Source organism: Cynocephalus volans, chromosome 9, assembly GCF_027409185.1.
Source record: "Cynocephalus volans isolate mCynVol1 chromosome 9, mCynVol1.pri, whole genome shotgun sequence".
Lineage (NCBI taxonomy): Eukaryota > Metazoa > Chordata > Mammalia > Dermoptera > Cynocephalidae > Cynocephalus > Cynocephalus volans.
Genome location: NC_084468.1, coordinates 117,072,697 through 117,144,785, shown reverse-complemented (window position 1 = coordinate 117,144,785; position 72,089 = coordinate 117,072,697).

Here is a 72,089-nt window from a genome sequence, read left to right as displayed (position 1 = left end):
CACAAAACATGTGGAAATTTGATCTCCAGTGTGGCAGTGTTGGAAACTGATTGAGTCATGGGGGAGGATCCCTCAAGAATGGATTAATGCTCTCCCTAGGTGGGGGGTTAATGAGTGAGTTCTCACTCTGCTTATTCCCATGAGAGATGGTTGTTTAAAAGACCATGTCACCTCCCCTCTCTCTCTCTCTCTCTCTCTCTTGCTTCCCTTCACCATGTGATCTGCTTGGACCTGTTGGCTGCCTGCTGATTTCCACCATGATTAGAAGTTTCCTGAAGCCCATGCCAGATGCAGCTCTCCCAGAACTTTAAGCCAAATAAACCTCTGTTCTTTATAAATTACCCAGTCTCAGGTATTTCTGTTATAGCAACACAAACAGACTAATACAGTAATACACCACATCAACAAGTTGAAAGACAAATACCATATGATCATCTATACAGATGCTGAAAAAGCATTTGACAAAATTCAACAGGAGCTCATGATAAAGACTCTCTATAAATCAGGTATAGAAGGAAAGTATCTCACCACAATTAAAGCCATATATGACAAACCCACTGCCAATATCATCTGGAATGGGAAAATGTTGAAAGCTTTTCCCTGAAGAACAGGAACAAGACAAGGATGCCCACTCTCACCACTCCTATTCAACATAGTATTGGAAATACTAGCCAGAGCAATCAGGGAAGAAAAGGAAATAAAGGGCATCCAGACTGGAAAAGAAGTCAAACTGTTTCTGTTTGTAGATCTTATGATCCTGTATATATAAAGCAGCCTAAAAGACTCTACAAAAACACTCAGAACTGATAGATGATTTCAGCAAAGTTGCAGTATCCAAAATCAACACACGAAAATCAATACCATTTCTATATTCTAACAACGAATAGCAGAAAAATAAATCAAAAAAGCTTGCCCATTTACAATAGTCACCATAAAAATAAAATACCTAGGAATAAAGTTAACCAAGATGTGAAAAATCTCTACAATGAGAACAACAAACCATTGTTGAGAGAAATTAAAAAGGACACAAAAATATGGAAAAATATCCCATGCTTTTGTTTTGGAAGAATTAACATTGTGAAAATGTCCATACTACCCAAAGTGATCTATAGATTCAATGCAATCCCCATCAAAATTCCAATGACATTCTTCTCAGAAATGGAAAAAACAATTCTAACTTACATATGAAATAACAAAGACTATGAATAGCCATAGCAATCCTAAGTAAAATAATAAGGCTGGAGGCATAACACTACTTGAATTTAAACTATACTACAGAGCTGTAGTAACCAAAATATCATGGTACTGGAATAAAAACAGGCACACAGGCCAATGGAACAGAATAGAGAATTAAAAATCAACATATACACCTATAGCCATCTGATTTTCAACAAAGGCATGAAGCCTACACACTGGGGAAGAGACTGCCTCTTCAGTAAATGGTGCTGGGAAAATTGGACATTCCTATGTAGAAGAATGAATCTAGATCTGTACTTCTCACTGTATACCAAAATCAACTCAATATGGATTAAGGAATTAAATATATGTACAGAAACAATAAAACTCCTCAAAGAAAACTGAGGGAAACACTTCAGGAAGTTAGATTGGGTACAGACTTTATGAATATGACTCCAAAAGCACAAGCAACCAAAGGAAAAATAAACAAATGGAATTATATCAAACTAAAACGTTTCTGCACAGCAAAAGAAAATTTAGAAAGTGAAAAGACAACCAACAGAGTGGGAAAAAATACTTACAAAATGTACATCTGACAAAGGATTAATTTCCAGAATATACAAGGAACTCAACAGCAAAAAAACTAATAATCCAATTAAAAAATGGGCAAAGGAGCTGAAGAGGCATTTCTCAAATGAAGATATAAGAATGGCCAACAGACACATGAGAAAATGTTCAACATCACTCAGTTCTCGGGTCATGCAAATCAAAACCATTTTGAAATACCATCTCACTCCAGTTAGGATGGCTAATATCCAAAAGACTGAGAATGAGAAATGCTGGTGAGGACGTGGAGAAAAAGGAAACCTAAATGCCCATCATCAGATGAGTGAAAGTGGTATATCTACATAATGGAATACTACTCTGCTATTAAAAAAAAAATGAAATACTACCATTTGCAGCAACATAAATGGACTTAGAGAAAATTATATTAATTTAAATAAACAAGGCACAGAAAGACATACCACATGTCCTCACTTATTTGTAGGAACTATAAAAATAAATAAATAAACTAATAAATAAATGGAGATGGGTGAAAAAAAGACACACAATCACAAGAATTCCTTGAACTTGTTAAGACAAGTGAACAAAGCGAACAGATATGATGTTGATGAGGGGGAGGGGGAAAAGGGAAGAGGAAAAGTGGAATTGGTAAGGGGACATGAAAATCAACTACATTGTATATTAATAAATTAAAATTTTAAAAATGAATAAAAAAATAAAATAAAGGGAAGAAAAAGAAAAAGGCATTGAAAGCTTATTTAATGAGATAATAGCCCCCCCCAAAAAAACCCCAAAAAACAAAAAATCCAAGTATTGGGCGTAAGACAGTCTCCCAGATTCAAGGAGCTCAAGAATCCCCAAACAGATTCAACTGAAAAAGATTCCCTCAAACACACATAATAGTCAAATTTTCAAAAGTCAAAGACAAAGAAAAGAATTCTAAAAACAAGAGTAAAGCATCAAATAACCTATAAGGGAACCTCCATCAGACAAACGGCAGACTTCTCAACAGAAACCTTACAAGGCCAGGAAAGAGTGGGATGAAATATTTAAAGTGCTTATAAAAGCATACAGATAAAAAAAAAAAAAAAAAAACCCAAACTGCCATCTAAGAACTATACTCAACAAAGTTATCCTTCAGAGACAAAGGACAAATATTATATTTCCCAGACAAACCAAAACTGTGGGAATTCATGACCACAAGACCAGTGCTACAAGAAATCGTTAAGGGAGTCCTACATCTGAAATGAAAAGAGCAATTACTATTGTTATGCACACATGAGAAGGAATAAAAACCATTAGCAGAGACAATATACCAGTGAGAAAGGAAAGAAAATATATCTTCTCATGATGAAAAAACACCAAACAGCAAAGATATACACTAAAAAGGAAAGAAAGGAACAAAAGAAACAACCATAAAAAAAATTAATGAAATTGCTAAAGTAAGGTCATACCTTTCAATAACAACCCTGAATGTAAATAGATTAAATTTCCCACTTAAAGATATAGACAGCTTGAATGGATTAAAAAACTAGACTGAACTATATGCTGTCTGCAAGAAATTCACTTCACCAATAAAAACACAGACAGACTAATAGTGAAGGGATGGTTAAAGATATTCCACTCAAATGAACACCATAACCAACCAGGAGTTGCCATACTTACATCTGATAAAATAGACATTAAACCAAAACCTATACAAAGAGATAAAGGACATTATATAATGATAAAAGGATCAATTCATCAAGAAGATTTAAAAATCATAAATGTGTACACACTCAATATTGGACCACCAAGATATATAAAGTAAATGTTATTGTATATAAAGGAAGAGATAAACCCCAATTCAATAATTGTTAGAAATTTTAAAATACCTCTCTCAGCATTGGACAGATTAGGTAGACAAAAAAATTAGCAAATAAATATTGGATTTAAACAGTATTTTAGACCAAATGGACTTAAGACATTTGCAGAACATTTCATTGATCATCTGAATATGACAGAATATACAGCAGAATATAGATGCTTCTCATCAGCACATGGACCATTCTCCAGGATAATCCACCTATTGAGTCTCAACAAATCTAAAAAGGTTAAAATCCTGTGAAGTATTTTTTTCAGATCGCAATGTGATAAAACTAGAAATCAACAACATACAAAACTTTGGAAACTATACAAATACATGGAAATTAAACAACATCTTACTGAATGACCAATGAGCCAAAGAAGAAATAAAGCAGGAAACCAAAAAGTTCCTTGAAACAAATGAAAATACAAGCATATCTCACTAAAAGCTATGGGATACTGCAAAAGCAGTACTAAGAGGGAAGATTACAGCAATAAGTGCTTAGATCAAAAAAGTTGAAAGAACCCAAATAAACAATTTAGTGTTATGTCTCAAATAACTAGAAAAAACAAGAACAATTCAAGCCCCCAATGAATAGTTGGAAAGAAATAATAAAGACCAGAGCAGAACTAAATAAACAGAGACAAAAAAGTATAAAAGAACTGAAATAAAAAGTTGTTTTTTGAGAAGATAAAATTGACAAAACTTGAAAAGACTAACAATGAGTAATAAAATTGAAGCAGTAATCAATAGTCTCCCAACAAAGAAAATCTCAGGACCAGATGGTTTCATTGCTGAGTTCTACCAAAATTTTAAAGATTTAATACTAATTCCTCTCAAACTATTCTAAAAATTCAAAGCACAGGGTATTCTCCCAAACTCATCTATGAGGGAAGAATCATAATATTGAAAACCAGACAAAAAAAAAGAAAGAAAACTACAGGCCAATACCCTTGATGACCTTAGTTACAAAAATCTTAACAAACTACAAACAGTATTCCCCAGCACATCAAAAAGATTATACACCATGATGAAGTGTGATTCATCCTAGGGATACAAGGATGGTTCAACATAAGCAAAACAATAAACATGATACAACATACCAACAGAATGAGACAAAAACCATATGATCATCTCAATAGATGCAGAAAAAGTATTTCAAAATTCAAAATACCTAAAAATTCTCAACAAATTAGGTATGGAAGGAAAATATCTCAACAGAAAATAGCCATATATGACAAACCCACAGGTAACATCATCCTGAATGGGAAAAGTTGAAAGCTTTTTCTCTAAAAACAGGAACACAAGGATGCTCACTATCACCACTCCTATTTAACATATTACAGGAAGTTCTAGACAGAGTGATTAATCAAGAGAAAGAAATAAAGGACATCAAAATTGGAAAAGACAAAGTCAAATTGTCCCTGTTTGCAGATGACATAATCTTATATGTAGAAAAACCTAAAGACTCCACCAAAAAATTCTTTGAGCTATTAAACAAATTTGGTGAAGGTGCGGGATACATAATTAATATACAAAAGTCACTAGTATTTCTATACATGAACAGCAAATTAACAGGAAAATAATCAAGAAAGTAATTCCATTTATAATAGTTACCAAATAATAAAATACTTAGGAATAAATATAACCAAGGAGGTGAAAGATGTATATGATGAAAACTACAAAAAACTGTTGAAAAAAATTAAATAGTACACATACAAAATGGAAAGACATTCCATGTTCCTTGATTGGTATAATGTGAAAATGTTCATATTACCCAAAGCTATCAACAATTCATCACAATCCCTGTCAAATTATCAATGGTATTCTTCACAGAAATAGAAAAACTAATCCTAACATTCATATAGAATAACAAAAGACCTTCAATAGCTGAAGCGATCCTGAGCAAAAAGAATAAAGGAGGAGGCATTACACTTAGTTTGTTCTACAAAGTTATAGTAACCAAAACAGCACAGTACTGGAACAAAAACAGACACTCAAACAAATGCAACACAATAGAAAGCCCTGAAATAAACCCACATAGTTACAACCAGTTGATCTTTGATAAAGGCATTAAAAACATACTTCGGGAAAAGGATAGTTTCTTCAATAAATGGTGTGGGTAAAATTGGATATACTTATGAAGAAGAATGAAACTAGACTCCTGTCTCTCACCATATGCAAAAATCAACTCAAAATGGATTAAAGACATAAATGTAAGATTTGAAACTATAAATCTTCTAGAATAAAACACATGAGAAATGCTCCAGGACATAAGACTAAGCAAAGATTTTATGAATAAGATCCCAAAGCACATGTAACTACAGTAAAAATAAACAAATGAGATTTTATCAAACTAAAATTTTCTGCACAATGACGCAATCAACAGAGTGATGAAACAACCTATAGAATGGGAGAAAACATTTGCAAATGATGCATCTGACAAAGGGATGATTTCCAGAATACACAAGGAACTCAAACAACTCAATAGTATAAACACCAAATGATCCAATTAAAAGTAGCAGAGAGACCTGAATAGACATTTCTCAAAGGAAGATATACTAATGGCTAAACAGTATATGAGAAAATACTCTACATCACAAATCATCAGGGAAATGCAAATAAAAAACACACTGAGATACCATCTCACCTCAGTTGGACCAGCTTTTATCCAAAAGACAGAAAATAACAAATGCTGGCAAGGATCTGGAGAAAAGTCAACCCTTACACATGGTTGGTGGGATTGTAAATTAGTACAGCCATTATGGAAAACATTATGGAGAGTTCCTAAACTACAGATAGAACTACAATATGAGCCAGCAATCCCACTGGGTACATACCCTGAGGAACAGAAAGTACCCTGTTGAAGTGATTCCAGGAACCCCATGTTTATTGATGTTCTGTGCACAATAGGCAAGATATGGAACCAACCCAAATGCCCATTGACAGATGACTGGATAGAGAAATGTGGTATGTATGCACTATTAAATACTACTTAGCCATAAAAAAGAATGAAATTCTGCCATTTGCAGCAACATATACGAGCTTGGAGAAAATCATGTTAAGTGAAACATTGCCAGGCACAGAAAGAGAAATACTTCATGTTCTCACTCATATGTGGGAGTTAAAAATAGAGAACAAAATAAAACAAAACAAAACAACAAAAGCCCAAATAAATAATAAGTTGATCTGTTAAAGGAGAGAGAAGAACTGTGGTTATTAAAGAAGGGAAAGGAGAGGGGAGAGGGATGAGAGTGCGAGGCTTGTTAATAAAAGCAAAGTACAGCAAGTTAAGAAAAATAAGCCCTATTGGAGTACAGTTGACCCAGAAAGCTATAATCAGTAATGATCTACTCATGTAAACAAACGATTAGGAGAGGAGATCAAATATGCACAACACAGAGAAATGATTAAGTTTTGCAATTATGAATAGGCTGATTACCCTGAATAGATCAGCACACAAAGTATACATATATTGAAACATAACTCTGTACCCCATAAATATGTATAATCAATATGTTTCAATAAAACTTTTAAAAACCTGCATACATTTGGCTCAGACCAATTTAGTCCATTTCCATGTATTGTAGGTACTGATATATTTAAATTACTTTTCTTATTTTCTTTTTGGTTTTCCAATTTTATTTTATTTTACTTTATTCTTTTTTAGTTTTATTTAGATCTGACTGAAGTTTTTCTCCCTTTGATTTTTCTTTCTACTGGTGTAAAATATATATTTTCTGCTTTACTTCTTCAAGGCTGTTAGTCCACATTAATATTAATATTTTTAACATGTGTATTTAACATGTATTTTAAATAATATTTTAACATATATTTGCATATAGCTTAAAATCTAAAGTTACTTAATTTTTCCACTTGCCATGCAAAAATAAAAAAAAGACAAGAATTTAGAATTGCTACCTTCCCAATATACACTGGGAAATACATTGTACTATTGTCTCTATATGAGGGAATTTAAGATAAAAAAGCATGCTGACTATGTTTAAGTATGCTCTACTTTTTAATATATAAAACATCTTTAATTGTTCCAATTTTTGATAGATAAGGTCAGTGCATTTGTGTTTCTATGATTTAGAAGTTTTTTTCCTCAACACATTTTTATTCCATTTTTTTGGGTCTTCCATCATCTCTCCTGAGAAATCAATTGTCTTTTAGTACTCTTTGCAACTTTAGAAAATATTTTTCTCTGTGGCTGCTGTATGGCTTTTTAAAAAAATGCTTTTATTTTTGCTGTTTAACTATGGTTTAACATTTATTATTATTTTTTAAAAATTTTTTTAAATTTTTAAATTTTTATTTTTTTTAAATTTTATTTTGTCGATATACATTGTGGCTGATTATTGTTGCCCCTCACCAAAACCTCCCTCCCTCCGGTGCTGGGATAACTGGATATCCATATGCAGGAGAATGAAACTAGACCCATACCTCTCACCATATACAAAAATCAACTCAAAATGGATTAAGGATTTAAATATATACCCTGAGACAATAAAACTTCTTAAAGAAAACATAGGAGAAACACTTCAGGAAATAGGACTGGACACAGACTTCATGAATATGACCCCCAAAGCACGGGCAACCAAAGGAAAAATAAACAAATGGGATTATATCAAACTAAAAAGCTTCTGCACAGCAAAAGAAACAATTAACAGAGTTAAAAGACAACCAACAGAGTGGGAGAAAATATTTGCAAAATATACATCTGACAAAGGATTAATATCCAGAATATATAAGGAACTCAAACAACTTTACAAGAAGAAAACAAGCAACCCAATTAAAAAATGGGCAAAAGAGCTAAGTAGGCATTTCTCTAAGGAAGATATACAAATGGCCAATAGACATATGAAAAAATGCTCAACATCACTCAGCATCCGGGAAATGCAAATCAAAACTACACTGAGATACTATCTCACCCCAGTTAGGATGGCTAAAATCCAAAAGACTCTGAATGGTTTAACATTTAAATAATTATCTATGAATTTCTTTTTATTTTTTCTACTTAAAGTTCTTCAGACTTTATTAATCTGAAGAATGGTGACTTTTATTAATCCACCCTGCGCAGTTTTAAAAAAATCTATTATTAGAAACCTTTTTACATAGAACTTGTATTTTCTCATTTTTTCAACATGAAAAAATTGTAATCTCTATTATGTAGTTCCCTTATACTTATTTCTCTGTGCTGTATTCTATGTAATGTCTGTTTTCATTTTCAATTTTAATTTATTTTCAGTTTTTCCCAACCTGATGTTTAACAACATTATTATTTAACAAGTGGTGAGTGTAGTTGTATGTGTGTGCATGTATGTACTGCTTCTAAAATTTCCATTTGGCTGAATATCAAGACTAACTAACCATTTATAGAAGTACAAGGCTCTTGATTTATACTTTTTCTCAATTTTATTTATTTAAACATAGAAACATGATTATTTTGCATTGTTTTAAAATTCAAGTATATTTTAGTTTGAAAGTGTTTGTCAGTTTGGTTCTGTCATTAATTGTTTCAGTTGACTTTTGTTCATAGAAGTTTTTTCTCTCTGTGTTCTATAACTTTGGATTGTGATTTTTCATTGCTGTATCTCTGTGTAGGGTAGTTCTTGAGGCTGAATTGCATGTTTTCCCAGGAAGAATTGTGCTTGATGTTGGCAGGCTCCTGGGAGCATTGCAAACCCAGTTCCTCTTAAATTGTATTAAAAATCTTTATGTAGCATTGTAAATTCAGACTTCAATCTGTTACCAAATCGCTATTATACTTGTCTTGTCTTTTTTTTTTTTTTTTTTTTTTTACCCTCATCAAGTAAGAAAGCAGGTTTAGAGTTTTCTTTGTGGTCTGCTTCCATTTGGTGCATGTTTACTTCTTTTCTGTATTTTTTCCTTACCTTTTCCCAGTTATTTACCTTATCCTAAAATTAGCTTTGTGTTTGATATTCTCCAATGCAACCCTCTACCATTACAAGCCCCTAATCTTAAATGAAAGAGATTTAGTACCTCATTTCTATTTATTCCCTGATGGTATCTGGAAACTTCATTGCTTAATAGCATTTATAGAACCACATTACATTATCTTCCTTGGCTTCTGTTAATTCTCTCCAGACCTACTTATCTAGAAGCATATTAAATTATTTTAGCCAGCATTTTATACTTCATATAATAAGTTTTTTATATCAGATATCATCCTGATAAAGAGTTCTGATGCTATAAAAGTTTTAATGCCTCCGGCATATATAATTTTAATGTTTTTCTAATTCCTTACAATTTATGATGCTTGCATTATTTTGTAACTAGTTATTAATATATAATTAATTGTATATGGTATAAAAGAAATACTTTAAGAATTCAAGTCTACATAAGTAGCAAAATAAAAACCACTTTCTTATAGTCAACCTAAATTATTAATGTGTGGATTCATTCACTGTAAATGTTTGCTTCCCTCATCTTCACCCAGCTTACCCATAAAAACAAGTATGGGTTTTACTTACTCTGGAAGACTGCCTTACAATTTTGGCTCTGAGATAAAAATATATCTCAAACAGAACAATAACTCTTTAATTTGATGTCTTAACTATAAACATAAAACTGATTCTAATTATTCTATTGAGCCTTGGTAATAATATTTATTATTTACTTTGATAATGTTCAAATTTGGATATTTTCTGAAAAAATCATGACATGATCTATGTAAAATTTTAAGACATTGTGTGAACTTTAATGAAAAGACCATCAAAAAGTCTATGTATTAACTTAAAAAATCTTAATTATTGATCTTTATATTAAATCCAATTAAATTGTGCATAGTATTAATTATGTCATAATGGCTTTGCAATATTACATTTTATAAATTACCCAAACAATATATCAGAATTTATTTATGAGGAAATTGTCCTGACAGTAAATAAGAATAACATATATGATGCTAAGATCTCCGCCAGTTTTTTTTTACGTCTCAATTTTTCTTTTTTTTCACTTTGTTCCTATTCCTTCCTTCCTTCTGTTTTCATCTCTCTCTCTATTTTTTTTTCTGTCTGTTTCTTCAATCTTAGTATTCTCACTTGTTAGCTAATAATTTTCCTACCTCAAACTCTTTTTTCTGAACTGCAAAAATTCATTCTCTACCATTATAAACCAATACAACATGTAGGCTAACAATACTTCATGGTGACATCAAATTTTTCATTATTCAATGTTATAAGTCTACCAAGACTTACCTTGAGACAAATTACATACTTCTAATCCTAACCTGGAAAACATTCGTGGCTTGAGTTCAAAATGTATTTTCCAAACAACTGAATTATTTTTTTTTATCTCAGCCCTATACCCATAGATGTGCTTTATAAATTATTATTAAATACAACTGCTGAATACTCTACTTATCCTCCCCATTGCCGGTACCAATATTTGTCTAATGCTAATACAAAAACAGGGAACCAATTATTTACTTTAAACTAATATTTAAATAGCACTTTATAATTTATACAACAATTTCAATTGTATTATTTCAACTTCGTAGGGGAAGAAGTAGAATTATCTACACTTTCTAAGTGGAGATATTGATGCTCAGAAAGATTAAATGACTTACTTAAGAAAATATGGTAACATGGAATTCCAAAGTTTATTGGAGACATATTTACCTAGAACACTTGTTGGCCCACATTAGATGATTAATAGATTCTTGCTGCTTGAATAAAATAATAAGACAGAGGTGAGTTTATAGCAAAACTCTTGATTGCTAGATATGTGATTTTGCACAATTTCCTCAAGTATTCTGACATTCAATTTCATTGTCTAAAAATTGAAAATAATAGTTTTTTTTTGAAACAATTGCTATGAACATTGACTAGAATAACATATGACAGTGAAGAGTAGGCACTAAACTCATTTAGCTTTCTTTCTGTTTTATCTAAAGAGTCATGGTTTGTTTTTGGTGTTACAGGACATAAAACAATATGCAAAATTCTGTATTTTTATCCTTCATCTAAACCAGATATTTTACTTCTCTGCTACCTTTTCTTTTATCTCAGCAAAACTGTGTTACTTATTACCTTCAAAGTGGAGAAATACAAAGTTTGGAGGCTTTGGTGGTAAAATAGGCTATATCTGCATTTTTGCAGGTTATACATATTTATTTAATTTCCATTTACATAAAATGGCTATGACAAATAAATTCTATTTTTAAATTCAATTAAAAATTAAAACTTATTTCAAAAATTAGCCTATTTACACGGCCGAGCCCGTGGCGCACTCGGGAGAGTGCGGCGCTGGGAGTGCAGGGACGCTCCCGCCGCAGGTTCGGATCCTATATAGGAATGGCGGGTGCGCTCACTGGCTGAGTGCCAGTCACGAAAAAGACAAAAAAAAAAAAAAAAAAAAAAAGACCCGGTTCAAAAATTAGCCTATTTAATAACCATATAAAACATCTGCACTACCCAGTATTTATATTCCCAAACAGAATTCAAGAGAGAATTGCAAGAAAAACTAAACTGTAGCGGTGATTCCTCCATAAGATACAACCAGTAGACTATTGAGATTTCTCCAGAGGATTTATACCTCCACCAAGACCGCTAGTATCTACTGAAACATACCTTGTTCTGGGAAGCTAAAATATTTGAATTTATATAGAAGTACCACTACAGTGCAAAAATCCTACTCTTTTGTTTGATCCTGCCCATCATTTTGAACTTTTAGATATTTCTACATATTTATTATTATTATTATTATTATTATTATTAATCACCTTAAACACAGATTGAATTTTAAAATCAGATCCATGCCAAACAGTTGAAATCTCTTCTTAATCATTTTCTTTCTAGTTTGGGTTTGTGAAAGCTGACCCTGGCTCATGTTGTGTAAGAAGTATCCTTTCTCATCTCTTTAGGCTGACTTGATTTTCTGCACATCATTGGTTAGATTGTACAGCTTAAACATACCCTTGCCTATGTCCCTGGTTGGGTATCTGGTGCCAAAACTGAGAATTGTCTACATCTCACAATTGTGCACTAATTAACTTATTTTTTTACAATTAACTCATTAATAGTCCTGGCTAAATCTGATCTTTGTTATATATCCTCAAGCATTTCTTAAGTACCATACATGTAACCTTGCATATGATATTGAATTGCCTGGGCTGAGAAAGGCACTCTTTAATCTTTTATTTAATGCTTATTATGTCAATACATTGGCTGGACACTGGAGATACAGAAATCAAGAAGATATTGTTCATTCATGAAAGTGCTAATAAATAGCAAACCCTTGAAGTCTTTTTATTTTCATAGTTTGATTCTTTAAGTGTTTAGGTATAAATACAAATGTTCAGACATGATTGTGATTTTTATAACAAAGACAGGCCATTACCCTTAAAAAATTGCCTATTAACTAAAATATTTACAATAGAAATAAATTATTTTCACAAATAACCCAAGAACTCAAATGAACTATACTTTTGGTGAGGTTATGATTCCATAAATGATTTATTCTCTTGCAGCTGCATTAATTCTAGAGGGTCAGAGAGTTGGGAAAAGATCAAGTTAATCCACACTACTGATAAACTAAGGGCTTAACTTTCTTAATAGTAAAACACTCGAAGAGTTTAATATTGTGAACTCACTAAGGAAAATATCCAAGTAATGCTTGAGACTGTAATAGATTGAAGTAAAAGGAAAGTCAAGTTTGTCTTAAAAATCAAACATCTTAACACTTTATGTCACTAACAGAACTCAGTCAACTACTTTTCTGATGGCACTACTAGATTTCTCTTTAAAGTTAAAAAAATATATATTCCCAAGGTACTGTTTCTAGAGAGACTAGTTACAATGATATAAAGTGGGATTTCCAAAAAATTATTATTGAGCAAGCCTAGTTCATTGAACACAGGCCTACTCATATAAAACATCTCAATTACATGAATTTTTATGTTGCTTTTCTTGGAGCCAAAAAGAAATTATGGGCTAAATTATGGGCTGTGCCATGCCACCCTCATCTTTGGTAGAGGTGCTAAAACTGATTTCTTATCTAGTGCCAAGAAAAAGGAGCTCATCTAATAGTCTTTATTATTGCCAAGACAATTTGAGAGGTACATTTTTCTCTTATCTTTATCTTCTGCCTTTTACTCTTTCTGTACCTTCTATATCTAAACAGCTTTCTATCCAACATTCTCCATACATTTCTCAGTAAGTAACTCAAACTAAATATTAAACTGAACCAAACATCATTTGCTTGTTAGTTAGGTTTTGCTGTGATAACAAACTATCTTATTTTCACAATAAATTATAACAACTAACATTTCTTGCTTACATTTCATGATGGCCAAAGGTCAATTGTGTCTCTGCTAAGCTTGCCTGGGCTCCACATATCTTCTAATTCTGAGATACAGGTTGAAGAACAAACATTATCTTGGGACATGTTGTTCTTGTGGCAGAGGATAGGCATGCAGGTGCCCAAGCCATATTGCACAGTCACATTTATACCTTTTGCCTGAATGAGGTGATGTAAACTTCACATCTGCTCACCTTTTCTTGGTCAAAACTTGTCCTTTGGCTATGCTCAAAGTCAATAAAATTGGTCTTATATTCCTTTTCCAGGGCAATGACACAACAATGTGTAGGAATGCACAACCTTATTGCAGAGAGAAAGAATGAACAACTGGGAGCATCAATTCAATCTACCACAAAGTCTCCAACCTGATTCTTTTCCTAAATTATCCATGTTGTTTATCATACCTTTTATCACCCTACATTAAAGTTGACAATTGTCCTGAAGTCCTGTTTATTCCTCACCAAACACAATTAATTGACCACCAAGAATTTCATGATGCCATCTCTTCAATATCTCTCAAGTATTCTCCACTGTTTCTTCATTCTATTGCTACCACCTACCAGGCCTTTTATGATATTGACCCTGCTTAGGACTTCAGCAAAAGTTTCCAACTTTACCACTTTTCTATGCTGCATCGCTCTTTTTCACCTTGTACCTTCACATTGAAGTTTCCTTCTTTCCCTTGTTTATTCAGTGAGTGCTTCCTCTTATACGGTGCTGGTATAATATCATATCTGGAGATGATTTCCATACCATCCACCATCACAGCCACAAGCTGTGTTTTAAGTGGCTTTCTCTGTGGTATCTTAGCAATCTGCGTGTATTGATTTTGTCATTTTCACTTTATAAAAAATGCATGCAGATGTATGTATCCCTTACCAGATAATGAATACATTCTAAAGCATTACTTCATGATACAGCTCTCAAATTTTGTTTTTCTGTACATAACTGTTTGCAAAGACTTTTATTAGATCTTGTTTTTGATACCACTATTACAATTTTTTAATGTTGGATCTTTTTATAGCATAAAATTGACAACACTTTGCCAAAGAATAAAACTTCAATTTACCATAGTTTGACCTTCCATAGGATCTGGGAAATAACTGATCCCAAACCAAACTTTCAGCCAAACTCACCTGAATTGAGGTTCAGATAGAGCTTTCTCTAACACAATTCTTATAGAGATTCATCAAGTTATGCAAATTTTAAGTAGAGGATTTCAATTAAAGAATTATTTTATATTTTATAATTTAGTTTATAAATTATATCTAAATAGGTTGATCATTCTCCAAAAACACAATAAATTAATAAGAGCATGCTACTTTAAATGGTGAAAAGGAGTCAAAACTATTGGCTATAAATTGATGTCATATGATTACCAACTATCCCAATGACCAGTTTTTTTTAAAAAATGCTACAGGTATGCAATAAAATCTAATTCCTTTATATTAATTTCATACAGACATTGTTTGCTTTTTATTGGGAAAGCAATCTGCCATGGTTCCTGAATATCCCTGCAAGTCTTTGCTGAGTATATCAAACAACAAGGTCCTACTGTTTCCTTATAATGAGCAATTTCAGTACTAGTCACATAGGTACTTATAAGTAGGTCAAGGATGCCACATGTGATTTCTATGCAACTCCTTGCTCCCCAAGGAAGAGGACAGGCTTATTTGCTGCACACTACAAAAAGTGCGGAGCCCTTGAGCTGGGATCATCTCCTGTGGCACAACCCACTATATGCATAGCCTCCATTTAGGCCCATGTTGTCTTCCCATGGGACTCTGACTCAGGAAAACTTGCACATGCTGAGGCACTTGCTGTTTGTTGTGTTGTAAGTAACAAAGTATTTCGCTAGATCCCTTGAGTTTCAGCACTATCAATCGTAGCAAGGCTATCTGTTCGCATTTCTTAGTCATCTTACTACTCTATGCTATATTCTCTGATTGGAGTTCTTCCGGGATAGATTTCTTCTCTAATTAATTGCTTTTCATATTTATAAATAATCACAGTCTCAATATATGATATTTCTCTTATGATTCAACAAATGAAGCTGTATGCGAAGTAAAACACAGGACTACAATACACAGTACTTTGGCTGCAGCTGCCAATTTACAGAGCCTTTTAAAATTAGATTTATGACATACAAACTGACGTATTCGAAGCACTCAGCCCCTTTTTCACAATCTTTGGTTCTTCATAATCTGAAGTTGTTCTTCATTATGTTCTTAAAATATTCAAAGTAGTGATTCATATGATTTCTCTGATTTTTATCTATTTGGGTTGATAAAATTATTGTAATTTACCCTAAAACTTGAAACGCCATCGAATAAGCTTATTTTTTTCTGAAATAAATTTAGTTTCTTTAGATTTAAGTTAATTCTATGACAGCCTTTATTTCCACTGTTCTTAATCTTGCATTTCTGCTTCTTTGTTTTCTGTAAAGCAGTTTTTCTATAGGCAATCCATGATTAAATAATTTTTATTGCAGGATTTCAAGTTTTTGAACTGGTAATATGAATGGTGAAATTTTAAGCAGGAAACAGTGGTGTTCTTGGTTTCCCAAAATTAATTTACCATGAAACCGATCCTCCCCCACCTCCAGAAGAAAAAGAGGTAAATTAGTGACACTTTGTGAAGAACTGTTGCAAAAAATTGGGTGACATGCCTTCTTGGTGGTCCATTGCAAAAATGTATTATAGCAAATGACTTGTGTTCTAGAGTTCTGTATTTATTGTGGACTGGTGGAGAGATGAGTTTCTTAGGTTCTGCAAATTTGATAGCATAATATGTATTTTTTTACAATATTATCAACCATAACTTTCCTGAGTGATCAATGCTGTAGACCTCAGCATTAGCACCAATTTTTTTTCAAATCCAAATTGCATTTCTTTACACAGAATATGTATAGCTTTATTACCATGGTTATTATTAATTTTAATGTATTTACTATTGATATAAAATATTATGAAAATGCTCAATAAAAGGTTTTTTATTGACCAATTACTATTGAGCACTATTATCTATATCTATATGGATATAGGAGATTTAGCAACCAAAGTAAATGATAGAATCCTATGTTCAAACTGGACCTTTCTGGTGAGAAAATTCAGGCTATACACTGTGTTGCATTAAAACAATATAATGCATATGTTTAGATGAACTGTAGGTATTTATAATATTAGAAAATTAAAAATAAATTGGTGGGAACTGTAGAGCTAATAAATTTCTCACGTGAGTATTCAGTTGTGGTCTTTTATTATTAATTATAATCCCAAGCAAATAATAGGATATGTGGGATCCAAGCTGTAGCCATGATTCTAATAAGCACATGAATTGTCCATACGTAACATTCCATTGCATTTTATTCAGTTTATTGCCTGAATGTTGTTCTGCATTCTAATTTCTCTTTTATGGTCATTATAAGCCAGTATAATAAGAAATCATTTTGGAGAGTTAAATTTGAATATTAAGCAATCCAGCAGATCTGAATCCCAGAACAAATAGTTTTTAAACATCTCTTGTTATGCTCTATAGACATTTCTGCTTTCCCATCACGAACAGCCTGGAAGACATAGATGGCATTTTGGGTATGTGAAGGATTTGTTGTTTCAACAAGCAATCCAAGCGGCCCTCTCTACCTTGCAGACACTCTTTCTTATCACTATCCTAATCATATTATTTGTGCCCTCCAGCATCCAGAGGGGAAGATGTTTCTGAGAGCACTTAAGCTTGGCAAATCATATATAAAATGAACAATAATGATAATCTTTGTGGAACTAGTTTTGGGAACAAAAAACTAAAACTTAGCTTAAAGACCAGCTTGCTTCCCTAGGGTGTTACTACATGTAATTTTATGCTTTGAGGGATTTGATTTATCATTTTGTAAATCTGCATCAGTGTAAAAGTGACTTGCTCTGCTTTTCCTATAGAGAGAAAGTATTATGAGCATATTAATTTTAAATTAAGCCAGATAACAAGATCTATATATGAAAAATCATACTCACAGTTTTTGGGAAAAATTACAAGGAAGGTTTTTAATGAGAAAATATTATTTATCCTAAACAGAACAGTATTAGTAAAATGCTTAAACTATGTAATTTATAACACTTTGAATAATATTAAAATATGATGAATGAGGGAATCTTAATAATCTTTGGGATATTTAGAGGTTTTCTAATTAGATAAAACAAAAAATTAACTTTACTTATAAGGGCATCTTTGAAATGATAGATAAGCTGTTTTATTTTTGTAGATCTCACTGCTCCATCCAAATTTGATTGTGCCAATTTTACATTCCAATTAAATTCTGAAATGGCAAGAATGTGTTGCTGCAATTAAGTGCCATTTATTCTTCATTTCTTTATTTAGCAGTGAATTATTAACCATTTGCTATTTATCCTGTCCCAAGTTCAAGGAACTGGATATATAAAAGTCAATAAAACACAGCCCATTCTGTCAAATTTTTCAAGAAAAAAATTCAATTAGCTCCTTTGTTAATTGCATGCTTTCTTTGTTGGAGAACAAAGTTTTGTGCCTTTGGCTATTATTTGTCTGTGTTAAAAGTGGAACTTCAAAGTCTAGATTTCTTCATTGATATTTGTGATTGCGTTTGGAAGAGTATTTTATGTATTGTTAGATAAAGGAAATGTGTAAACAAAAATTCAGTCCAGCCTAAAGCTGGTTTAAATTATTACAATCTAGAGGAACAATTTATTTCCAGTGTTGTAGTACAGTATTTTGAAAATGACGAACTTCTATTGCTTATTTTCAATTGAAATATTTATTGTATATATTTATGGGATACAGAATCATACTTCAATACATGTATACAAGGTTTAATGACAAAATCAGGTAATTAGCAAATTTGCCATCACAAAAAATAATTGTTTCTTTGTGCTGAGAACATGTAAGCTCCTCTCTTCTAGCCATTTGAGAATATACAGTAAGTTATTGTAAATAATAGGTGCCTAGCACTACTGTTCACCACTAGGACTTATTTTTCCTATCTGTCTATAATTTTGTGTTCATTAACCAACCTCTCATTATTCCTGCTCCCCACCTACCCTTCTCAGCCTCTAGTAACCAGAGTTCTGCTCTCTACTTCTAAAAGTTAAACTTTTTTTTTGTTAGTTCCCACATGTGAGTGAGAATATGTGCTATTTATTTTTCTGTGCCTGACTTATTTCACTTAACATAATACTTTCCAGGCTCATCCATGTTGCAACAAACAACAGGATTTCGTTATTTTTCACAACTGAGTAGTATTCTATTGTGGATATATACTACGTTTTCTTTATCCATTCATCTGTTGCTGGACACCTAGGTTGATTTCATTTCTTGACTATTGTGAATAGTGCTTCAATAAATATGGGGTGAAGATATCTCTTCAGTATGCTAATTTCCTTTCTTTTGGATAAATATCCAGCAGTGAGATTGCTGGATCATATGGTAGTTCTATTTTTAGTTTACTGAGAAACCTCCATACAGGTTTCCATAATGGCTATACTAATTTACATCCCCACCAAAAGTGAATAAGAGTTCCACTATCTTCACATCCCAGGCAGCATTTGTCATTGTCCTATTGATAATAACCATTCTAACTGAAGTGAGATAATATATCACTGTGGTTTGATTTGCATTTTGTTGGTTATTAGTGATATTGAGAATTTTTATATATACTTGTTGGCCATTTGTATGTCTTCTTTTGAGAAATGTCTATTAAGGTCATTTGCACGATCAGATTATTTAGGTTTTTGCTATTGAGTTGTTTAAGTTCCTTGTATATTGTGAATATTACTCCCTTGTTGGATGAATACCTTGCAAACATTTTCTCCCCTTCTGCTTTTTGTTTGTTGTTTGTTTATTTTGCTATGCAGCTTTTTAGTTTGATATAATTCCATTTATCTATTATTGCATTGTTGCCTATGCTTTAGAAGTCATTTGCATAAAATTTTTTGCCCAGACCAATATCTTGGAGTGTTTCCCTATGTTTTCATCTAATAGTTTTAGTTTCCACTCTTACGTTTGTCTTTAATTATTTTTGACTTTATTTTGGTAAGGTAAGAGATAGGTTGTAGTTTCATTTGTGTGCATATGTATATCTACTTTTCCCAGCACCATTTACTGAAAAGGCTGTCCTTTCCCCAATTTATATTCTTGGCACCTTTGTTAAAGATAAGTTGGCTGTAAATATATAGGTTTATTTCTGGGTTCTCTCTTGTAATCCATTGGTTTATGTGTTCATCTTTATGTTTTGATTACTATAGCTTTACAGTACGTTTTGAAGTCAGGGAGTGTGATCATCCCTGCTTTGTTCTTTCGGCTCAGGATTACATTTTCTATTTGGGGTCTTTTGTGGTTCCATATGAATGTTAGGATATTTTTTTTCTATTTCTGTGTGAGGAATGTCATTGGTATTTTGAGAGATTTTGATAGGGATTGTATTGAATCTTTAGATCACTTTGGGTAGTATGGTCATTTTGACATTATTAATTCTTTCAATCCACGAACATGGAATATCCTTAAATATTTTGGGGTCCTCTTTAGTTTCTTCTATCAGTGCTTTGTAGTTTTCATTGCAGATATCTTCCACCTCCTTATTAAATTTATTCCTAGGTATTTAATTTTGGGGTAGCTATTTTAAATGGGCTTGCTTTTTAAATTTTATTTCTGCTGGTTCATTGTTGGTGTTTCTAACACTACTGATTTTTGTATATTGATTTTGTATCCTGCATCTTTACTGAATTCATTTATCATTTCTACGAGTTTTTTGGTGGTGTCTAGGTTTTTCTGTGTTATAAGATTATGTCTTCTGCTAACAGGGACAAATTGACTTTGTCCTTTTCAATTTGAATTGCCTTTCTTTCTTTCTCTTGCCTAGTTTCTCTGGCTAGAACACCAGTAGTATGGTGAACAGAATTGGTAAAAGTGGGCATCCTTGTCTTGTTCCTGTTCTTAGAGGAAAAGGTTTCAACTTTACCCCAGTCAAGATGATGTTAGTTGTGGGTTTGCCATTATGGCCTTTATTGTGTTGAGATACTTTTCTTCTATACCTAATTTGTTGAGATTTTATCTTAAAGGGATGTTAAATATTATCAAATACTTTTCTGCATCTATTGATCATATGGTTTCTGTCCTTCATTTTGTTGTGTTGTGTCATATTTATTATTTGTGTATGTGATACTATGCTTGAACCCCTGGGATAAATTCCATTTGATAATGGTGTATAGTATTTTCGATGTGCTGTTGGATACTGTCTGCTAGTAGTTTGTTTAGAAAATTTGCATCTAAGTTCATCAAAGATATTGGCCTATAGTTTTCTTCTTTTGTCTGGTTTTGGTATCAGGGTGATGCTGGCCTTATAGAATGAGTTTGGAAGAATACCCTGTGCTTCAATTTTTTAGAATAGTTTGAGAAGAATTTGTATTAAATCTTTAAAATTTTGGTAGAACACAGCAGTGAAGCCATCCAATCCTGGAATTTTGTTTGTTAGGAGACTGTCATTTACTGATTCAATATCATTACTCATTACTGGCATGTTCAGGTATTCTATTTCCTCTTGGTTCAGTCTTGGTAGGTTGTATGTGTCCAGAAATTTATCAGTTTTCTCCAGATTTTCCAGTTTGTTGCTATATAGTTGTTGATAATAGTCTCTAATGATTTTTTTGTACTTCTGTGGTATTGGTTGTAATGATATCTTTTTTATTTCTGATTTTCATTATTTGGGTCTTCTCTCTTTTTTTCTTAATAAGTCCAACTAATTATTTGTCAATTTTGTTTATTTTTTTAAAAAAAATCAACTTTTGGTTTTGTCAAAGTTTTGCACTTTTTTTTGTTTATTCTCTATTTCATTTAGTTCTGCTCTGTTCTTTATTATTTCTTTTCATTCACTAATTTTAGGGTTGGATTGTTCTTGCTGTTCTAATTCCTTGAGTTGCAACATTATATTTTTTAAAAAATTTCTACTTTTTTGAAGTAAAAACTCATTGCAATAAAATCCTTAGTACTGCTTTTCCAGTAACCCATAGGCTTTGCTATTATGTGCTCACAGTTTCTTTTCTTTCAAGGAATTTTTTTGATTTCCTGCTTAATTTTTTTGTTTGACTTATTGGCCATTCAGCATCAAGTTGTTTAATTTCCATATATTTGTATAGTTTCCAAAGTTTTGCTTGTTATTTATTTCTAGTTTTATTCCATTGAAAAGATACTCAATATTATTTCAAACTTTTAAAATTTGTTGATACTTGATTTGCAGCCTAACCCGTGGTCTATCCTGGAGAATGATCCATGTGCTGATTAGAAGAATGTATTTTATACAGTTTTTCTGAAATGAAATTTTCTGTAAATGTCCGTCAAGTTTAATTGAGGTGATTTTTTGATTATTAATATAACGTCCTTCTTTATCTCTTTTGATAGTTTTTGGTTTAAAATCTAATTTACCTGATGTAAGTATAGCTTCTCCTGCTTGTTTTAGGTTTCCACTTACGTGGAATATCTTTTCTCATCTCTTTACTATTATTAGTGTATGTATGTTTTCACAGGGGAAGTAAGTTTCTTGTAGGCAGCACATAGCTAGGTCTTGTTTTCTTAACCCATCCAGCCAGTACACATCTTTTAAATAGGAATTTAAGCCATTTACATTCAAGGTTATTATTGAAAGGTATTACGCTACTCCTGACTGACATTTTATTAATTTTTTTATGGTTGTTGTATATATTTTTTGTTCATTTCTTTGTGTTTTATTGTTTGTCTTTGCTGTTTGGTGATTTTCTTGCAATAAGATATAATTTCTTTCTTTTTCTCATTTGTGTATCTGCTTTACCAGTGAGTTTTTTTTTTAATTTTGCATGTTATCATGATGGTAGTTATTATTTGTTTGCTTCTAGAGATAGAAATCCCTTAAGGATTTCTTATAAAACTGGTCTCATGGTAGTGAATTCACATACTTTTTGTTGGTCTGGAAAATACACTATTTCTCTTTCATTTTTGAAAAGTAGCTTTGTTGGGTATAGTATTCTTAGCTGTCAAGTTTTTTTTTTCTTTTCAGCATTTTGAATATATCATCCTACTCTCTCTTTGCCTGTAAGGTTTCTGCTGAGAAATCTGCTGTTAGTCTGATGGGGATTGTATTAGTCTGTTTCTGTTGATTATAACAAAATACCTGAAACTTCTCATGTGCTCTTCTTTTACAGTCTTCAGAATCATACCCCTAATCACCATTTTTAATCCATTCACTACAGAATGATCCTACGAGCTAATCACCTCTTCAAGGCCCTACCTTTCAATTACCATAATAGGATTTCCCACCCTCAGTAGTTAAAGTGAGGATTTAAGCTTCAATGCGGTAGGGGGGCATCCAATTCACAGCAGGGATTCTGTTACAAGTGGCTTAACACTATTCTCTTGCCATTTTTAGAATTCTCTCTTCATGTCTGATTTTTGAAAATTTGACTAGAATTTATCTTGGAGAGTACCTTTTTGAGTTAAATCTGTTTGGGAATCATTGAGTGTCTTGGATCTGGAGGTCTCTATCACTCTCAAAAGTTGGGAAGTTTTCAGCCATTATTTTGTTAGATAGATTTTCCCTTTTCCCTTCTCCTTTTTTTTTTTCTTTTTTCCTGGAATACCTATAATGCAGATCTTTGTACACTTAAAGCTGTCCCATAGATCTCATAGGGCTTCTTCATTTTTTAACATTCTTTTTTCTTTTCTTTGTCCAATTACAACATTTCAGAAAGTCTGTCTCAAGTTCAGAAGGTTTATTTTGCTAGATCAAACTTGTTGGTTAAGCTCTTGCATATATTTTTTATTTAATAGAATGAATTCTTTCATTTCAAGATTTCTGTTTAATTCTTTTTTATGATCTCTATCTCTTTGTTAAATTTCTCCTTCAGATCCTGTTTTTTTAAAAAAATTTTCTTTGTGTTGTCTATGTGTATTTTCTTGCATCTCATTGAGTTTCCTTAAAATTATTATTTGGAATTATTATTCATTTTCAGGCATTATATAGATTTTTTTTCCTGGGGTCTGGTACTGGAAAATTATTGCATCCCTTTGAGGCATTATATTTCCTTTTTTATTTTATTTTTAGTTTTTAAAATGTTTTCTGTATCCCTACATAGAAGTCTGGGCATCTCGTGTAATAATTTATCTTCTAGTATGATGGAGTAGCTTTTGAAGGGAGAGACTGTTTCCTGTAGATATGTTCTGTAGTGTCTGTCAGGTAGGGTATTTTAGGTTTGGTTCTGGGTGAGTGCAATAGTGTTGTTTCCATGTGATTTCTTTGACTGTATTCAACATTGGAGTTGTCTTGAGTGCCTCTGTGACCTAGGCACTGGCAGCTCCTTGCTGGAGAGTGATACTGGGTTTGGTAGCAAGGGTCATGAGCCAGGTCTTGAGATCTTGAGAGAAGCATTAGGTGCTCTGCAGATCCTCAACTTGAGTGTGTGACCCTGGGCAGGCTCACTTATGACCAAGACAGAGTCCTGTGCCCCCACTAGAAGCACTCTAATGCTCTGAAGCTCCTTAGCTTAAATGGGTGATCCCAGTCAGGATTGCTGCGGTCAAAGTCCGGACTTTGGACTTTTAGGGACATAGTGAGGTTCCAAAACCTCATCAGCTGAGGTGGGTGACCCTTGGTGGGGCTCTAGGCTGGGCCCAGTGTCTCCAGAAGAGGCTCCATGGCACTCTGAAGTTCCTCAGCTGAAGTGGTTGACACCAAGCAAGATCTCTATGGCTGATGGTGGGACCCTGTGCCCCTATGAAAGATGCTGGTTCACTCTGCATCTCCTCAGCTGGAGCAGACCACTCTGGATAAAGTTGCTGCACTCATGCGTGAGGTTCTGCACACACAAGAGATGTACTGGGGCACTTTGCAGCTCATCAAATGAAATAGGTTATTCTGGGCAAGGTTACTAGGGCTGTGGATGGGCCCCCATACCCCCAAGAGAGACTCTGGTTCACTCTCCAGCTCCCAGCTGGGCTGAGTGGTCCTGGGAGGGCTCATTGGAACTGCAGATGGGACTGTGTGCCCTGGAGAGAGGCATATGGGCACTCCACAGATTCCCAGCTGGAGTGCATGGCTCTGGGCAAGTTTGCTGGAACTGCAGCAAGACTCTGTGCCTCTGAGAAAGGTTTATAAGCACTCCATTGAAGATAGCAAGACTGCCAGTAGTGGCAGAAGGCCCCGATCAGTCAGCTTTCTGCTCTGAAAAGTGTATGCACTAGTTCCCTCTGTCTTACGGGTGGCCTTCATACTACACTGGACCACCTGTTTCCGAGGTGCAGGACACCATGTAGGTTCAGGTTCTGAAGTCCTGTAGTCATGAGGGGCCTTAGGGCTGTAGAAATTCTATGGCTATTGAGCCCCAAGGCAAAATGCACTTGGGTGTTGGGTCTAATCCCATCTGTTGCTTTTTTTAACCCACCTAAAATGGAGCGTCATGAACAGCTTCAGATAATTTGGGAAAAAATGACAATATGAGTTACTTAAAAGCAGTGGCACTTTGTTGGGTTGATTACTGAATGTTTCCTTCGCTCTGAGTTTTTTGAAGTGAATACTTCTTTCTCTATTCTTTTCTACAAAGAATACAAAGGTTAGCTTCTGACAGCATTTTACTATGTAAGGTTCTCTTTTATGATATTTAATCTTCAGCTATTCTAAGATTTCTGTTTTCAGTATGCAGAAGGGCAGATGGTATTAACCAAAAGAAAAAAAAGTTAGCAAAATGAGGAAAAAAAAGTTTCTTGATGGCACTAAAGCTCTAAAGGGTCTATAGGAATAGTATTAGCTCACTGAACATTTGCAATTCAGACGTCAAGCAGATAACTCTTAAGAGCTGATTTACTATTCTCAGGCTAGTGCTCATGCCAAGCAAGCTAAAGTAACTTCACCAGCAGAGCTAGTAAAAGTACTTAATATACTCATCTAAGATCTCCACAAGAGTGGCTTTCTGGCTGCAACAACAGGGCCTCTAGCTGTCAACTTTCTCCACTGTCACCAATAGATATCACTGTGGTCAATTAGAATTACTACAGATGATTTGAGACAGAGACACATGCATCTTTTCGCTCTTGCATAGGCAGCTGCCCAAAGGTCACTAATCTATGACTGGAGGGAGGCAGTTTTGGCACTGATGTGACTTGTGCATTGACTGAACAGCTATAATCATCTGTCCAAATGTCTTAGCAGGGAACATCAGACTGATCTCTTAACACGGTGAAATGAGTTTCCTTTTAAAACCCATGAGATATATATATTGGTATATTTAAACAGACTAACCTTAGTCACAGAGGCAACTTTCCTGTAATTTGAGAATGATCAAAAGAAAAATGGGAAAAGGGACAGAACACGTTAAGTGTTTACTTTGTAATTATTCCCCATAATAATAACTATAATAGGCTTAGAGGTAAGTTTCTTTTTTCAAAGTGTTCTTCAATAATAATCATTTGGAAATAACTGTTCATTAGTAATTGTATTATTCATTATTCAATTTAAAGATTTTTGGAAGTTATGCAATCTATTAATTTTGGTTAACTTTTTTTTTATAAATTATATCTTAAAATGTTTCAGTATTTTTGAGGTTTGTTTCAAATTCTGAGCTTTCAAAAAGCATGAGTTATGGTGGCAGAGAATAAGTAATTTGTCTATTCCTGAATGTTAGCTAATAATTTATTAGAATGTAGTCAGAAATACATAAAAAGCAAGGGAATATTTCAGGAAGTGGTATAAAATTAGAGATAACTAATAAGAAATTTAATAAAATTAATTTATTTTGAGCCAATCCTTACTTTGTTTCTTATTATGAGATGTTATACTGTTATTGTCAAAAGTAATTGATGCTAACACATTCTTTTGAAGAAAATAATTTTGTTAGTTATATTGCTATGCTTATACCATACCACAAAAAGAAAACTACACCTATGTTATTTAAAAAGTAAGTAAATTATTACTTAGTTTGTGGGAAAAATAAGTTTAACTTTATGCCTACATAATATTAAGTGAAATGAATTCTTAGCACTAATTTTATCATTTTGTTCAAATATTATCTTTTTCTTGGATGTGTGGAAATAATTTATACAGAGTTCATGCATAACTAATTTAGGGAGAAAAAGACAAAATTTAATATTCACCTTAATTATCTTGATGTTTTACTTGAAAACATATTAGCTTATTAGCCTGTATTAGGTTATGTTTTGTATAAGCTTTATATGTACAGTTCAGGTTTTAGATGGCTTCCAATTTCAAATGGTCACCAGATGATATAACAACTTCAACCATTATGTCTGTCTATGCTGAATAAACACTGAAAAAGTGCAGAAGGTCCTCTCTTTTCTCTCTTTTTGAATCAGAAAGAAAAATATCTCTCTACTGTTTTGTCTCTATATACAGAATTCTTGCTGGAAAAAATGCTGAGGAATGATTTTCTGGCAAGAAAGAAAGAGGAGGACAATTTTTGCTGATTAGGGATAAACAGTATCTGCCACACACACCATAATTACAGCAATGTAGAATACCTTTTTGAATCTTCATATAAATAAATGTGAAATCAGAGCCATTCTACTTGCATCATGTGTGTGCTGGTGATCTTGGAAAGTAGAGATGCAAGAATGTTAGCTTTTAAACTTATGGGGTCTGTAAACAATTTAAAAATCACAGAGAAAAGAGAGTCTCATTAATGTGGAACATTATTGCCTTTGATTGTCTTGATGATGAAACTGCATCCATGTGACATCTTTTTAGAAAACGTATATGTCATATTTTGGATAACTGAATTTTTAGAGTAAAAACGTTGTTAATAATAAACATAGTTGATAGGTTTCTTTTTAAATTGTCTGATCTTGAGTTTGTAATGAACCTATAAAATATGAACAATGATGGAACCTAGTTAAGAAAATAAGGAGATGCATTTTTAAAGGGTTTGATTAAGTCTGGGACTGATTTATGGCTAACTAGGCAAAAATATTGGATGTTAAGAAGGGAAAAATGTATTGTCCACTCAGCCATTTTTTTTCCTCTTAAGATTAGGGGAAACAGAATTGGGACTGGTATTTAGTTCCATGATAAATCCATGCTTTTTCTTTTCTATTTTGAATTTTGCTGCTTGAGACACTGAACTAGGGAACTGAAAGAGCAAAGAAGAAACTTGTCTGTGAAAAAGTTGGATATAAATCCAAGAGTTTTGAAAAAGGACCTGTTACTGGGAAGATTTGCATTGAACTCTTTTTCCAGATTCAAAGCTCTGTGTAAATAAGAGTTCGATGAATGGAATACTTTGTAAAATGTTACCTCACTGCTCTAATTTGTTTCTAGTAAATTTAACACAATTTTAGAAGGATAAGAGCTCTATGAAAAGTATCACTCTCAAAATATAGTGCACAATTTTATATTGAATTTAATCTTGAATGCCTATATTGATTGACTTCACATAACATCCTAAACTTTTAAGGCAAACATTTTTCTTGCCTGACCGTATATTTCAATATTGTTTTAAAGTTTGATTGTTTTTAGAAAGACCATTGTTATCTACCTGCTGATTTATTCACTGAATAAAGTGTTTGAAGAATTGCCCAGCAAAACATCCTGTGCAAATAGGCCCATAACACATGCATTTGTGACTGATGGTGACGAAGATGGCAGATTGTAACCAATTTACTCCACTGTCCCCTCTTTGCTTGGAAAATACTGTCTATACTAAATCATTAAAAATGTCTTATTCATTATTACAAGTAAAATAATATCACAGAATTCACAAAAGTTAGGGCAGTATGTTTGGATAACTTTGGATTTAAATTTGATAAATATGAGTATTTATAATATAAATATAAATAAATTATGAGTATTGTGCTCACTATTAAGGAATTTTAACAAACACTTGATTACCTCAATACAGTGTAGATATATACTGCTTAATCTATGTGGACAGAAATAAACTGTTCTAGGAAATGGTTCCTATAAATCTTATTATAAGGATATTGAGTGAGAATCCATTGAGATGAATCTTATCATTTTTTTCCCCTTTTCAATTTCCTATTTTTTTCCAACACAGAGGAACAAACAAAACAATTACCTGGCTATTCTTAAAAGTTCTGTCCTGTATTATTTAAAACATATTTTGTCCTGTTATTATTTAAAACATATTTATTGAGTATCTGCTCTTTGCTGGAAAGTGTGTCATGTACTGGAGATATGCAGTTATTTCTCCCGATGTCTTATTTAAATAAATTGTATCATTTTTAGTATATATATTTAGTCACCTCCTATAATTCTCAACATACTATCTTGCCTACTATGTGTTCCTAGTATATTCTATGATACAGAAAATAGGCTGGGGCCCAGAGCAAGGATAGATTCTAGAAAAGGCCTTTTCATAAAAGCACATCAACATTTCAATCAAAATATATTATGCATGACTTGCAAATTATCTTCTCTTTTTAGATAAGCTCTATCACATATCTGCTCTATCAATACAGAACAGTAGCATTTGATTGCTCATGAAACACACAAACACATATGCACACATACAAACACAAACAAATAGAATGAGACTTTTAAGAAAGTACTACCTTCCCTCGATTTTCCCCTTTCCATTGGAATAGAATTAAATAGCCTTTGGGCCTTGTGGAATCTGGTGTAGAAGATAAAGCCCTGGGTGGGCATTAGGAAGATAATTGGTTCCCATGTAGGTACTGACCTTAAAACATCCTTAAATCTTTCTATGCCATGGTTTTCCTCTGGGGTAGAGAGAGCAGAGCAGAGGGGGTGTTGCACCTTGCTGCCTTATTTTATGAAAATTACATATATGTATAGGTACAGTTCCTCTTAAAATTTATTTTCGTTACTCTAAATTTTTCTAATATATATGCAACATTCCGTCAGATATCTTTTGGTTTTCTTAAGAAGGTATTTTATTGGACCGATCCCGTGGTGCACTCGGGAGAGTGCGGCGCTGGGAGCGCAGCAGTGCTCCCGCCGCGGGTTCGGATCCTATATAGGGATGGCCGGTGCGCTCACTGGCTGAGTGCGGTGCAGCCGGTCACAAAAAGGACAAAAAAAAAAATAAAAGAGAGAAGGTATTTTATTACTGTAGGTTGGTCAGTACATTTAACATGCTCCACCATGAACATTTAAAGTACAAGCTAATATTTTAATTTAATATTAAAATGTCATCATAGCATAGAGTAAAAAATTAGAAGAGCCATTTCAAATCAATTTTTACTCTACATATTAAGACTTAAATTTGTATTTAATCATTCATATTAACCTGTTAAAATGTATTATTTTTACTGTAAATGCTTTTTAATCTCACAGTTATTATTTTTAAACATTTATAGTTGAAGGATTGCTAAGGACAGGAAGAAACATAATTCACTTCACAAATCAAATTTATTATGGTTATCATTGAGACCAAACAAACTTCTTTCCCTGAATTATTCTTCTCTCATAGTCAAAAATCATGCATTTATAAATACGAGGCTTCATATGTCTTATGCATTTTATAATAAAAATGTAAACCTGTGAATCAATATTATACATTATTAAAAAATATGTTTAACATATGTACAGTTGAATACATTTACAGTTCTACAAGTAAAGCGTTCTCTGAGATCATCTGATGACATTTGGTAATAATTTTGGAAATAATATGAAATTTGATGTGCAGCATGAAATACATGTGAAACACTTTGCATTTGTTTCACAGTTGGTTTTTGTTTTTGCATTTCTTATTAGGAGTTTGAGAAAGTACAGAAACTTTGTAACATACTAGATTCTTTGAGCTCATTGTTCTTTGTTCCAGTCAAGTTACAAAGAATAGAAACTCATCAAGTTACTTAAGAAAAGAAGGGCAGAATATTCCTATTGTCAGTGCTTCAGTATTCAAAGATCTGCTAGAATGAGAGGACAGGAAACAAGACTAGTGTGTCTGAGAGGTGGATGTGGAACATGAGATGTAATCAGGTGAGGATGCTTTTCCTTCTGTCTCTCTATTGGTACTACCTGCTTCTTCCTGTATTTTTTCTCTGTGAGGAAGGAGTGAAAGGGACTTTCCTCTCTCATTGGGGGCAGATTTCTCAGGTTACTGCACCTTCTACTGTTAAAAGAAAAACTACTACACAATAAAATTTTTTAAAGTTTATTTGAGTAAATAGCGATTTGTGAATTGTGAAGCATTGGAAGCAAGTATTTGTAGAGTGAACACAGAAGCAAAACAAATAAATTCTTTGGTTGGTTACAGTTACAAAATTGTCTTTTTTGATTTACCTGTTGGGTCATGTAAGTGTATATTAGTTGGCTGTTTTTGATTGGCTGAGGTTAAGTTTTGCTTTTCTTTAAAACAAGAATTTACCAGAAATGACCCAAGTTAAGTTTCACTTATGTCTGCAGACTTAAGCAGGGTTAAGACTATTTTTAAGGCCTCCCAGGTTTTGTTTGCTCAGAAAGTTTTCAGGCATCGTCTTCATTTTATTTACCTTTAACACTACACAAGTCATAAATCTATTTGATCTTTCAATTTTGGTGTAAATACCTAACTGGTTAAGACTTAGTTCCTGTAAAAGAACTGTGATTGATGTAGCCTAGATTAGCAACGTAAACCTGATTCGTTTCTTTAGATTTTGATGATCAGGGTTTAGGGAGTGAGGGTTGTGGAGAAACAGCCTGGCCTGTGGGTGAGAATAGTTCTCAGGAAATAAACTGAGCAGATGGTTCCTTAAAAACTGTCTAATATGAAGGTACTTCAAAAAGTTCATGGAAGGATTCATTACATTTTAATTCTATATTTCCATGAATTTTTAAAGTACCTGTATTAGTCCATTTCTATTGCTTATCTCAAAATACGTGGAACTGTAATAAGTTGTAAGAAAAAAATTTATTGCTTACAGTTTGGAAGGCTAGAAAGTCCAAAGTCCAGGGGACACATCTGGTGAGGTGACTCTTCAGCAATTGAGAGTGTCATATGGCAATATGGCAAAACAGAGAGAGAGATAGCTCCCAATGCACTCTCCTTCAATAGCCCTCAGAATCATGCTCATTATTCCAAGAATGGGTCAATTCATTCAGGAATCCTCATAATCTAATCACTTCTTCAAGGCCCCACTATGGAGTATACTATAAAACAAATATATTTCACAGGGCCTAGTTTCTTGCAGTTTCAGGTTTAACCTAACTTCTTAAAAGTACATGTAAAAATGTTAACCTTGCAAAAGACAGGAAGTTTTCCCCAGGCTAGTCTCTGTTATAAGATAAAGAATTGCAGCACAGCAATGTTGCTGGCTCAAGGACAGACAAGTTACTGATTAATATGTATAGATACGGGGAAATTGCTGTGGGGAGAGAGAATGTTTGCTAAGACCAAGCTTTTGTTGGACTTAACCTCTTGCAAATTGCATTATGGAATGCCACCTTGCTTGTTTTACTAAATGTTACCAGCCTCTATTGTTAAACTTGTTAAACTATACTTAGCAAAAACCCACCTATGTTCTTTTCCTGTAACTTCCTGTTCTGGAGAATAAATGTGGGTGAGAACCCCAATTTGTGGTTAATTTTCCAAAGGAAGGAATACCTCACTCTTGAGGGTTCTGGGAGATTAACCCTTTTGGGGTCTCTCACTGCTCGGAAGAGATGGAGTTTGAGTAATCCTTTTGCAGCTCTGTCACCCAGGGGAAGAGAGGTGATAAATCCGTGGGAAGCAAAACAACACCCCACTTTCAATTACAATAATAGGATTTCTTACACCTTCTTCACACTGTCACAATGGGGACTAAGTTTTTGGGGGGACATCAATACATAGCAGTATCCTTATATAGTTTTTAGTGTAGACAATTAAAATTTTATAGTTATATAGTTATTTGTGGAGAGTGAAAGACCTTTATAAAATTGCAACTCTAAGCCTGTAATGCCTGGATTAAGATCCCTACTCTTCCTCTCAGTAACAGCATATGTTTGGGGAATATTTAATCTGTTCATTGTTGATCCTTCATTTTCAAAATGGGCATACCGGATTTCATCAACTACGCTGCACAGAATCTCTTTGAGAAAAACATTTACTATCAGAAGTCAGTCAAAGTGGTTGCTCTACATACGTTATGACTTAGATCTGTGATAATGGTGGTGGCTGACTGGACAGAATGGACACCTGAATAAAGCCTGGACCTTGGATAGGACAAAAACTTCTCCGATCCTCTTACCGCTGCTAGGCAGAGGTGACCCCTTGAGCTCCTAGGTCAGGATTCTCGAAGAATTTTAGTTTCCATAAAATTATAATCCATTAATTTTCCTCTCAGTCATTGGGATCTGTATTCTCATTGCAGTAAAACCTCTATATTGTGTGAATTCTTTCTTGCAGCTATTTCAGCTAATTCAACCTAGAAAAATGGAGAGAGTCATTACAATAAAGACTAATGCATTTTGAGTACTACTTATGTGCCAGACATTGTTCTAAATACATTTTACACAATTCACTTAGCCCACACAATAACAGTACAACATCAGTGCCACAATTATTTCTATTTTTACACTTAAAGACCCTAAAGCACTGAGTGGAGCAATATGTTAAAAGTGATGAGCTTAAAAGCATTGGAACTAGATTTTGAACTTGGCTACTCTGACTCCAAGGATCATATTAATAAAAATAAACAACTACATAATAAAAAGTGATATGACCTTATAGAAAGGTCGGTGTTTTGGTAATATTGTCTTCATTTTCAGGTGAGAAATGAATATTACTATATATATGCTCAGATGAGGGAACTAAAGCTCCGAGTGGATGAGGGCTTGTCAAAGTCCACACAGCTAGTTCATATCAAATAGAGAATGTGAGTTCAGCGTCTGCCTCTATGTTAGGTGCTTTAAAAATAGCAACTTTAGTTATTATATAAAATAAAAATAAAACAAAAAAAATAATTTCTGAAAACATTTTGTTTCAGACTAAGTTATATATATAACTGTCTTTTGTAGACCAGATCTTCAATTAAAATATTTTATGTATATGTAGGTGTCTCAAAATTCACATTCCTTTAGTGATGCATGTACATAATAAAATATCAGGTACTTAGAGACAGAACGAACTAAGTCAAATTTTTACTTTTATTCACCGTGTGACTGTAACCAAATCACTTAACCATTCTGTTCCAAGTATTGATAACAGCGATTACTATTACATCTAAGACCTTCTAGGAGCAGTGCTGGGCACCTAAGACCAGTGTCTGCTAGTATAAGCAGGGAACCCATGATTTGGAATTAGGATACAGAGAGGAATGTGGGACTTTGAACAGGCCCTTTACCTGTTCTGTAATTTTGCTTAAGATCTATTCAGTAATGATTTTCAGGGTGTTTTGATGATTCATTACCAATATATTGTTTAAATGTAAAATAAGCACAAGAATGCAAATATGCTTAACGCTACTGAAATGTACACTTTTGTTTATTATACATACATGTGGGGTACAATGTTGACTTTCAGTAATTGTGTAGAATGTGTGGTGGTTAGACCAGTATAGTTAGCTTGTTCATCATTATAATACACAATCGCTCTTTGTGTCTGTTGACCAATTCCTCATTAGCCCCCCTCCTCCTCCCCCATACCTCCCCTTTTCCACTTGTAGTTTTCTAAAAGTTCAAAGTATTACTGTGATTGCTTTCTTTCTTTCTTTCTTTTTTCTTTCTTTCTTTCTATCTATCTTTCTTTCGTCTGTCTCTCTTTATTGTTCATTTGTTTATTTATGGATTCAGCTCCCAGTTATGTGTAAGAACATGTGGCATTTCTCTTTCTGTACCTGGGTTGTTTCACTTATGATAAGTTTCTCCAGGCTCATCCATGTTGTTGCAAATCGTAGAATTTCATTCTTTTTTATGGCTGAGTAGTATTCCATTGTGTATATATACCACAATTTCCTTATCCAGTCACCCATCGATGGACATTTAGGTTGGTTCCATTGCCTAGCTATTGTAAATAGAACTGCAATAAACATGAGAGTGTAGGTATTAAAAATGGTTCAGATGGTAAATTTTGCTATGTATATTTTATTACAATTAAAAAATGAAAAAGAAAATAAATTAAAACTTTAATATGTTGAAATATCCATAAAACTCTAATCTGCATAGATATAATCTTGGCTATAGTCACATTGTAGCAGTTGCAATACTCACATTGATTATGACTGTGTATGTGTTCCGTAAAGTTTAATAAATAATAATGGATGAAATAAATTTAGAAGTGAGCAAACAATTTAATTCCCGTAGTTAGTAAACAAATTGAGATCATTTATATTTGTTAGCATTTTATGCAACAGAATAGTTTTCTCTAAATATAGTATGACCATAGAATTAGTTGTCATTACTAGGATAATTTTGAAAGTGAGTGGGGCTATGGAAAACAATCAGTCCAAGGCAGCAATCATAAACTGTAACTATCCTGGGCAAATCTAAGCCTATGGTCACTCTCTATATGCAAATGATAAATCTGAAGCCCAGAGTGTTTATGTGCTAGATAAAAGGGAGTAATAAAAAAGTAATAAAATTAGCACTTATTTTCTCAGAATTACCAGCCATCAAAATTGTATTACCTCTGTTTTCTTCCACAGATGTTATTTTTTATGCGAAACTAGAAAATTGTGTATTAGTTTCAATATTAAAACTCTGTCATTTAGTAATACAAGATAAATAAGTAAAACACAAATATTTATAATAAGGAAATCAACCTATTATGTTATCAGAAGAACTATAAGCTATGCTTTTCTAAAGAAAAACTAAAAATCATGATGATTAAGATAATCTTTTACTTTTAATTAGAAATAATACAACATAGGCTACTTTTGCTCTATTGTAGTTACCTTTTGAAACTATGAAAAGATATACAATTAAAAATTATTATAAGTATACCAAATAAAACTCATAAATGTTAGCCCAACTGAATTTCCTTTTGCATTATAAGGTTTCGTGGTGACATTAAATCATTAGTCAATTGGTAGAGCAGTGGACTATAGTTATTCCTCAGTAGGCCTTATAATTTACTTATAGTGAAACACCAAAAAGACATTGTAGTAAATTTTTCAATCTACAAATGATACAGCATAAAGTATCGAAAGAAATATTTAATAAAAATTAGTAAAGAATTTTCAAGGCACAAAATTTTGGAAAGAAATATCTGACATTTGACTCTCACTTAGTCACTCTTATAAACAATGTATGATTTAAAGTCCAACAACTAAAATAATATACAGACAATAAAATACTAGACATAATTCAGTATTTTATAAAATAAAATCTAGTATTTTAAAAAATGCTAGATTATGCTTATATTAGTATTATGATCTAATTTTTCAGTATTGTTATATTGATATTCCAATGTAATTTTAAAATTACATACTTAGGGGCTTTTAGGGAATTCAGATTTTAAGATGTGCTATTAATAGATAAAAAATAAACAGAAGCACAATTTTTTTTTTAGGTTTAAAAAACATTATCAGATATACCTACGTTTCTTAATGATGGCAATAGCCAATATTTTACCTCCATGCTGAAATCATGAATCAATAAATGTATGAGTTACTAGTTTATTATAGTATATTATCACAAAGTCTTGGCATGGATAATCAAAATGTACCACTGTAATATAAAAGGCAAAGAACTAGGATATACTTAAACTGTACCTTAAATTAAAAATAAGCCTACACATAATGGTTGATAAATTAGAAGAAAGATCATTTAGTTACTACAATTACCAGTTTTTCACAGATATATTTTGCTTGGTACTGTTCTAGGCTCTAGGGTTCAGTCATATTCTATTGTGTTAAACAGACAATAAATAGATAAAGAAATAGAAAGCAGGTAAAAACTTCTAAGAAGAAAAGAAAACTTCTATGAAGAATACAATTTTAGGGAGTTATTAAAGATGAATAGATATATTGAAGGGGTTGGGGATTCATAAAGAGCTACCATGTGAGCAAAGACCTGATGCCAATGAAAAAAGGAAGTGTGCCATGAAATATACAGAATAAAAGGATTTCTGGCAGAGAAAGCAATAAGTATAAATGGCATGAGGCCAGAAAAAGTTTATTGTTTTCTAAAGAAACAGGAAGACCAGGAAGAGGACACCCACAGTCTACTCCTGAGGAGGAATGGCTTGTCCTGTGACCTTTGCTAATTATTTGAAATCATTGTGCTTCTGTTTTCTTAACTGCTCAATGGAGACATAATAACTGTCACCTACTTCAGGCTGTGAAGTGGTAATGTTTGCAAAGTATGTTGAAAATTGTAAAGGGCTACAAAAATGTAAGTTGTTTTAAAACTATTTTATAGTATGACATAACTCAAATAGTCCAAACCCCCATGCCTGGAAGATATCACACAAAGTAGAGATGTTCATTTGATTAAATGAGTGGGAGTTAACATGACTTAATTAATTCCATAGATTAAAAGTGGTTTTAACCATTTATTTCTACTCTTCTCAACTTTCTTTTCTGAGTCTCAGCTTACTGAGATAATAAAAGGCGTTAATAAAGTCTAATAAATAGTTTTGTGGCAAAAATTAGATAAGATACACTGTATAAAAAGCACTTAGCAGAATGCTTACGATACATTCATTAACAAATAATCAGTAGTTTTAATAGCTACAGTTGTCCATTTACGGGTGATTATGATCATGAGATCTTGTGCCAAAATGTAATATCTAATCTCATATAAATTCATATGTAAAGTTCTTAATAACTAACGGGGAACACATAATTATACTATAAGGCAATCAATCATAGATAACTAAAATAAATTAAACACACTTCCAACGATATTTGGAAGTCAGTGATTTCACTAAATAATGAAGATTTTGGAACAGTAGAGGCATTGAACTGATAAATATATTCACGTTTTTAAGAATGTTATGTTTTGATTAACCAAAATAATTAAATACACACATCATTGGCTTTTAATTTAAAAATATAATTATATTATTTCATAAACCTCTTGAATCAAAACAAAAATGATAGTTCTATTTGTCCAGTAATATATTTTGAAGTAAAATATTTTAATAGTTAGAAGCACAGTATATATTTTTGTGAAGGGTACAAAAACATGGCATTATATAATTTGATGAATTCTATTTAGGTTATTTATATTAGGTTTATGGATATAATGGTAAAACAAAATTTCTTCCACTGTTAATATCACCTTCTAATTTGTACACATAATTATAATGTAATGTATTCAGTTAAGTGACAGAAACGTATACAGAAATCAGGTTGTGTGTGAGGCTAGTTAAGGAGGCCATTCTGAATGAGGCGAGCTAAGGCTTCGGGAGGATGTGCGTGCTCCAGGCAGGAGGGAAGAGCATGAACAAAATCATGAGGGGAGGCTCAAACATTAGTTTAGTGATTGTTACTGTACAAAAGAGACAAAAGGTCTAGATATGGGACTGAAAATGCAGGTAGACATAATATTATGGAGGGTCCTATATCCCTTGCTGGCCGCTAAGAGGCTGAAAACAAATAAGCTGAGCCCTATAATTACCCGAGTTTACCAACTCAAAAGAGGTGCCAGGCTGAAGCACAGAAGAGGGGAGGTTAGGTGGAGCCCTTCCATCTTTCTGTGCTGATTGGCTGGAAGTCTGGATACCAGGGCTGCCATAGTTCATGGAACAGAGTACCAAAAGAAAATGAGCTGCATGAAAAGAATGTTCTGGAGATATGCAGAAGGTTCCTCTGAAGCTTTCAGAAGCATGCTGTTCGGAGCATGCCTGTGAGGAAACTAAGTGAGGTAAAAAAAAAGAAAAGAAAAAAGAACAGTCGGGGAGGATTAGAGGTAACAGTACCAGATGCTCATGGAGAGATAGGAATAACACCTACTTCCACCAGGCAGAATAAGAAACCCTACAGATCAAAGAACATCAGATAGAATACTGAGAATACCTTATCTCAGTAGTGAGGAATAATTATTCACAGACTAAACACCTAACACATCTTAAAAGCAAACCCCCAAAGATCAAGCTGCTTCTAAGTAACTAAATTGTATTTTAGAACAAAGCTCAGAAATATTTATAGCAATACAAATGGCTAGCATCCAACCAGGTAAAATTCAGAATGTCTGGCATCCACTCAAAGAATGCCAGGCATGCAAAGAAGCAGGAAATATGACCGATAATAATAAAAGAATTAGTCTATGGAAACCAACGTAGAGCTGACACAGATGATAAAATAAGCAAACATGAATGCTAAAACATTATTATAACTGCATTTATATTAAGAAACTAAGGAGAGATATGGAGATGTAATATATATATATATATATATATATCAAATTGAAATCAAGGATAAAAACTACAATGTCTGAGATGAAAATGCTCTAGCTAGGATTAATAAAAGGTTAGACATTGCAGAAAAAATAATGAAATTGAGCACATGGCAACAAGAACTATGCAAAATGAAATATACTCAGGACAAATAATTTAAAAATCAATGGAAAGGACATTAGTAAGCTGTGGGAAAATTTCAAGAATCTTAATATAATTGTAATTATAATAGTTAAGAGACAGGGGGACAGAAAAATATTTGAAAAGAATAATGGCTGACTTTTTCCACATGTTATGAAAAGTATAGTCATACATCTAAGTTGTTCAATGAGCTCAAGCACCAGAAAACATGAAGAATACTACACCAAGGCATATAATACTAAAATTTTTAAAAAACATTTTATAAAGAGAAAATCTTTTTAAAAGTCAGAGAAAAAAGATACACACACAAAAGAAAAAAGATAAGGAAGATAGTATATTGGAAACAATAAAATTGAGAAGGCAAAGCAAAAATATCTTTAATGTAATGCAAGAAAAAGAAAACTGACAACCTAGAATTCTATATTTAGTGAAAATATATTTCAAAAATGAAAGTAAAATAGAGACTTTCCAGACATGTGAAGCTTAAATAATTTGTCACCTGAAGACTTGTACTACAAGAAATGGTAAAGAAAAATTTTCCTTTAAGGCAAAAGGAAAATGATACTAGGTGAAAATATGGGTCTACCACATACAAAGAAATGAAGAGCAATGGAAATGGTAACTCTGGGGTAAATGTGAGTGGTTTTTCTTTTTATTTAGATCATTGAAAAGATAATTGTTTAAATATATGGGATATATAAACTCATATAGGTAAATATGTATAAGTAAAATGCATAAGAGAAGTAGCATAAAGTACAGAAGGGGCAACATGGAGTATTCTATGATAAGATTGTGGTACTGTGTGTGAAATGGTATAGTATTAATTGTAATTAAGCTGTACCAAATTAATGATAAATACCATAAACTCCCAAAAAACTAATAAAACAACAAAATAAAGAACTGTACATAATAAGACAACAAAAGAAATAAAATGAATTATAAAAGTTATTAATCAAAAAAGGCAAAAAAAGGAAAAAGAAAACAAAGAACAGCTGTGGCAAATAGAGCCCATAAGCAAGATCATAGTCTTAATACTAATATCAATAAACACATAAAATCTAAGTGCTCTATATAGTACAATTAAATGAAAAAGATTTTCAGATTGAATAAAAAATATAAGGAAGACCCAGCTATACTTTTCACACACACACACACACACACACACACACACACACACACAAACACACACACAAAATACCTCGAAATAAGAAGACATGAAGATATGAAAAACACACTATATATATGCAGGAACTGGAAATGGTAACAGTAGAGGTGAGAATGTAAAATGGCACAACCACTTTGGAAAACAGTTTGACAATTTCTTAAAATGTTAAACATACATCTACCATAAAACTAAGTCATTTCAAATGTAGATATTTACCCAAGAAGAAGGAAAGCATGCACACACAAACAAGTGCTCATAGAAGTTTTATTTGTAATAACCCCGAACTGGAAACAGCTCATATATCTATCAACAGATAAAAGATAAACAAACTGTGTTATATCGATATCATGGAAGACCACTCCGCAGTAAAATAGAATTAATTATTGACACATGCAATAATGTGGTTGAATTTCAAAAAAAAACAATAATAACTTGGTGTAAGAAGTCAGAAAAATGAGGACATAATGGATGATTCCGTTTAGATAAAATTTTAGAAAGTGCCAACTAATATATAGTAACAGAAGAACAGTGTTTGCCTGGTAAGGTGGAAGGATTGCAAGGGGAGGGAGGGCAATATTTGGGTATTTGGCATGTGTTCTCTTTCTTGATTATGGAGATGGCTCCATACATATATCAAAACTTACCAAATGGTGCATGATAATTGCGTACAGTTTATTAAATATCAATTATACCTCAATAAAGCTGTAATTCGCATTCTATTCCGGGATCTACTGACATCATGTTCTTTTGTCTTTAAATGCGCAAACGTTAAAATTTATTTTTGTAGGTATAATTTTATGGGTTTGATAAATGGGTAGTCATGTCTTCAGCACATGGAACAGTGCTATCATTCTAGCACCACCAAGTGCTTTTACCTGTTGCCCCCTTTATAGACATCCTGTTCTTCCACATCTACCCCTTGACAACCACTAATCTGTTTTCTATTCCTGTTATTTTGCTAATTCCAGAGTGTCATATAAATGAAATCATGCAATATGAAGCATTGGGGAGCCGATTTCTTTCACTTAACTAAAAGCATTTAAGATTTATTCACATTGTTGCATGAATCAATAGTTTATTCTTTTTTTATTTCTGAGTAGCATTCAATTATACGGATGTCATCTGCTTGTTTATCTATTCATCTACTGAAGGATATTTGGGTTGTCTCCAAGTTTTAGTGATTATAAATAAAACTGGTATAAACTGTTGTGTATACATTTGCGTCAAAGTAAGTTTCTGAGGAATCATCGTAGGAATGAGATTTCTGAGTCATATGGTAAGTGTTCCATTTATTTTTTGCCAGTTTTTTTTTTCAATCTCCTAACTTTTTATAATTGAAATACTACTTACATAAAATAATATTTATTGCATGGAGTTCAATAAATTTGGACATTCCATTTCTTCATATAACAAGCACAAAAATAAATATTTAGAACATTTTGATCATCTCAGAAAGTTTCTTCATTTTCCTTTCCGGTCAAACCCATCTGCTACACATACACAGTGACCGCTATTCGTATTTTTATCTCCATAGATTAAATTTCCTGATATAGAATTTCATCAGATAAATGAAAATACAGTATGTAGTATTTTGCGTTTGACTTCTTTTATCATCATGTGTACATCATTCCTTTTTATTATTATTTTACCATAAAATGAATTTATTGTAATCTGTTTACACATTCAATTATTTATGGACATTTTGTGGTTTTTTTGTTCCAGTTTTTTTTTATTAGAGAAAAATAAAATTAACAGTAATTTTATGCTTTTTTATGTATTTTTCTTAAATATTTTCACTTTTTTTGGATAAATTCATAGAAGTGGAATGGCTGTGTTACAGTAGGTGTATTTTCACTTTGTAATTGAAATATAGTGTTTTAAAGTTTTTGCAACATTTTACACACCCCTTAGTGGTAATTTAGAGCTCTAATTGCTACATATTCTAACTAAGATTAGTATTGTCTTTTCATTTTAGCTATCCTTGTGTCTGTGTCTCATTGTGCTTTTAGTTTACATTTTCCCGATAAGTAAATACTTGGAACACTTTTTCATTTCTTTATGGAACAGTCACACATCTTTTTTGAAGTATCTGATCACGTGTTTGCTCAGTTTAAAATTGCAATGTTTGTTTTTTAATATTTATTAGTGAGAAATTTTTGTGTATTTTCTATACAAGTTCTTTTGTAAGAAATACGCATTGGGAATATTTTTTCTGTTATTGGCTTACTCTTATTTTCTTAATGAGTTTTCTTTATGGGTAAGGTATTTTTAATGATGTTCAATTTTTAATTATTGTTTTCTTTTTACATAAGTACATTTTTTGTACTTTCTAAAAAATTTTTGTTGACCCAGCTTATGAACATATTCTGCTAGCTTTTCTTCTAGAAAATTTTTAGTTTTAGCTTTTACCTTAAATTTGAGATCTATCTTATTGACCTTGCATCTTGTTACCAACTATATTCATTTACAGCGCTATTAATTTTGTTATTATTTCTTACAGTGAGAACTATTATGTTATTTGCAAATAAACATAGTTGCATTTCTACTTTTTCTATTTTTATGAATTTTTTTCTTTTTAGGGCATTTTTGCACAGGCAAGGTCCTTAAGGAGTGTGCTGAAGTAACAATCTTGTTTTTTCTTAGGGGAAGAACTTCCACTATTTCATCATTAATGATGAGAAATTCCCCTTCTACTTTTGATTTGCTGAGAGGTTTTATCCAGAATACACATTTAATTTTGTCAAGAGGCAAGTAAGTGCTTTTTCTTTATTTTTGTAGACAGTGCATTGTTTTATTTGGTTTTTTAATATGTTGATTTACTTCAATTGATTTTCAAATGTTAAACCAACCTTTCATTCCTGGGGTTAATCCCTCTATTCATGTTGTATTAATTTTTTATGTATTACTGGATTCAGTTTGCTAATATTTCTTGAGGATTTTTGCATCCAAATCTAAATGAAGGATATTGGTCTACAATTTTATTTCTTAGTAATGTTTTTGGAAGGTGTTTATAACAGGATTAAATGAGTTAGGAAGTATTCACTTCTCTTAATTGAAAGAATTTACTAGTTAGGCTATGTGGGCCTGGAGTTTTTCTTGTGGAAAGACTTAAATTATGAAATCTTTTTTTTTTTTTTTAATAGAGGTATTCGAAGTTTCTATTTCTTCTTTTGATAGTTTTGGCAAGTTATGCTTTTCAAGAAATTGTCCATTTCCTCTAAGTTCCCAGATCTTATCATAACCTTCGTAATAATATTTGTTCATTATACATTTAATATTTGTAGAATCTGTAGTAATAATTATTCTATTTCTACTGCTAAAAGTTTGTATATTTTTCTTGATTAGTATTGATATTTGTCTAACAATTACATTAATCTTTTTGAAGACCCAACTTCCGTTGTTGACTTTTTGTTTGTAATCTATTTTATTTTTTGCTCTTTATTCTAAATATTTTAAATTTAGTTCATTCTTGCATTTTCCTTAAGATAGTCTTCAACCTTCCTTAATTTGCTCCTCTAGATTCTTAAGTTCAAAACTTTGCTCACAGATTTTGTACATTCCTTCCTCTATAAGCATTTAATGCTATAAATTTCCTCTATGCACAGATTTAATTTCATCTTCTAATATTTTTCATATATATCCTTTAACTCAGTTAATTGCAAATATTTTTTTATTTTCCTTTGTGATTTATTTATTTTTTTTATTTTATTTATTTATTTTTAAATTTTATTTTGTTGATATACATTGTGGCTGATTATTGCTCCCCATCACCAAAACCTCCCTCCCCCCCTCCCCCCCAACAATGTCCTTTCTGTTTGCTTGTTGTATCAACTTCAAATAATTGTGGTTGTTATATCTTCTTCCCCCCCCCCCCCGGTTTTTTTTTTGTGTGTGTGTGTGTGTGTGTGTGTGTGTGTGTGTGAATTTATATATTAATTTTTAGCTCCCACCAATAAGTGAGAACATGTGGTATTTCTCTTTCTGTGCCTGACTTGTTTCACTTAATATAATTCTCTCAAGGTCCATCCATGTTGTTGCAAATGGCAGTATTTCATTCGTTTTTATAGCTGAGTAGTATTCCATTGTGTAGATGTACCACATTTTCCGTATCCACTCATCTGATGATGGGCATTTGGGCTGGTTCCAACTCTTGGCTATTGTAAAGAGTGCTGCAATAAACATTGGGAAACAGGTATACCTTCGACTTGATGATTTCCATTCCTCTGGGTATATTCCCAACAGTGGGATAGCTGGGTCGTATGGTAGATCTATCTGCAATTGTTTGAGGAACCTCCATACCATTTTCCATAGAGGCTGCACCGTTTTGCAGTCCCACCAACAATGTATGAGAGTTCCTTTTTCTCCGCAGCCTCGCCAGCATTTATCGTTCACAGTCTTTTGGATTTTAGCCATCCTAACTGGAGTTAGATGGTATCTCAATGTGGTTTTGATTTGCATTTCCCGGATTTATTACTTAACCAATAGGCTAGTTAGAATTATATTGCTTAATTTTCAAATTTTTCAGAATATTTTTGCATCTTTTTGATTTCTAATTTAATTTTGTCTTGATCATAGATTTTAATACTTTGAAATCTATTGAATTTGTTTTATGGCCCTGCATTTATTATAGGTACATAGTGATCTATATTTATTAATTAGATTAATTTAGCTGATTGTTTTATTCAAATCATTCTCAATCTTTTTGTCTACTTGTCTTATGAATTACTAAAATATGCTAAATACTCCACTATGATTCTGGATTTATACTTTTCTTCTGTTAGTGCTGTCAATTTTGCTTTCATGAATGTTGAAGCTCTGTCATTTAGTACATATTTAGTAATATTCAATTGGACATTTTATCTTTATGAAGTGACCCTCTTTATCTCTGATCTCTTCTTGTCCTGATGTCTAGTTTGTCTGATGCTAAATATAGCCACATGAACTTTTTAAGTTTAGATTTTGCATGCAATATCTTTTTCCATCATTTTACTTTTAACTTTTCCATGACTTTATCCTTAAAATGCATCTCTTGAAAGCATGTAATTGCGTATTATTTTTTCTGTCTGACAATTTCTGCCTGTCCTTTTAATTGAAGCATGTAGTCTATTTCATATAATTTAATAGTTGTGTTTAAAATCCATCTACTCTTCCTACATATTTTATAATTATTACCTCTGTTCTTTATTTCTTTTTCTTCCTTTTCTGCCACTGCTTGGGTTAATTGAACACTTCAGTTTTTTATTCTAGTTTGTTAGCTTTTTTTCCCCCTATATTTTTAATTATTTGCTGTAGGAAGAATAAGATGTTTAGCTGCAGGAATGGTATCACTAAACGGTATGAGACTATACCTGTGAAATTGGCATATTATGACTAAGAATACCCCCTCCTCAAGATATCAAGGTCTAAGTCACTGGAAACTTATGTGTGAATGTTATCTTTTGCCATGTATGGCAAAACTGATTTTGCACGTGTCATTATTAAGGATTTCTATGCGTAGATTATCACATCCCAGTAAGTCCTAAATGTAATCACATATTTCTTATTAGAGGGAAGCAGGGCAAGATTTGACAACAGAGACAGAATAGAAGACAATGTGACCACTTAAGTATGATACTAACCCAATGGCTTTGAGGAAGAAAGACGGGGCCTTTAGCCAAGGAATGAAAGGAATGATGATCGAGCAGTTGGAAAAGGCAAAGAAACTGGTCGTTCCCAAAAGCAGGTAGTGCAGCCCTGCTGACACTTTGACTTTGGCCCAGTAAAACCATTTCCAGATGTCGGACCTCTAGATCTGTAAGAGAACAAGTGAACGTTGTTTCAAGTCACCAAGTTTGTGATAATTTGTTACAGCAGACATAAGAAACTAATATAATTGGATAAGACCTTATATTTGGAATGTGACCAAATATAATAGTGTTAAGCTTTCTGTAATTTAGCAGCATTAAGGTAAAAGTTAAAACAAAATTTTTATTATTTCTTATCTTGAAAGTTCAGCATAGATGTTTGCTGCCAATGTAAAGATATGAAATCATTAGAATTCATCATATGTATATGAAGTTCAAAGGCTTTCATATGTCTAGAGTTTGTCCTTTATATTTTATAATTATATATTAATGAAAAATAATTTTTAACTTTAGAAAACAAAAGGTAATTATATCATGACAAATACATCAACAATATTTATAATGTGGAATATTAGTCTTTATCATCTATTCTCTAACCAAATTAATCTTAATATTCTAGACTTGTGTAGTGACAGAGCTGGAAAAGATGTTGGCCAGTATCGTCATTTGAGAGATGAGGAAATGGAGGCCTAAAGATATTAAATCTATCACTGTGATTCTAAGGTAGTCAAAGTTAAATCAGAATGCATTTCTCTCAAATCCTAGTAGTTTTGTTACTTTACATTATTTACATAGACATAAAAATATATGCAAAATTATATATTGTGCATCATGAATATATATTGTGTAAGTATATTATATATTGTATATTGTGATATTGTGCATATACATATGCACATACACACATATATGAGGGTACTTCAGAAAATTCCTGGAAAAATAGAATTAAAAGATAATACAAATGTGTCTATGAACTTTTTGAAGTGCCCTTGTGTGTGTGTCTGTGTGTGTCTGTGTGTGTGTGTGTGTTTGTGTGTGTGTGTGTGTGTGTGTATCTTAGTGTTCTTCATTTAGTTGAAAAATCATATTTCAGTCAGGAAAACAATAGCCAATTTAGGATTTCGAAGAAGGAAGGGTTTAATATAGGCTATTTTAGGCTTACTCAACCAGTGGTGGAAGGACTAAGAGAAGGTCAGGGAAGCAGTTCCTAAAGGTAGTTGATTCACAGGTACTCACCTAAAAGCCACAGTAAATGTCATCAGTCTTCTCAGGATACTGCCGGCTCTTGAAGCAGGCCGTTCTCCTGACATCTCTCTGAAGCGGTTGTGGATCTCTGCGTTTTCAGCTAGACCTCTCATTGCCATTCTCAGCTGCTTGCAGCACCAGAGCAGGTGAATCTCACAGGCTCACTTTTTGTGCAAGAATTGCCTCCTCCTGCCACAGATATGCTGATTTCATTTCCCTTTCCACCTTCTAAATCTGGTACAAGTGTCTCACATTGGCTGACTCAACCCACTAATCATGTCTGGGGAAATAAGGTTCCTGATTTCTTTCACAATGTTAAGGGGCCCTAAATGATGTAGCTGATACTAAGCTGAACACAGACTTTTTTCCTGTGATTTTTTTTAAGGTTTATGAAATTTGATTTGTGTTAATTGATATAGCCTTTGAATAAACAATAGGGGATTTGCCTTTGACTTACATTGATTGCACTGTTCTGTTGTACCACTTTGTTTCTATTACATTAATCTTTTGTCTGCAGTCTGAATATCTTTAGGAGCTGTGTGCCAGGGAGATAATAGGATCATGATAACAAGAACAACAGCGTAAATATAAGTTAACAACCAAACAACTTACATTGGATTTCTATTGAGTGCTTCAGATGATCAGGGACCACATTCATTCTCAACCTAACGTCCATCATTTCATCTTTGATTGCTGGTGACCTAGTTACACCATGTGGTGGAATATTCCGAATTTCTGTTGTTGATTTTGTCATAACTTTCTTTATATTATGCAAAATCAGTCACCAAGCCAAATCAGTCAGTAGAAGAAAAAAAAAAATTGATAGAGTATCATGGTATTTTTTTTTTCTTCCAAGGCTCTAGTGTTTTTAGATCTCTATTAAATCTGTCCCAAAGCACCCATCCCAAAGGCATCCAGCAAAAGCTCGTGGGATGAATAAAAAATAATCTACACTACATTTGACTGAATCATACTTTTCTTCCAGAATCTGCCATTGCTTTTTTCTTTTAAATAAACTTTAAAAAATTTTAGAACAGTTTCAGATTTGCAGAATTATTACAAAGATAATACAGAACTCTTGTGTACCCAACACTCATATTCCCCTGTTATTAAGATCTTACATTGGTGTGTTTTATATGTCACAATTAATGAACCAATATTGATACATTATCATTAACTAGTTCAGATTTTCAAAGTATTTCCCTGTATTAGTCCATTTTGTGTTGCTTTAACAGAAATCCCTGAGACTGGGCAATTTATTTATTTATTTATTTATTTATTTATTTATTTATTTATTTATTTATTTTGGTCTTTTAGTGACCGGTAAGGGGATCGCAACCCTTGGCTTGGTGTCGTCCGCACCGCGCTCAGCCAGTGGGCGCACCCGCCACTCCTATATAGGATCCGAACCCGCGGCGGGAGCACCGCTGCGCTACAGGCCGGCCCAGACTGGGCAATTTATAAAGAACAGAGGTTTATTTGGCTCACAATTCTGGGACAGCTCCATCTGTCATGGGCCTCAGGCTGCTTCTACTCATGGCGGGAAGTGGCAGGCAGCCAACAGGTACAAGCAGATCACATGGCGAGAGAGAGAGAGAGAGAGAGAGAGAGAGAGAGAGAGGAGGTGCCTGGGTCTTTTTAAGCAACTAGCTATCACGGGAACTAATAGAGCGAGAACTCACTCATTAATCCCCCTTCCCCCAGGGAGAGCATTAATCCATTCATGAGGGATCTGCCCCCATAACTCAAACAGCTCCCAACACTGTCACAGTGGGAATCAGATTTCCACATGAGATTTGGGGAGACAACACATCCAAACCCCATCATTCCCTAATGTCACTTTCTGTTCTGAAATCAAATCGAGGATAATACATTACATTTAGTCATCATGTCTCCTTAGGCTCCTATTTGTTGTGAGAGTTTCTCAGAATTTTCTTGTTTTGGATGACCTTTACAGTTTTGATCATTACTGGTCATGTTTTCTGTACAATGTCTCTTAATCAGGATTTGCCTGATAATTTTTCATAATTAAAATAGAATAATTTATTTGAGGTACTGCAGAGGTAAATTACCATTTTAATATCATATCAAGGTTACCTACCGTTAATGTGAATTATCACTGTTGATGTTATCCTTCATGTTCTGGACAGAGGTGGTGTTTGTTAGCTTTTTACTCTGTAAGGTTACTCCTTTCTCTCCCTTTCCTTACTGTACTCTTTATAAGAAAGTCACTATTTGCAGCGCACAGGTATGGAGTGGGGGAAGTTATAATCCACATTTTCGAGGGCAGAGTGTCTACGCACAGTACAGGACATTTGTCTATTCTTGCCAATTAATTTAATAAATCCCACTGGATGTGATGTATAATTTATGGTGTATATTAGGTTAGATATTCTAATATTTTTGCTAAAAATTTTGACATCTATGTTCATGAGAGATATTGTTCCACAGTTTTCCTTTCATGTCATGACTTTGGTTTGGTATTAGGTTATTGCTGGCATCACAGATTGAATTAGGAAATGTTATTTCTGCTTCTATTTTTGGAAGAGATTTTGGAGAATTGGTATTCCTTCTTTCTTAAATGTTTAGTAGAATTCACTAGTAAAATCATTTGAACCTGTTTGTTTTATTTTTGGAAGATCATTAATTATTGTTCTAATTTCTTTAGTAGGTATAAGACTCTTTAGGTTATCTATTTCTCCTTGTGCAAGTTTTGCAGTTTGTATTTTTCAAGGAAATGGACTATTTTCTCTGAAGTATTAAATTTGTGGACATACACTTACTGATAATATAATTTTATTATGCTTTTAATATCAGACCATGATTATGATCCCTATCTCATTTCTGATACTGGTAATTTGTATTCTCACTTTTTTCCTCGTGGCTAAAGTTTTATCAATTTTTAGATTATTTTCAATGAACCAGCTTTTGATTTTTCGTTTTTTTCCTATTGTTATACTGTATACAATTTTATTGATTCCTTGGCCATTTTCAGTCTACTAATAAGCCCATCAAAAATAGTCGATATTTTTGTTACAATAATTTTTATTTGTAGAATTTTCTTTTGATTCTTTCATTAAATTTCTACCTCGCTATTCATATCACTCATCTGTTTTTTCTGGTGTCCACTTTTTCCATTATAACCCTTAGTATATTATCCATAGTTATTTTTATGTTGCCTGCCTTGTATTTCCAACATCTGTGTCAAATGAATCAGTTTCTTGTGCTTGTCTTGTCTATTTGGGCTGGTCTTTTTTTTTTTTTTTTTTTCTTTTTTTTTTATGTCTCTGGCCTTTGGTATGCCTTGTGGTTTTTGTTAAGAAACAAACATATTGCACCAGATAGTAGAAACTGAGGATAATAGTTAACCACTGTAAGAATTTATGTTAATCTTGCTAGGAGTTGGACTTTGTTCATTTTCTGTAGCTTACATGCCAGAGGTTTTAAATTTGTCTGTTGTTCTTTTTTTTTTTTTTTTTTTTTTTTTTTGTCACTCCTCTTAACTTTTAGCTTCCCTAAGTATTTCTCTTCAGAGGGAGTCTATACCTTGCAGATTTTTCAGCTGTAACCCACTATCATTAGACATGATCCCTGTTGCTGGAGTGTTCAAGTGGAAAAAAGGAAGTCCTTCTATAACCTCACAATTTATCTCAGTCTTTTAGTGGACTGCGTCTCTAGCCTGTGACCTTCATAACTTTTTCTTCTTACGTAGCTTTTTTCCTTTCTGATGTGAGTCAGGAAAGCTAAAGGGGGCTAAAGTGGAAGGAAGGACCTTATATTAAAGCTCTAGGACAAGATTCTGGAACAGACTTTTCCAACATAGTAGGCCTTCATTAAGGATAATGCTTGTAATGAAATTCACAAAGATTACTCTTCTTTTGCCCCTTCTATATGTCATGAGATCTTTCTTGCATCTTCACCATGGTGGGTTGAACATAAATCTCATGAAAGTGTGGGCACCCCCGAAGACTGCAGTTTTCTGATGTGTGAAGACTGCAGCCCTATGGAAGTTTCAAACTCAATTCAGTGCATACTCAGCCTCCAACAATTCATCATAACTGCTATTTAATTGTACCAGTTTGTGACTCCAGTGGCTTCTGCTCCAGGTAAGGAAATTTTGACTGTGACTCCAGGTTCACTTGTTTCTCCAGATCTCAGGTGGCAGTTTCTCAATTCTCTGATGGGTCTTAGAAAAGTTATTGATTATTAGTTGGTTCAGCTTGTATTGTTTTTGTAAGGAATGGAGTTATGTCTTCAAAGGTCTTTACAAATTGGATTTGAAACTAGAAGTCCTGCCATTGTTCTTGTGAGCCACATTAGTATACCTCAAGTACATCTTAAGGGTAAATTCCTTTCTTACCAGGTATCCTGTCAAAGAATTTTGAGGAGGAACTTATGGATAGGTTTACTTTCCAAGGTGGCTTAAAAAGCCTTTATTTAGGGGAGAAACTTTCAGTCTCAACTTCCCAGTTATTCAGTAGCTTACTGGTCCTGTTGACCTTACCACAGTGAAGCATCCCTATCTTCATGGGTTTGATTTTTTTCTGTGTAGTTCCCCTTACAGTTCCCCCTACAGTTCCCCCTACATGTTCTCAAAAGATGCTATTTCTAAGTAAAATTTTTGCTTATAATTAAAACTTGAAATTACTTTGAAAATGGAAGCCAGTATTCAGCAAGAAGATATTTTGAGAGCTAGGACTCACCGTGGTAAATTACAACTGAAACATTTTATAGAGATTACTTCTTTTTTGCAGTGTGGATAAAGTAACCTTCCATTCAATAGTGTAGAAAGAGATTTTCTGCTAACTGGAAAAATCATTTGCCAAAAATATACATTCATAAGATAGTTAAGCCTTTATCTTATTTGATAGTCATACATTGAATATCATCGGTTTGATTGCTTGTAGTAGGGCCCATGCAGAAGCAAAAGTAGTATTGTCTTCCTTGTTGTTTTTAATTAAAAAATATATTTGACGTATACTCATGTTTTCCTTCACTAATTTGTCCGATATGCAAGGAAAATTTTAAATATTGTATTTCATTTTTAATGTGGTTTAGGCCATTTGTTTGGCCTCCTTTTTAGAATGAATATTTAAAGAACCCTGGTATGGTGTTTTATTTATTGATGATACTTATAGCTTTATATGGCCCCTCTAAATGCTCTACCAATGCTCTAGGCATAGCAAAACCGGAGTTGGCATTAGATCATCTACCACCTGCAAAATGATTTTTATTCTCCACTGCATATATTTCACTTTAGAAATAAAATAAATTTTTGCCTGAATCAGGTGCAAAGCAAACCTCCTTCCTCAAGAGTGTTTATTTTTCAATCACTAGGTTGTCCACTGCCTATGGAATAATATTATGAGAATCCTTTTGTTTGTTAACTTTGCAACAATACACAGCTTATTTTTCCACACCCATACACCCACACATCCACTAACATTAGTTTTCTGACATGTGAAACAGGACTTCCTGGTGGCATCTTCACATTTTACGTAACTGTTGATGAAGCCGGTGTTGACACTGGGAATGTCACTGTAAAATCCTGAGAATTTTTGGAGGAAAGAAAAGTGTTATCCAATTATTTGCTCAAAATATAGCACCAGTAAGTAACTGAGAAAGCAGTATCAACCTGTCAGCCCTTCAAAATTCATGGCCTACCAGTTTGAGGCAACTTACTTGTTAAAAGCTTTTATTAAACAATTTAAAAACTATGAATTATAGAGTTTTGCTCATGTAGGATAAAACGAGGAAATACATATTCAGCAAAAACATGAAGAAGTATGATTTAAATTGGTTGACTTCATAGTCTGAATTCAGGGAAGAGTTTCAGAGCTCAGTTTGTGTTGGGTAGTTTCTCAAGTGACTGTGCTCAAAAAGAATTATTTTGCAAGCACATCTGTAACAGCTTGAGAGAGCTGCAGTCCTTTGAATAGTTCAGGATAAAAAATTAGTTTAGGTGATCGTTGAAGAGAACTGATGTTTTCTTGGATTGATTTGTTCTTCATTTACATCCATAGAGTTAATTGAAAATCTTCTGTATCTATTTATAGTTCTGTTCAGTTCATTTCAAATTCTCTATTTCATCTTTTGGAATGGCTTATGTCAAATACTATTTGTAAAAACATAATTTTAATTTAAATCAGCCAAACAGGAAGAATAAACTCTTTAAATGAAATTATAATTTTGAACAGAGACAAAATTGAAATCATTATTTCAATTTACAAAAAACAAAGATAATTAAATGTTTGTGAAGAAATGCAGATGACTTATGGGTTTTCATTATATGTATTGTTTTGCCTGTCAATATAGTAAGATATTAATTGAATAACTGAATGAAATTAGAGCAATGATTATTAACTATGTAGAGCCATATTTGTTACGGAATTTGTATTAGTTTGTTTCTGTTGCTTATTGCAGAATACCTGAAACTGGGTAATTTATAAAGATATGAAATTTATTTCCTATGGTTTGGAGGCTGGGAAGTCCAGGGTCCAAGGAACATATCTGGTGAGGACCTTCTTCTGGGTGGCGAATCTCTATAGCAACTTAGGGTATCACATGGCGTGAGAAAATGGCATGAGCAAGAGATAACCTTCTCACACACTTTCCTTTTTATAAGAACCACACCCATGATAAATAATTACTCCATAAATGGATTAATCCATTCAGGAGGGTACAGTCCTCATAATTCAATCACTGCTTAAAGGCCTCACCTTTAAAATACCATATTTGGATTTCCCATCCTCTTATCACTATTACAAAGGAGTTCAATACATGAACTTTTGGGGGACACATTTGACCCACAGTCACTTTATTTTTCAGAAACTATAGCCTTACTTGTTAATATTACTCTGTCTTAAATAGTCAAATACCAGACATGCTGAGTTTACATGTGAGTATTTTTACCACGCAGCCATTGATGTGAATTTCTGTGTATAGTTTTAACACAACCACTTACCGCATTTGAATATCATTTCATAAATCTTGGATGTATAACTGATTTTACATGATAAAACATAAGTGAATAAGATGATATTGTTGATATTGTCACATCCTGACTTAAGAAGTGCAGACATTTATGTTCTCTATTATCTAGCTAAGTTCTAGAAATGAGTATATATCTCTGCCTTAATTATTAACCATAGAAGACTATTAGTATCTTTTATCTAGGCAACCTTGGAGATAAAGATTTCTTGCTTTATTTCTCATAATATCCTCTGTACTTCAGAAAAAGTTTCATATATATATATATATTGTTAAAAATGAGATATGAAGCATAATATATTAAAAATGCTGGTTAAAAAAAGTTAAAACTACTTTATGCATATAACTAATATTTGATGAGTTCTTATTATATGCCATGTACAATTTTAAGATCTATACATATATGAACTCATTTAATCCTCATAACAACCCTATAAGATAAGAAATATGATTATCTCCTTTTACTTATGAGACTAGAGTTCAGAGAAGTTAAATCGGGTGCCCAAAGATACACAGCTAGTGAGTTTTAGAGCCAAATTCCAAAGACAGGAATTCAACCTCAGATTCCAGAGTTCTTCATGGCTATATTGTAAATAACCTTCGTTTCCACAATTTTATTATTCTGAAATAATTAATTTTAATAATATTGTATAAATTATTTCAGTCTGTGTTCTGTGTTATATGGTAAAATAATAGTTTCTGTATTGTTTCAAATTTCGTTTTCCTAATTAATGATTTACTTACTTTTCACTAAATATTCTTATAATTTTAGCATGTATAGATTTAGTTATGTGTTTCCAATATTTTGGAACACTGTGCACATATTACGGCTTTCTTCCCAATATTTGTTCTCTCATTTTTAACTGATAATAGGATGAATGAATAGACACATGGCTATCGTGAAAACAATTTACATTCCTCATCCCATTTAATATCTGGGTATGGCCAATGAAATGCATAATCATAAAATGTCCTTTATTTGCTTTCATAAACCTTCCTTAAATGTGGAAGGTTCCTGTCTATTCTCACTTCTGTCTTCTTCCTTTCCACTGTCTAGAATGCAAAGAAGATGGCTGGAGCTAGATCAGCCATTTTAGTCTCTGAGGTTGCTCTGAGAATGTAATTAGCACAGGGCTAAGCAACATCATAGAAGTAGGCTGAGTCCCTGAGGACTTCACAGGGCAAAGCCTTTGGTACAGGCCCGGATTTCCTTCCTTAAAATGCTTATATGAGAAAGCAATAAACCTCTATTTTAGTTAATGCACTATTGAGTTAAATGTCAACAGCTAAACTGGCTGAAAACTTACCTAATGCTTATGCCAAGTTTCTATGCAAATAGAGATTGCTCCTCTACTAAATCAAAATTGAGTAGTACTGGCCATATTATTTTTAGCAGAAAAATATTTCACTAACTGTTCTTGAAAGGACAGATATTTTCTCTATGAAACAAATACGCTCACTGAGCTAATGTGACACATCCAGAGAGGTAGTGTTGAGGGTAGACCGAAAAGACAGAATTGTTTACCTAGCTAGAACTGTTATCACCTCCCCTCAACCCCAACCTTACTCCCCCACCCCCACCCCTATACCTTGATCCTGGTTCTTGTCCATTATAACTAGATCTGGATTTTACTGGTCCATTTTTTCTCCAATATGTCTGAATCATGAATAATGCTTTCCTATCATTGCTATTGTATAAATTAATGACTAAGAGTAGGTATAAAAACACTCCTCTAGTCAGTTCACAGCAATCAATACTTTGATGTGCTATAAGACTTAAATTCAAAAATAGATTGTATCTACTCTTTTCTTAGTGGAGGTACAACAGAATTTTGTAGGAGAAAACATAGGATTAGCAACATAGAATGTATGCCTTTGCTCACCCTGCTAATTCATTTTTCCCTTGTATAAAACACATATTTTACATAGAAAGAAGACCATTTAAAATATATATACATGACCTCTTTAATGAATAACAGAACATGGCATGTAATACCTGGTTTATTGTTATGCAAATTTTCCTGAGATATTTTCTTAGTAGAAAGATATATGTCTTTGATTTGTCTTAGCTTGGGTTTTCACATGCAAAGTGAAGTGAAATGTGAGTATTTTGGAACATTTTCAGGTATGTCATTGTGAATTACACATTTAAGATAAGAATATTTTAATCTAGTATTACAGGAGTAGTTGATTGCGTGGCTCATTTTGTACATGTTGGCATAGATTAAGACACATTTTAAGGCAATGGATAAAAAAAGGGAAAAGATTTGCCCTTCAAATATCCAGTAAGCAAACTTATGCCAACCATACATAGTCATCAAACTAATTGAACATGTTATGTTCAATCAGGTATAATATTTCTTAGGTTAACATCAAATCAAAACTTTTAGATTTAAAATAACTGAAAATTATACTTTTGACGTGTAAAATGATTTAAAAATGGTGGTATCAAACTCAATAATCTTAATGACAACTGAGCTTTTAGATGCCATTTAAATCCCCAGACATATGAGACACAAAAGTTCTATGTAGAATGATAACATAGTAATTTAAAATATGTGATGTGAAAATTGCTTTAATATCACGAAATATGTATTCTGTGTGAGATTTAGGAAATACAACCTAAACATATCTTGCATTTTTTTGGCAATGCTTTTTAAAGATTTATACTACTCATAAGTTGCTTAATTGAATAGTTTTGGATACACAATGTATTTTTCTTGATTATGAGTCATATTCAGATATATCTAAAAGGATATTCTGTTTAAAAAACTGTTTTAAAACTTATACAAACACCTTTTGTGAAATAGATATATGGCTTGTATGATGATGATTGTAATTTTAATACCCCTGAAACAAACATCCAAACACATAGTTTGACCGTGGAAGTAGATCCAGCTATTTGGCATGAATCCTGATTGTGAGAATATCTGTCCTAATTGTGAGTATACTGAAATTTGTATCAGGTTGGATAGTTCATATCGTTCCACAGAAATGATGCAAAACAACAAATCCAAGATACATAGACATGACTTGTTCCACCAGGAGAACAAAAAAAAAGTTACATTTGAAGATATCTGCTTCACTATTACCCAGGGAAATATCTAGAGAATTCTTGAAAGTTATGCTGCTCCATTAGTCCACTCACCTATTCAATTGTATAAACAATGCAACCAACCCCTTACAGTAAAATACTGATGTGTCAAAGTGTCTGTTAAAAGGGTTGGGATAATTGCTAATTTGTTGACAAGAAAATTTTCTAATTGTAGTTGAATATTTCATTATTGAGAATATTTCAGGGACTCCACACATTTTCATGTACAGAAGAAAACTGATTCTGAATGTGTATACCTAGTAAAAATCTAACATTTGCTGCTTTAAATATGTAAATTTGGAGCTTGTTGCTATGATATAGCCCTTTCTCATAAAAGTAAAGTAAAGAATAATATCAGAGTTACTTAAAGATTCACCAAACTTAACTTGGAAGTGCATAACTTATTGTAGTACATTTGTGACACTCTGGTAAAATTTAGACTTTGTGATATTTGGATCTAATATTAGTACTATTTATATATTTATAAAAGATAAATATTTCACTTCTTACTTTGGTTACTCACTTTCACCTATGGGAGAAAAATAAAATATCCAGTCACCTCAATATTGACTCAGAAGACATCAAATTCTGCTTGGCTGTCTTTCTAGCATTATCTCTTACTGAAGTTCTCCTTGGATATCACTCTAACCTCATATTTATGGATAAAACCTATTCATTTTTCAAGAATAAAGTCATATGACCACTGTGAGGTATTTCCTGGATTCCAGAGATATAATTTCCCAATTCTTTCTTTTTATGCAACTGTACCCTCTGTTTATTTCTATAATGGCTTCAGAATCTTAGTGTTGTATTTATAGTTTATATGTCAGTTTCTCCCTAAGAGATTGAAAGCTCACTGAGGTGTATTATGCCTAATTTAGTTCTGTGTTTGTACTGTTCAGCACAAGGTTTTCAGAAAATTGTCCCTGAATAAATGAGTAAATCACAAAGCAACAAAACAAAATAAAATGTATATAATACTTGACCACAAATAAAGATCTTTCATATTGCATCTCACTATGGTTTGAATGTGTTCTCTCCAAAATTCAAGTGTTGCCAATGTGATAGTATGAAGAGTGGGGTCTTAAAGAGATGATTAGACCCTTATAAAAGAGTCTTCATGTGGAGATCAGTTGACTTGCCCTTCCACCTTCCGCATGTCAGGAGATAGTGTGCCTCCCCTCTGGAGGATGCAGCCCTCACCAGACAACCAAATTGGCTGGTCCCTAAATCTTGGACTTCCCAGCCTCCAAAACTGTGAGAAAATGAATTTCTATTTTTTATAAATTGCACTGTCTGAGATATTCTGTTGTAGCAGCACAAATGGACTAAGACACATCCTAAGAACTTAATCTGAGAAATATGTAAAACAGTAAAACAATCAAGACTCCAATTTTACATAAGAAAAACTCTAAAATATTATTTCCCAAGTGTCATTTAATAAATACAGGAGTTGAAATTTCAAAGCAGCTCTGCTGATAAAACAACTTCATTTTAGTTTTTCACACAGAAGGTGTTATTTAAATATTCTGATGATCTGGAAAATCTACATGATTAGGATTACATGAGAATTTTGGTTGTGTCTGAATTCTGTCATAAGAAGATATGGGATCCTAAGAAGTCATTTACTTTGGAAGACAGTTTTTTGAGAATAGGACCTAGTGTCTTCTAAGTTTATGTTTAGACTGGACGTCTTATGAAACTTGATTTTATTGTTGTGGAATCATTGTCTTGATAATAATCAAAATGATTTTCATAACTAATTTTCTTTAGTAATGTAAGGGAAAACTAGGGCTTAGCAGTGAAATATAAGCTTTGCTTAGGAATTTCCTGAAAATCTTTCTGCATGCTCAACTCTATTTATTTAAAATAATTCTGAACACAGGTGTCCCAATTATTGAATATTCAAGATACTTTAGACTCCATTTTTCCAAAGAAGTGATTCTTTTTAATAATAAAGGCTTATTTATATTTGGGAGAAAATATTAACATATTTGAAGTGTAGAAACAGCTTGTACTTTGCCCTGGCACCATGATGATTAGATGTGTATTTTATCACACAAATGGATCAAAACACATAGACAGAGACCAACACATAATAAATACATAATGCACACCGAAAAAAAAAAGCCTGAGTAGCCTGTCCAGCTGGTCCTGCTGTAGTTTTCAAAATAAAGGAAGCCTTGACCTTTTCCTACAAATTACTGACTCAATAACACAAAAACAACACATTATCCTTGTTTCATATAGCACTGTCTAAAGGCATAAACCTGTTAGCTAGAATTCAAGGACACATTCATGAAAGGATTCTCAGGGACTATCTTATTAAGTTTACAGATTTTCTTTTTTCTTCTTTTTATAGGATTCTTCTCTACCCTCAGTTGGGGCTGCTGTCCTCAGAACAAACTTCCCTGTTTCAACTTGTCTGGACTGTTTTGTTTCATGCATCAGATATCTTCTTATTTCTCAGAGAATGCTAAGGATGGTTTTTAATTTGTTTTATCTTTTCTTCACCTCTCAATATTATTTTTTATTTTATCCAAAAATCCATTATTTTCTTTTTCTTTTTGGCTCTGTTGTGTTAGATTTTCTTGGTATGTCTGACAAACTTTTGCTGGCTATTCATATTTAAGTGAGAGAAAGGCAAGGTGATTATCTCAGTTGGTTAGAGAGTAGTGTTGTAACACCAAGGTCAAGGGTTTGGATCCCCAAACTAGCCAACCTCCAAGACATATTTAAGTGGGAGAAATTAAAATGCTAATTGGAAGCTTTCTTGTATTGGCTTGGCTTGCTGAGCATTCAAGGGGAAAGTGTAGAGCTGATTGACAGCAGGGGGCACTATGTCGGCTTGGGGATGCCTTGTCTCTTGTGCCTAGGTCTTTTAATGATACTCCTGTAAGAATAAATTCATTGTTTTACACCATGGTTTACAACTAAATTTAAGAAAAGGTAGTTCTAACAAGCAAAGTGCCTTCTGGTAGATTCAAATGCATGCCACATCTAAAGAGCCATGTTGAGATGTATTTTGAGCATAAGGCATTCTGTTTATATCATGTGATCCCAGTTACCAAGTACAAGCTTATTATTACTTTATTATGTGAATATTTAATTTCTTCTCTTCTACCAACTTGAAAACATGGCTTGAAAGATAGTCAGCTACAGGATGCTTTCCATTACCTATAAGGTACTATAAATTGAAATCCATGTTATCTGGATGAAAATTAACTTAACCACCCAGATCCACTTTCTTAAAGAATTTGAAGTTGTGACTAATTAAGGGGAACCAGCCATAAATGGCCAGCAGGTAAACGGAAAAATGCTCAACATCACTAATCATTGGGGAAATGCAAATTAAAACTACATTTACATATCATTTTTTGATATATTGTCAAAAAGACAGAAAATAATAAATTCTGGTGACAATGCAGATAAAAGGGAACATTTATACATTGTTGGTGGTATTGTAAGTTAATAGAGTCATTATGTAAAACATAGAAGAACTACCATATAATCCAGCAATCCTACTACTGGGTATGTAATCAAAAGAATGGAAATCATCATGTCAAAGGGATACCTGCACTCCCATGTTTATCACAGCTGTATTCACAATAGCCAAGATATGGAGCCAACCTAAATGTCTATTGGCAGATGACTAGATACAGAAAGTGTGTTCTATATACACAACGGAATACTACTCAGCCATAAATAAAAAAGAATGAAATTCTGCCATTTGCAGCAACATGGATGAGCTTGGAGAAAATTTTGTTACGTGAAATAAACCAGACACAAAGAGAGAAATAGCACATGATCTCACTCACATGTGAGAGCTAAAAAATAAAATAAAATAAAAAATAATATATTGAACTTTTAGAAAGAGAGAGTAGAATTGTGGTTACTAGGGCATGAAAGGGGAAAGGGAAGGGGGTATAGTGAGAAGTTGGTTAATGGACACAAAATTATAGCTAGATAGGAAAAATAAGTTTTATTGGTGTACAATTGAGCTAGGCATCTACACTTAATTCACTGCATATTTTCAAGTGGGTAGAAGAGAGGAAATTAAATGTTCACATCATAAAGTAATAATTAAGTTTTACAGTGGTCAATATGCTAATTGCTTTGATCATCACACATTATACACATGTACTGTTATAGGCATCGGGAGAAATCACCCTCAGAGAATGATAAGGAAAAGGAAAAAAACTTTATTGCCGGCTGCCGGGACGGCACCAGCCAATTCAGAGTGTGGCCCCAAGCCGTTTTTACTTTCGGTTTTTAAAGCTGTAAGCGCGGCAACTCAGTCACCCGATCACCGTGCTAGGAGTTATTAGCCAATGCAAGCAAGCCAACAGTACATAAGCTAATTTTGCAGTTAGCATGGCTCCTCCCAGCCCCTACCACATTTTCCCGCCCGGGTTTATACACAATAGAGGGGTTATCTTAAATGGCTTCAGTCCTGCTCTCGGAAAAAAGGACATTACTTCATTACTGAAATATAACTCTGTATCCCATAAATATGTATAATCAATATGTTTTAGTAAAAATAAAGTAAATTAAGCAGAATGTCAGCACGTTATGTGAAAGATGCTGTAATTTTGTTTTCATTTTAAGACATATAAATAAATTTCCTCAATTAATATTCATAAACATGAACAAATTATCAAAATTATACAAAATAGAAAACAAAAGAACATCTGTTTAAAGAAGATTGGGAAGTTAAGGAGGCTATGAGAAAAAGGGATCAATATCTGACAGAAGAAAATACAGAGAGACAAATCCAGTGCTTCCTATTTCCTCTAGAAATATCCACCAATTCCAGATGAAGTGGTTGAGAAACACAATTGGAACAGGCAGAGGACCAAAAATTGAATCATAAGTCAAGTAAAAGGGGAAGAGTAGCCCTAGCACCCCCTTCACACTTTGTATTGAGACCATAGAAAGCTATATTCAAGAATGCGAGTATAGAAGTGTTGCCTTTATAGGGTCAAAAACCCAGCTTCCAATCATCTCAATCCCTGAAACTAGCGTAAGAAATTTTCCCTGCCCTTGCCCCTTGCCAGAAACAAATTATTTACACAGAGGTGAATTATTGTTTTAAAGAAAGAATGAGGGAATAGGGAGAGGGGTGAGCAGGGGCTCAGTACAGTCAGGGTAGTGAAAAATTACACAAACAGGGAAGGGGGTCAGTCCATGTGAAACCCATCTGAGTTTGTTAATTCGTGCTTATGGAAGAGGTTCTCACCCTCCCCCAGAGACTAGCAGACAGGAGCGCTGTTTCCAGGTGTTGGCTAGAACAAACAGTAAACTGTTTTGGCAGCCTTGAGGTTTCTAAGGCAGGCACTTTAAAGAGGGCTATGATCTTCTTAATGATGTATCCTGCGGCTGTTTGAAACTATGTTAAGTATTTTGTTCAAGTCTTAATAGGGCAAGGTTGAGGCCTAGTCAAGACCGCTCAGGGGAGTCTGGCTAGAGTTTGGTCAAGGAGAGGATCTTTGTCAAAACATAGTATCATACTAGGTTTCAAATTAATCTCTTAACTTTTTACATAAAATTTTCATAATGTTAAAAGGAATATGATATGTGGTAATAAGATAATGATAGGACAACTAAGAGAAAAAACAAATAATAAAAACTGACTTTAAGGAATCCAGATGATGAAGTTATTAGACACAAATATTTAAATATTTGGACAGATTCAAGGTATAAATAATGCAATTTAATAAAAATACAAGATAAAAATATTTTAAAAAAGGACAAAGTTCTCATTATTTGCAAATAATTTGAGTGTATAAGACACCGATTAATTCCATAGAAAATAGTACTAAATAATGAGTATAAAAGCAGATCAAATAAATATTTATAATTTTTCTCACATAGGAATTCTTAAACATTATTTTAAAAATACATTATTCAAATAGCCGCACATGAACATACAGTAAGAAGTGTTAATTGACAAAAAAGCAATAATTGTATGACTAAAACTACAAAATCTTGCTTTGTTTCACAAAGATGTACATACATAACGATTATATTGTCTTAAAATGGTGAGTAAAATGGTGATTTTCCTTGTATGATAATAGATAATGCTAATAGCTAAGAACTTTTGGCACTAACAATTCTTTTGAGAAATAAAAGAATTTTGAGAAATAAAGTAGACCATATTTAATGGTCTACTTTAACACATAGTAATAGTTCAAACTTAACAAAGCTAGAATAAAAATGTTGAATTCTTCTTCTTATCACAAGGTGAGGGTGTGTTATGCCCAAAGGCCATGGAGTTTTGAGAAACAGTGATATGAAATATGTCATTGTTACACTTCCATTAAAGATTAAAGCATCTTCTGAAACTCAGTACTAAGCAGGAAAAAAAAAATAGAAACATAGACTCCATGTGTATACCATGGCCTATCTGAAAGACTACTTCCTGTCTATTGATTGATTAACAAAATGAATTAAACTATAATTTTTTAAAAAGATAAAATAAATATTAAAATATAGGTCAAGCAAGCTTTTTGTACTTAGCATATTTGTGTATATGAATACATAGTAATTATAACATTTTATAGGCTATGGATTTACAAACTGTACACTAAGAAGCTCACTATAGGTATGAACTTGATTTTACATTTGTGAGCATAAATATTAATACTTCCTTGCTTGCACATTATATATTTTTTGTCAAAATATTTGGGGAGCTGGTTCAGCAAATATTTAATAAATGCATACCATTTGTCAGACACTTTTCTAGTTTCTGATGATATAGTGGCTAAATAATAATAATAATAATGAATTAGATATTTCTTTGTCATCACGGTTTCATGAGCTCAAAGTCTAAAGGACAAGACATGTCATTTAAAAATTAGTTCACTTATCCTTTTATAATTATATATTAGGATGTGCTACAAAGGAAATTAATAGAAACCTGGGGTAGAAACAACAGGGTAGGAAAGATAACTATTTTAATAATAGTAGTGAGAGACTCTCTGGAGCAGGAATAAGCTGAAACCTGGAGGAAAAGCGTATTTCAATAAGAAGGAATGGCATGTGCAAAGGTATTCTTTTGGGGAAGAGGCTGGTGTGTTTGAGGAAATCACAGCCAGTATAAGTGGAATATGGGAATCCAGGGATAGTGTTGACACTGAAGACTACTCAGAACCTTCTAGATCATGGCCAAAAGTTTAAATTTTATTACAAATTTAGTTTGAATTTTATTCATGTGCCATAGGATCCCATGGAAGAATTTTAAGCAGGAAAGATAAAAGATCTAATTAGCTTTTTAATAAAGTTGCTCTCTCTACCGTGGAGAGAAAGGATTAGAGTGGGACAGGGCAGAGCAAGATCTGTCATAAAGTTAAAGTCCTAAAACCCTAAAATAAGATCTGTTGCTTGGATTACAAAGGTCATTTCTTCTCAGGACACTTCTCTTAAGGATGTAGATTAAGATACCAGTGAAAGGACTCTAGTTGGGGAATCTCAATCTCAAAACAATTGAGTATAATCCAGAGATGACTCCTTATATTTACTGAGCAACAGAAATGGCTGTAAGAGAAAGCATCCAGTAGTTAGGTCCAGACTGGTTAGAAGTACTTGACTCTACCCATGCTACACTACCTCCGCTTTCTTGGACTAAATCTTGGGCTGAAGATGACCTTCTACAGCAGCTGTCAGCAATTAATTTAGAATTTAATTCTAAAATTAATGATGTATCTAGAGAAGTTTTGAAGAGATTTCAATTAAGTCAATGATTAAATTGCTTTCTTATAACTTTAGCACTTTCAAAGTTATCCTGAAAATAATATTTGTTTTATATACTATATAAGTATATACTATACTTGTATATACTTTATATACATATATCTATATGTACCTTATACAGATGGGGGAGGGCAGTATGAAGTGATAAACAATGCCAGGAATTGTTCGCTATTTTGATTTAACCCGTATATGGCGTGCATGAAGACATTGTCTATGATGAGTTTCTGCACATGAAAAAGTTGCAAATAATTGCCTTTCAATACCTGCAAAAGAGAAGTACACAACAATTATGCAGTACTGACCACAGGTGAGTTAGATCAGCCACAGGGAAATCTAAAGATGCCAGCCCCTCTACTGCCAACAAAATTGTCTCAATATTTCACTGAGTGAAAATGTCCTGAAGTAAGCTTATTTTCCTTTATTACCTTACTGCTAGGGAAACTTAAAAAAGGTTTCTTTAAAAATTTGTTTTAAATGCAAAACTCAGGGGACACTGCTTTCTAAACAGATACCAATGGTGTAATATGCTCTATGCTGTTTAGATAATACTCAATAATGTATGTAGAACTTACAAACTTTTGTTTTTGTGATAACCAAGAGATATGCCATATTTCTTATTATTAAACTCTGCATTCTAACATATATTAATTATCCTGATTGTCACTTTTGCTAATATGGTAAAAGTTAAAGAAGTAAAAATTCATTCATGCTTAAAATAAGCACTAAATTGGTATTATACTTTCTTTAATATGAGGGAAATCTTTGTATAGGAAGTTCAGTTTTTTAATTTGCTTTTGCATATTTTTTAAAGATAGAAGACTCACAATATTAATAATGTATATATATGTAGTAGAAATGATAATAGTATTTGGTGACTTTTAAGTTATTTATTAAAGAAATATAAATTTAGGAAATAGCTATTTTAAAGCACTATTTAACAATTCAATCTAACAGATGTAAATAGGCAAATTTTTCTCAGTAAGTTTTAAATTATTAGTATTTCCTTGTTTAAACATATTCCCTGCTTATTTAACTTTATTTAGTAATACTTAAGTCCATTCGATCCATATTTAAGCAGGAGAAAATGGAAAGCTAATTGGAAGCACAGATTGCAAATTCATATGATCAGAGGACAAGGTAAATACATAGAAAAGCAAGCAATGGGCAAGTTCTCTTGGGACGATTTCCTTCTGAGACCCACTCTCTTCTCTTTGCCACCACATTCTCTCTCCACGTGGAGGCTGATTGGACAGGTTATGTCACTGAGCTCCCTATGCCTCTGGCTTTCAATGGAGTTCAGTCATGAAAGCAGAAGGTAAGAAGAGATCTCAGCATTGATTCTGCCTTCTGTCTCCCTACAGGATCTTATCAAACTGGCTGCTTCCCTTAGCCAAATGCCACAGTTCTTTTTATGTCAACCCTCTCCACACAAGCCTCTCCCTCTTTCAGGAGGGAGAATCTGCTGACATCCCTATCCCTGAAAAACTAGCAAACATGAATATAGAGAAGTGTTCTTTACTATTGAAAAAATATGATAATAAATAAGAGCTAACATTATAACACTTACCAGTTGCCAGGAAATAATCTGAGCACTTTCATTCATTCAGTCGTTAATTTCTCAGAACAACCCCTGCAGTATCTATTATTATTATTTTTTCTCTTTTACATATGAGGAATCTGTGGAATGTGCCCACTTAGTGTATGGTAGAGCAAGGACTGAACCCTGTGCTATTGACTCCTGCCTGTACTCTTGACATCTACTCAAATTGCATTTGTTAATAGAAAATGGGCAATTGGAGAGATTGCCTCAACTAGAGGTGGCTCTACCTGTCGTATCTGCAATTCGAGTCACATGAAAAGATGTTCAACATTTTCAGTCATTGGAGTAATGAAAATTAAATCCACAATAAAATATTATGGCATACCTATTAGAGTGTATAAAAGTAAAACATCTGATCATCCGAGTGTTGGTGAAGAATTAAAGCAAGAAGAATTCTCATATACTACTACTGAGAATAAGAATGTAGCAACCACTTTAGAAATTATTAGGACATTTCTTAAAATGTTAAACATACACCTAACATATAGCCCAGCAATTTCTCTCTCAAGATTTATGAAAGTAAATTGTTATACAAAAAGTTCCACAAAAATGTTCATAGAAGTTTTACGTGTTATTGCCAAAAACTGGAAACAACCCAAGGGTCCATAAAAAAGTAAATGGATAGACAAATTGTGGTTTGTTCATGCAATGGAATATTAGCAATAAAAATGAATTAACTTTTGATACACTTAGCAATATGAGTAAAGTCTCAAAATAATTATTCTGAGAAAAAGAAGCCAGATCTCTCCCCTCAAAAGTACATACTTTATGGTTGCATTTATATAAAATTCTAGAAAATGCAATCTAATATATGGTGATAAAACATATCAGAGGTTGCTGGGGATAGAAGACAACAGAAAAAGATGGAAGGAATTACTAAGGGTCATAAGAAAACTTTTGAATGGGTTTTATGTATTCATTAACATGATTGTGTTGGCAGTTTCACAGGTACATACAAGTACATATGTCAAAATGTATCAATTTATAGATTTTAATATATGCCATTTGTTGTATGCCAATGATATTTAAACAAGACTGGTAAATTTTTTTTAATAAAATTAAAGGAAAATAAAATCAATGGGCATGATAAATGCTAATTCTAACCTTACTGATTTTACAATTCATTCAGTGGTAATATAGTATGAACACCATTTAACCAATTATAAAGTTTAGTCTTTGTGGTCTATACTTGCTGATGATAATACAATGTGGAAAATTTTTTTCTTCAAACACAGTAATGGTGTTTAGAACACCAAAGTGAATAAGGGGCAATTACATGGTAAATGACCTTTTTAGTTATTAAAATATCATCTCTTTTTTCCCATCTGGACGACTTGTACCCGTGTGGTTAATATAAACGTTTTTGATAGCTCCAATATGAAAAGGGCTATTTTTTTCATTGAACATGCATGTTTGTAATACATTTTTTTTAAATGTTGGTCATGATGATCGGTAGAAAAAAAGTCCATGCTCTCTCTTTAAACAGTTTGCATAAAAATAGTTTTTAGAGCTCAAATATAAAATTCCTGCTTGTTTACTTCCATTACTTTCCAAAAGATTACTAGCAGATAAATAAATTCAAGAAAGAAATAAAAATATAGTGCTAATAGCATGTAAATGTAGAGAAAAGTAATAATAATAATAATAATACTAGAAAATGTATCTTGCTAAGGTAGATCCCTGTCATTTTATTAAAGCATGATAGCGTATGCACTCATTAACCCAGAAAACCAACAACTAAAACGATAATTACTTTTTTACGCTTTAACATTTTGTAGCTAAGTTTAATTTTACTTTAGAAATGTACTTATATAATCAAATTCCAAGATGTGTCCAAGAGTCAATAGCAATTTAGTTTTATTAGCTTCACCTTGTACTCCTAAATGTTATACAAGTATAATTATTTGTTGATTAATTTGAATCAATAACTTACTTTAAGTAATGTCTGAACACTTGTGTATCCTGAAGAGTCAGAATTATACAACAAGAAACAGACTTAGAGTTATAATTCTGATGTCAAGTGCACATTATTTTATTCTAGTTCTTTGAACACTGTTAACTCATGTATACTTGGCAAATGTCAATTAACAGGAATGTTCAATTAACCAGAAGACCCAATTTTCTGATTATTTTTGGGTAAGTGGGTGCTTACTAAAATTTCCATTAAAAAATAATTGCCACGAATGTGACTTTTATTGTTTATATACCCCTGCCTAAGGAAAATTAAAGATCTCTGACCTGGAATTCTTGCTATCATTTGATGAATAGGGTAGTTTCCCCTGATATGTGTATCTTGAGAGTTGAAATACAGAGTTCTAGCAAGCTCTGGATTTACAATATAGATTTTTATATTGCATTGTATTCACTAATTAGTAATGCTTTAGTGATTTTAAATGTACATTATAGTAAACTATATCTTCATATTGTGCAGGTTTTTAAGCTATTGTCTTTTTAGAAGAAGATATGTCTTTAGAGAGAAGGGGTTCGTTCCTTCATCCTATTTTATGTATGGTTTCTGTCAGCTTAGTCTAGCAACCACCCTTCATTTGCACAGCAGCCATCCGTTCCAGCCTCTCTTTTCTTTCATCATTCCCAGAACCACTTTAATCATGCCAGTGTAAAAGCACCAGTTTGCCAAAGACTCTGCCCAGTATTCTGAACATCTAGGGTTTGATAATCCTAGCATATTCCGTTGATTCTTACAGCCCTATGCGTAATTGTTGTTTCCTGCAGTTGTTATCTCTGTGATAATTCAGTTTGTATGTTTTTGCTTTAAGCTCTTCAACACTTATGAGACTAATTCACTCCATTAAATTCTCTTTGTTGAAATATGTTGTATGACTTTTCTTTGTCTTTGCCAGACACACTATATACAATTGATGGATACACTTATGTACAACTAAAAAAAATTTCTCTTTAAAATTTAATTTGTTATATATTCTATACTGAAATTAACAGTATGAATCATTGTATAATGACAAACTGTAGAAAAATCTATTTCAGGGATTAAAATGAATTTAATTATAAATACTATTTATAAATAAATCTTAATATCAATTTAATTATTCCTCCTCCTAATGAAGTCTTGCCATTTTTGTCATGCTCCTTTATTCATCTGCAGTCATTTTAAGAAATTCAGGATTTCCACCACATCTTGTTTGCCCTTTTCTGAGCTCATCTCCCACACCTTCATTTTTGACTAGTCAGCTGTATTTGCCATAATCGATAGCTCCTTTCTCTTTGTTACTCTTTCTTCAATTGGCTCCCAGCATTGCACATTTGTAGCTTTACTCTCACCCCCCTACTTGCCTCTTCCTGTCTCCTCTTTTCTGATTTCACCTCATCTACCTAACTTCTAAGGTTTTCTCTCTTTCATTATGCAATCTACATTTATTATTATTATTATTTACAATGTGCTCATTTGGAAAACTTATCTGGTGTTAAAAACCATTATACACAAATCATTTGTTGTTACTGATTGTTTTTTTGGCTGTTGTTCAGTGACTTTCCTGGACTGATTATCTGAAGAGTATGTCCCTTCATGTGTGGCCACTGAAATCACTGCTTGGCCTTAAACCAGTAAGTCTCCCACATTTCCCCTTTGACTGATGGGCTGTGTGTCTGTGTGTGTGTTCACTCTTGCCTTTCATCCTCTGGCAGTTTACAAATCTGCCTCAGCCTTTAGTTTTTGCAGTGACCTCAACATGAGCCAGAATGGAGAGATCAGGGCCTCCTCAGACCTTTTCTGGACATGCTCACAGTACTGCACATACACATGGCCTCCGAGCTCCCCAGGAATGTGACTAAGCTTTTAAAATCCCCTTAGGGACACCTGATTCCCCAGACCTTCATTTATGGTTTTGGTCAACCTCCTTTTTGTTGTCACAACTAGTTTCCCCGCTTCAGACGATGTGATTTGAACAGTTGCTGCTCACTGTTTTTGACAAGTGCGCTGGGGTTAAAGCTTTTCCGACTGAAGAAGATCTGAGGAAGCAAAGTGTAACAAGTCCTGCACGTGGAGTGTTTCCATGAAGCTGACAGACAGTAGAAGTTCACTGTGGGTGGGGCTTTTTGGAGAGATTCAAGTCCCTTCGGCCCACTTTATTGCTTGCTCCACTGCTCTTACAAATTCGACCACTTTTTTTTTTTACATAAGTGCCCCTCAGATTGTTGCAAACCTGTGGTTTGTTTCCAAAGTTCTGGAAAAAATTAATTTTGACAGGTTTTTTGACATAAACCCCCAGAAATTTATTTTATCACAGTTCTGGAGACTAGCAGACCAAAATCAAGGTGTTGTCTGGGCTGTACTCCCTCAAAAGGCCCTAGGGGAGAATTTTTCCTTGCCTCCTGCTAGTTTCTAGTGGTTGCTGGCAATCCTTGGAGTTCCTTGGCTTGTACACACATTACTCCAATCTCTGTCCCTACATGGCCTTCTTCCTTGTGCCTGATCTCTGCGTCTTCAAACGTCTCTTTCTTTATAAGGCCATAGTCATATTGAATTTAGTCTCACCCTAACCCAATACGACCTCATCTTAACTTGATTGCATCCAGAGACCCTTTTTCAAAAGAAGGCTACACTCACAGGTTTTGGGGATTAGGAATTCAAAATAGCTTTCTGGGGGACCCAATTAACTCATTATACTCTTTAAGTTTTGTAAAATCTAAAGTTGTGACAAAATTATTCCTAAGCACGTTCTTAGCTGTATTTTACAAGTTGTGATTTCTATTTCCATTATCGTATATTCAAAAATACTATTTGATCTTAACTATGGTTGTTTTAGAATGTGTTGCTTAATTTGAAAACACTTCAGAATTTTCTGGTTATCTTCTTTGTAATTCATTTTCTGTTTCATTCTTCTATTCTCAGAGATTATTCTCTCTATTTCATTATTTGAGATTGGTTGAGACTCGCTTTATGGTCCATCATGTGGTCAGTTTGATAAATGTTTTATGTGCTTTTGGAAAGAATATGAGTTCTGCAATTGTTGGGTACATACGTGTCATTAGGTCAATCTTGTTATGTATGTTCAAATCTGTATCTCTACTAATTTTTTTGTCCACTTGTTCTATCAGTTATGAAATGAGGGGTCTTAAAATCTCCAATTATTTTTCATGGAATTGTTTATTTCTTCTTTTACTTCTGTCAGTTTTGCTGTATTTGGGATTATGTTGCTAGGGCACATGAATGTAGAAGTAATTTCGACAGTTTTTGCCAGTATTCTGTTGCTTGTTTGAAGGATTAGATTTGCAGAAGCCCTTACTCTACCATTCCAAAAGTCCTGTTTC